At 43.4% G+C, this 67353-nt stretch overlaps 1 protein-coding gene across 1 annotated transcript; it reads left to right on the top strand.

Annotated features, from left to right (window-relative positions):
- Positions 1–10141: 10141 nt before the first annotated feature.
- PRAG1 (PEAK1 related, kinase-activating pseudokinase 1) lies at positions 10142–52159 on the top strand. The gene is made up of 6 exons (XM_040418045.1): positions 10142–10269; positions 23445–23861; positions 25183–26711; positions 37465–37640; positions 42764–43503; positions 49242–52159. The coding sequence occupies exons 2-6, from the start codon at positions 23520–23522 to the stop codon at positions 50274–50276; spliced, it is 3822 nt and encodes a 1273-aa protein (XP_040273979.1). The 5' UTR covers positions 10142–10269; positions 23445–23519; the 3' UTR covers positions 50277–52159.
- Positions 52160–67353: the final 15194 nt, after the last annotated feature.

Here is a 67353-nt window from a genome sequence, read left to right as displayed (position 1 = left end):
ATGATGTCACAATAATAATTCCCTTCTTATTGTCACAACCTGCATAGCTGAAACATTACCTGTGTCACAACACTTTGCCAGATGTATCTGCTGCTTACCTGACTAAGTTGTAATGACACAGAAACCTACCTTACTAATAACCACTTGTAAGGTCACGTTAGTTAAGTTGTCTTAAAGGGATACTTCTGTCAGAAAAATTTATTCTTTTCAAACTCAGTGATTAAACTCTATAAAGCGCTAATAATCCTATATAGACAGGGATCCCATTCTTATTGTACTGCTGCTTTCAGGGAAAGACTGCATGATATTCGGGCAGTGTAAGCGCCGATGAGTGATAAACACGTGCACCGGCGCTTGGCTGCGGCAGCTTATTACACCGAAAGATGCAGAGTGAATGTGTGAGGAGCGATTGATACCACAGCCGCACGCTTATACGGGACACGCTTGTTCCTGATATTTAGCTAAAAAATCACTCGGCCTAATAGATTGTAGAATTTAGGTAACAGTATGACTGCTCTATGATCTCTTGATAGTGCAACGGGCCCTCTATGTCACGTCCCAGGTGTAGGAAATGCAGAGTGGTATGTTGCGGCCTAAAATGTCTCTTTATGTGTGTCATGGTGCTCCATAACTGGATACGGCTGGACCCCAGGCTTTGGCTCCGAAGCAATACATAGGGGGAATAATTGAGGGATTTGAAGAAATAACTTAAAGGGAACCTGTCAACGGGATTTTGTGTATAGAGCTGAGGACATGGGTTGCTAGATGGCTGCTAGCACATCCGCAATACCCAGTCCCCATAGCTCTGTGTGCTTTTATTGGGTAAAAAAAACGATTTGATACATATGCAAATTAACCTGAGATGAGTCCTGTCCCTGACTCTTCTCACATACAGGACTCATCTCAGGTTAATTTGCATATGTATAAAATCGTTTTTTTTACCCAATAAAAGCACACAGAGCTATGGGGACTGGGTATTGTGGATGTGCTAGCGGCCATCTAGCAAACCATGTCCTCAGCTCTATACACAAAATCCCGGTGACAGGTTCCCTTTAAGTCCCGACCTTGAGATGAAGTTCAATGGTAGCTTTACTTGAATAAACGTTTCTCCAAACAGTTTCAGGCTTTGTCTTGGTTCCAGCTGGGTTTAGCATTAAACTGGCAGGCAAACTCAACTCTGCTATATCTTTCTCACACTCTGCTGTACTGACAGGCTAACTTGGTGTCTTTGTTTCCTCTTTATGCTGCACTTCACTCTTGTAGTTGTGCAGTACGCCGCCCTGCAGGGTATAGCGATGTGAGGTCACGGTTACTTAGGCAAACAAGGGTTGCTATGGGTTACTCACAGTTTGTAGGATGACCCTGGGCAGCGTACAGCAGTGATGGAGAGGCTGGCACAGTAGTCCTCTGGGGCACTCTCAGTATATAGGGACCAGGCCTGATGGTGGGTGAGGTGCGCTGGATGTTACAGATGTTTAATGTGCCTAGGGCAAGGTCCCTTTAAGGTTCGTGACGCCAGTGCCTGTACCGGTGGCACACCGATTTATAGTTGTAATAAGTGAGGAACACAGTTGTTGTGGTGAACCAAACTTTCTTTACTAGGAAACGATTAACTTTGTACAGCCTTTTATAAGTTCAGTTCCACATAGCAGGATCACATCAATAGCAGGCTTTTTACAATAATGGCAGGCAATATCCTTTGCAAGATACTCAGAGGGTAAAATCAACACTCACAGACCAGGCTGCACTATTCCTCAGATATCCTTGCTGTCTGTATCCCAAGGCCCGTATGCCCTAATGCTGGCTTTTATCCTTGGTAGCAATCCTCCTCAGGTATATATCCCTTGCTTTAGGTTAATGATCCTTCTGCCCTTTAGCTTACTTGACTAGCTGGAACACTGGCTCTGCTCTGGTTTGTGAACTGCAGGTTGCTCCCAGGAGGCAAACTCTTCCCTTGGGGTGAATCTTTTGAGCTAACAGAGGCTCAGGAAACTTCAGGCAGGCTATAATCCTTCACTAGCCTCCTAGTGGCAACTAGAAGCCTGGGCTGTCTAGCTGCATGTCAGGAGGAGGCCTTCAGCTTCTCTCTGGCTAAGGTGCACACTCCCTTCTGTCTCTACACAGACTCCTGACTACACAGACTGACCCCTCCCTGTCTGGGTCTAAATATATATACTAGGTGTTCCCTAGCTCCCTCTAGTGCCTAGGATGCTGAACTACACCCTAATAGGCCTGCTACACATATCACAGGAAAATACACATAAATACATATTAAAATGCATTAAAATGTACTGTGAAATACACTGCCACTGTCCCACAGGAGGTGGAGAACAACGTGGCCCAATTGACCCTTGTGTAGTGCCCACATTTACCTAGTGGGACACTACAGTTGGACTTATGTTTCAGCCGAGGAACTAATCTCCTGGCTCCTGAGACTTCGATGCTTCAGCCTCCCTGGCTAGCAGAGCTTAAAGAGGTTGTCGGGGTTCAGAGTTAAACCCGGACATAGCTCCATTTTTACCCAGGCAGCCCCCCTGACTTGAGCATCGGAGCAGTCCATGCTCCAATGCTCTCCTTTGCCCTGTGCTAAATCGTGCAGGGCAAAGGCATTTTCAAGAGTTCCGGTGACATACCGGGCTCTCCATGGGGCTGCTCTGATGCGCTCTCTTGCCCTGCGCTAGATTGTACGGGCTATTTTGTTTACAATATCACACTGCCGGGCGGAAGCTTCCGCCCGGCAGTGTGTTCGGTGACGTCACCAGCACTGATGGGTGGGCTTTAGCGCTGCCCTAGCCAGTAAAACGGCTAGGGCAGCGCTAAAGCACGACCATCAGAGCCAGTGACATCACCGAACACACTGCCGGGCGGAAGCTTCCGCCCGGCAGTGTGATATTGTAAACAAAATAGCCCGTACAATCTAGCGCAGGGCAAGAGAGCGCATCAGAGCATGAGATGCTCCAATGCCAACATCAGGGGTACTACCTGTAAGGGTATGTCCGGGTTCAGCTCTTTAAGGTGCTCTGGCTAGTTTGGGCACGTCCAGCAGAGACGTGCCCCTGCACACCCTTTCCCTTGCATGGGGTAAACTGCTCCAACTCTAACTGGTCCCCACCCTTCCTGCAGGAAGTAGGACTAGCCCACTTATCTACAGAGGGGGGGGGGGGTTTAGAATGGAATGGTAAGTTCCATTCTATCTATGTAAAGCTCTGCCATATTTGCTGACACCTGCTGGTGAATCAGGCATATTACATGAACATAACAATTGCAAACAGATTGGGAATGCACAGTGTATAGGACCTGAACAACAATACATAAGATTACATTTTGTTAGCCCAATAAAGACAGTAGCAGGGTGCATAAGTGGTAACACCCCTCTGGAGCATTGTCCACAGAGGAGCATTGCACTTATCAGTGGTAGTTCCAGCACTGACTTCTCCTGATGGAGCTACTGCAAAACAGCTGCAGGGTGCCAGACCGCAGTCGGTTAGATATTGATGGCCTATTCTGAAGATAGACCATCAATAGTAAAGGAATGGACAGCCCCTTTAAACCTACTTGTGATATCACATCATTTACCTGAATGAAACAGCTGTGGTGTCACTGACTCTACAGAAACCAACATGTGATGTCACGGTCACTTTTCTATCGGAAACTCACTTGTGATGTCACAACAGCTTACCTGAAAGAAATACACTTGTGATTTCACAGCTTACTTTGTTAAGTTTCCATTGACACGCTTGTGAAATCACAGTAGATGGACGTCATTTGATGTCACAGTGGCTTACCTGACTAATACTTACTTTTACCTGATTGAAAAAGTTATCCAGTCCCCTGAGTAATATGCTGTTGATCCCACCGCCTTCCTGAGAAATTCTTATTTTTCTCATATGTAAATGAACTGGTTGGTGCAATGAGGACATTACTGTTGCACCTCGTAGCTTTGAAACCCAAGCTCCTTATTCTTGGCCGCCTGCCTACCCTAGCTTTTAGTAATATAGTCTTTCCTGGCCCTGTATTACTGCGTGTGTGCTGTTGCTTCAAGAATCAGCGCACGTGCCGTACAGCCCTGTTGCTTGCCAGGGTTGAAGTCATCTATACTGCGCATGCACCAATTCCTGAAGTGACAGCGTATTTCGATGCAGTACAGATTACTTCAGCCCTGGCACGCAACAGGGCTGTACTGGGGGGCAAGGAGTGTGGCTTTGAGTGCAATGAGGTGCAACAGTGACACCTTTGTTGCACTTACCAGTTAATTTGCATCTAAGAAGATTAATTTCTTTGGACTGTAGGCAACAATCAGGATGGGATCAAGAGCATTTTACTCAAGAGACCAGAGCACCCCTACCAATTCATTTAGATTGATGTGAAGGTATGTGATGACAGATGCTCTTTAGGCATACAGGGAAGGCTGTCAATCACTGATAGGACCATCCACATGACTCTCAAGCATAGAAAGAGCATAAAACTACACATCAATCTGCTCAGCTCCTCCTGCTCTACAACATGCTGCCTGCAGGTTGGACTCCATTTCGCGATGACAGGTTCACTTTTAAAAGTAACACTTTAAAGAGGTTGCAGAGATTAGAAAAACATGGTTGATTTCTATGCCAAAATAGGGTCACCCTTGTCCATGGTTATGTCAGTGAGCTGAAATACCAGACGAAGCCCATAGACAAGAGGTGGCGCTGTATCTGGAAGAAACCAGCCATGTTCTTTCAGTCTTCTATGACTACTTTAAACGTGGCTCTTCTACTCATTATATATAACTTGAACATTTTTAAAGGTACAAAGAAAGGCAAAGACTGGCATCTGCTTCTGTAAAAGTATGATAGCGCTTAAATACATATAGAGTTCAGTAGGAACATTAAAACACCATAAAATCGGTGCAATTGCATCTCTTGAAAGAAAGAAAAAAGACCTTCACCCTCATGCTTTCAAGCTACTCTCTGCTAGAAAGTGACATGTGAGAAGCCAAGAAGAGGTCATATGTATGTCACTTCCTCATCTGGTGTTGACCTCTGGCAATAGGCATTAGCAGCACAAGAAGGTTATCTGTTGGGCAGAGGCGGTGTATGACTGGCCACTCCTGCGGGGCGGCTGTAGACTCTCAGCAGCTTGGCCACAAGTATCTAGGCTTCCTTTTTTTTTAGAGTCTACCATGTGCTGTAGAAAATAAGCAAGTATGATAGGATATACTGGTGAAACAAAGGTTCCCGTAGGTATCCTGTACCATAACGAGGACCGATAGACGATATAACAAGTATACACGCCCTGGTGGACTAACAATCGTTAATATGGTCACATTGCTTATTGTTGACAGCACACCCCTGTTTACATGGGGAGATGTGATCCGCTGACTGATTGCTGGGCAGGTTTTCATCATCCTGTGTAAAAGGGCCCTAAAGGAGTTTTCCGGTTTAAATCAACATCCTTTAAAATAATTTATGAAGGTAGCTGTAATTTTGTAATGTATTTCTAATACTTTTATTGCTCCTATGTGACGGACGGAGGTAGAGAAGCGTGCATCCCTGACTGCCACCCACGCCTCTGCCCCTACCTACTTGCACGATCCGTCCTAGGTATCGGGGCGCAACTGGACGGCAGTCCCTACCTTAAGTAAGTGCAGGGGGAAACAAAAGACAGGACAAACAGAACACAAAGCAAGTCAAACTAGCCAAAGTCAAATACCAGGAAGTCAAATCAGTACAAGGGAGCAACAAGAGCGAGACCAAACACAAGCCGGACGTCAGTACCGGGAGATCACGACAAGCAACAGGGGATGAGCAGAAGCGAGGTCAAACGAGCAGAGCCGAGGTCAGGATACAGAAAACAATGCCAGGAATATAGGAGCATATAAGGACCTTAATCACAGGCAACCTGTGGCCAGCAGGCTGCCTGTTTAAATAGGCCTAGCTGGTGAGTCACATGGCGTGACCAGCGTCACGTGACTCACAGCAGCCCAACTCAGCCGAGCACCCCTTGCTGCTCGACTGCTGCCATGGAGACAAGGACGCAGACTATGTCCTTGCCCCTCTCCTTGCTCAGGTTGCCGGAGGTGCTGCGAAGGAAGCACGCGTCGCCTGCCCCTCGTTACATCCTATTTGCCGTTCCGGGCTGTGGTCACATGACCGTGTCCATGCAGCTCTTGTTTCCTGTGATGTTATGTCCATCAACATGTCAAAGCAGCAACAGTGATAGGGGAGTGTCCATGTAACTAGCTGGGTGGGAGGAGCTATAAACCAACTGGAGAAAGGAGAAGTGCATCATGGGTTTGGTTGGATATAGCAACAGGAAGTGCTACATACAGGATGGAAAGAATCCAGAGTGATATGTCTGCATGGTGAATGGAAAAAATGGGGAAAAAATGGAGTTGGGGATGACTGTTATGTTGGTGGGGGTCTACTTACAAGCATGGGGGACCTGTGTTCCCAGTTTGAATTCATCTGTATTGGACTGCCGGAGAATGCTGACTACAGAACTCAGCTACGTTAGTCAGTCCTATAGACTTTGAATGGAGCAGTGGTGTACATGATCAAACCACCGTTTCATTTAATGGGGGGGTTCAGGGGTTCATTTTTGTATTCTAATAGTTGTCCCATCTCACCATATGGCCTCTTGCACACGGCCATTGTGGTTCCGTTTCGTGCATTGGGGACCGAAATCTGCGGTCCCCAATGCATGGGCAATGTCCATGCGTCGGCCGGGACGGATCCAGACCCATTCAACTTGAATGGGTCCGTGATCCGTCTGTTCCGCAAAAAGATAGAACAAGTTCTATTTTTTTGCGGAACGGAAGCACAGATCGGAACCCCACGGAAGCACTCTGTAGTGCTTCCTTGGGGTTCCATTCTGTGCTTCCGTTCCGAAGTGCACCACATCTCCGGATTTGCGGATCCATTCAAGTGAAACCCTTTATGGTAAAACTCAAAAGAAAATATGAAAAAAGTATGGATCGCACATCCCAGTGCTATGCACTGCTCTATTATTGCTTCTCAGCACAATTCATATGGTCAGCATTTATGGCATATTGCTAGGATAGTTTTTATGGCATATTACTTGGAGCCCCCAAAGTGAAGTGAGAGCCGGCGCGCATGCGCGCCACCCTCCATTCGCCACTATGGAAATTCCGAAAATTGGCGAGCGCTGGCTTGGCTATTAATGCCCGTCTCTTTGTGGTGAATGGAGAGGTGGCTTCTGTTGCATTGCTTGCTCCTCATTCACTGCTATAGAACTTCCGAAAATAGCAGAGTGCTTAATCAACAGTGATGGCCAGTTCGCATTGTTTGCCCGCGAACACATGCGGGCTGACATCTTTACTCACAAGTCCGGCGAGGCACAGGTAAGCCTTTACCTGTGCCTGTGCCGCGAGCCGGTCTGAAACAAATGCGGTCAGCGGGAGCAGGCAGTTCCGAGAACAGCCCTATGAAGGCCCCCGGCGGCTGTTCTCGGAACTGCCTGCTCCCGGTGACTGCATTTGATTTCAGACCGGCTCGCGCACAGGCACAGGTAAGGGCTTACCTGTGCCTCGCCGGACTTGTGAGAAAAGATGGCAGCCCGCATGTTTTGGGCGGGCGAACAATGCGAACTGGCCATCACTGTTAATCAACAGCAATCAAGCTTAATCAACAGCTATTTTCAGAAGTCCCATGTCAGTGAATAGAGAGGAAGCTGTGCAATGGTTGGTATAGAGCTAGACAGTGGTAAATCTGGTGCAGGTCTAGACTCTAGACAGCCGGCTAAGTGGGTGATGTAATGAATCCATATTTAACTTTTTGCTCTTTTTTGTCGTTTCTGGATTGAAGCCAATCTTTGTAACAAATTTACTAAATGTTGCATTTCATTTTTTAATAATTTGTCGCACTGTAGATTTATCAAACTGGTATAAAGTAGAACTGGCTTGGTTGCCCAAAGGAGAAGTGAAAAAAGAAAGGTGGAATCTGATTGATTGCTATGGCCAACTAAGGGCTCGTTCACACGAACGTTTTTGGCGTTTCGTATACAGGCTGTTTTTTGCGTTCCGTATACAGTCTGTATAAGGAACCATTCATTTCAATGGTTCCGCAAAAAAAACTGAATGTACTCCGTATGCATTTCATTTCCGTATTTCCGTTTTTCCGTTCCGTTGAAAGATAGAACATGTCCTATTATTGCCCGCAAATCACGTTCTGTGGCTCCATTCAAGTCAATGGGTCCGCAAAAAAACAGAACACATACGGAATGTACTCTGTATGTCTTCCGTATCCGTTCCGTTTTTGTGGAACCATCTATTGAAAATGTTATGCCCAGCCCAATTTTTTCTATGTAATTACTGTATACTGTATATGCCATATGGAAAAACGGAAAGGAAAAACAGAACGGAACCGGAAACACTACTGAAACAAAAAACTAAAAAACGGATCCGTTAAAAACGTCCCGCAAAAAAAAGAAAAAGCCATACTTATTATAAAAGCTCCTTCAGTTTGTACGCCACCAGGGGACTGGAGTATACTGGCCACCACTAAATAAAGTGTCTAGCATGGCGCAAACCACCCTAAAATTGGGCAAATACATCATAAATGTTTGTGCAAATGCCTACTTCACAGACAAAACAAGCAAAAGCACTTAATACATTAGGTCTCGTTCATATTTCCATTTCTGTGTGTCGGATTCACAGTACCAGTGTTGTACAGTACCAGCAAAGTGTATGAGATCACAGTACACAAATCTCATGTACACTTTGCGGAAATGGCCGCATGGATTTCAAAATCTGCAGCATGTCAATTATGTTTGCGGTTTTAGCTGCAGATTGCAACCTTTTCAATGGAAGGGTGAGATCTGTGGCAAAACAGCATCTAATCCGCACTAAAAATCGCTGTTAGACATTGCGGATTTTAGTGCGAATACGGCCTCATGCACACGATCGTTGTGTGTTTTGTGGTCCGCAAATTGCGGATCCGCAAAACACGTATGCGTCCGTGTGCGTTCTGAAACTTGCGGAATGGCACGGACAGCCATTGATATAACTGCCTATTCTTGTCCGCAAAACGGACAAGAATAGGACAGGTTATATTTTTTTTGCGGACCACGGAACGGAGCAACGGATGCGGACAGCACACGGCCCCATTGAAGTGAATGCGGCTCAGATGCGGACCAAAACAACGGTCGTGTGCATGAGGCCTAAGGTGCAGAAATCTGCAGGGAAATTTGTATGGGTCTTACGTGCGTCCACCCGCACTCGTGTGCAGGTGGCCTTATGAGATATTTTATCTTTTCGTAGACATGGCTCAAAATAATATGAATTTTAGCTTCATCGTTGCTTCACTTGTCTCTTTTGACTGATCTGCAGACAAACCAAAGGAATTTTTCATTCTTTTACGTTATTATTGGATAATAGCATTAGATTAGGGAGCTGATAAGGTGGGATGTTGATGTCACTTTTAGAGCTCAGCGAATTATTCAAAAGTTCGATTCGGCTGCTTTGACGAATTTTATAAAAAAATTCACTTTGTGAGGAAGCGCATTTCTTTGTAAGTAGAGGGTGCAAGCCCCCCCCTCCCCCCCCATTATTATATCCATCAGATGCCGCGTTCATACATGATTGCGGCATCTGATATAAATAAGAGTGTAAAATTTAAAAACAAAATCATACTTTCCTGATCCATTTGCGTGAATCCACCCTAAGTAAGATTTTTTTTTTTTTCCTTTCTGATTTTTACACTATTTCAGGTTAAAGTCGATTCACTACCACGAAGCGCGAGGAAATTCGGCTTCGCGGCGAATCGAACTTATCCTGAAATTTCCGAATCAAAGTCCACAAGCTCAACACTAGTCACTTTGAACAGCAGATATGTAACCAAGTTCTACAAAGTGTAATAGCACTGAAAGGGTTAAAGCAAACAAAAGTAACAATCCGTGCCCTGTGGGTGGAGAGTGCGGGGCGACTAAGGGTACGGCCACACGGTCAGGTTTTTTTTGTTTAAACGCGGAGAAGTGGCATCTGCCCTTCATGTCTTTTCTCCTTTTATGATCCACTCCTGATTTTGGCTTCCAGAAGTGCTGTGTGTGGCCGTGCCCTAGTACAACATGCACAGCTCCTCCCTGGTGTCTCCACCTCTGTCCTAAAGCAGCCCCCTCCCCAGCAGTGACCCTGCTCACTGTGCTGCTGCCTGCTGCTGAAGCCGCAGTGTGCCTGCTCCTTATCCTCTGGCACCCTGCTCCTCATCTCTTACTTCTTGGATTATTTTGTGACATCACAAGATACCGCCATCTATTAAAAAGCTGCAAACTCAGGTAATGCTAGAACTCCATAGCAGGTAGCTAAAGACACCTTAGAACATATACGTCCTGTCTTGTCCCAATGCTTAGAATGCATTTAAAAAAAGTTTTCACATAGTTTTATACGACCGTAGGAACTTGCCTGGGCAAATTTCACTTTTTCTCTTCTAGTTGTGCTCATCCACCCCTTCCCCCATGCTTTACAAATGACTGTCTATCCCTAGAGAGAGACTTTTTTTGTTGTTGTAGGTATTGCATTTCAGCCCAAAACAGGCTTTTCTTTTGTTAATGAGCCCTTCTGTTCCGAGATCTTGGAGACATGAGGATGAATTTTTCACTCAAGATCCTGTTTAACTGGACAGGTAAACGCTGGGGAAGGGGGGGATAGATCCGACCAGATCCTGAGAAACGGAAGGTATTCACGTCTTAAGGAAAGGTGCGCTCACATCGGTGGGGGATTGTGTAAATTCATTCGCCTGGAAGGTGTAGGAAAATGGACGTGAGAAATTTTGCTTCAAACAATTATGGGATGTCTATCAATCGCTTCACGCCGATATAACAGCAGCTTTTGTTACCCTTCACACAAAAATTCTCTCTGGTGTTTTGTGGTTCACTGAAAAAACTGACATAGAAATCGCTCTTGTTTCTTCCCGTACTGTATGTAGTTTCTTTTTTTTTTTTAAGGAATTTTTTTTTCTCTTTTGAGATGTCAAAACACCAGAAAAAAATGCCAGAGCTTTGACATGTTGGGGCTTTAAAAAAAAAAAAAACACCTTAGGCTGGGTTCACATATGCGCTTTGGATTGCGTCTGTCTGTTCACTGTATCCGGATACCACCGGATCCCCATTCACTGAAATGGGATCCGGCCTCTTTCCAGCATATATGCTGGCTTTTAGCAGGACAAAAAAAATGCTGTGTGTAGTATTTTATTATTTTATGTACGCTGGATACAGTGAATTCCGGCAGTCTGTACCTCTGTCTGGACAGACTTTCGGAATTCAAAGCGCATACGTGAACCCAGCCTAACTAACAAAACGCCAGTAGCAATGCCTTTTTATATTTCCCATAGTCATTCAGCTAACATCTGAGGGGGATTTATCAGACTGGTGTAAAGTAGACTTTCTAAGGCTACTTTCACACTAGCGTTCGGAGCGGATCCGTCTGATGTTTCATCAGACGGATCCACTCCGATAATGCAGACGTTCGCATCCGTTCAGAACGGATGCGTCTGCATTAAAACTTAGAAAATTTTCTAAGTGTGAAAGTTGTCTGAGCGGATCCGTCCAGACTTTACATTGAAAGTCAATGGGGAACGGATCCGCTTGAAGATTGAGCCATATGGTGTCATCTTCAAGCGGATCCGTCCCCATTGACTTACATTGTAAGTGTGGACGGATCCGCTCGCCTCCGCACGGCCAGGCGGACACCCGAACGCTGCAAGCAGCGTTCAGGTGTCCGCTCACTGAGCGGAGCGGAGGCTGAACGCTGGCAGGCGGATGCATTCTCAGTGGATCCGCCTCCACTGAGAATGCATTGGGGCCAGACGGATGCGTTCGGGGCCGCTCGTGAGCCCCTTCAAACGGTGCGCACGAGCGGACACCCGAACGCTAGTGTGAAAGTAGCCTTAGTTGCCCATAGCAACCAATCAGATTCCACTTTTCATTTTCCAAAGGAGCTGTGGAAAATGGAAGGTACAATCTGATTGGTTGCTATGGGCAACTATGCCAGTTCTACTTTACACCAGTTTGATAAGTTTCCCCTAGTGTTTTTACCACAAAAAATGCACCGAAAACGCAGGTACACAAAAACCTATGTGTGAACCCACCCTAATTATTGGAAACATAAGGGAAACGTATGCGTCTATGGGACTTTTGTTACCGTAGGCCCTGACCTGTAACCTTGACAGTCATTTATTAGTAATGTATTGCATGGATACCATCTTGTTTTCCATGGGCCTGGAGACAGAAAGCCTATGCCTTACCATTACCACTGAAACTAAGTGCCATTTAAGCATTGATTATAGAAAGCTTTGTTTTTCTATTTTGAGTTCAACCATTTTTATGGTTTTAGTGTTGTAATAAATGTTCCTGCTACCGCATTCCAGGGCATCATGGGAATCCCCTTTCATTGTCAATGGCGTGCAGATCTCACCGGGCTGCTAAGCGATAGTTAGTGGTATTGGCACACATGGATTTGCTTATATTGCTGCTCAGGTAACCGGACTGTAAGGCCCCTTTCACACGAGCGAGTTTTCCGCGCGGGTGCAATGCGTGACGTGAACGCATAGCACCCGCACTGAATCCTGACCGATTCATTTCAATGGGTCCGTGTACATGAGCGTTGTTTTTCACGCATCAGTTCTGCGTTGCGTAAAAATCGCAGCATGTTCTATATTCTGCGTTTTTCACGCAGCCCTGGCCCCATAGAAGTGAATGGGGCTGCGTGAAAAACGCATTGCATCCGCAAGCAAGTGCGGGTGCGATGCGTTTTTCACTGATGGTTGCTAGGAGATGTTGTTTGTAAACCTTCAGTTTTTTATCACGCGCGTGAAATACGCATCAAAACGCATTGCACCCGCGCGGAAAAAACTGAACAACTGAACGCAATCGCAGACAAAACTGACTGAACTTGCTTGCAAAATAGTGCAAGTTTCACTGAACGCACCCTGAACGCATCCGGCCCAAAAACATGACGCCCGTGTGAAAGAGGCCTAAGGATGTTTGACAAGGGGCGGTAAAACATCTGTTCCCACTGTGTCTCTTTGCAGTGCAGTTCGTGTACAAGACACGTCCCAGAAGCCAGGTACACAAAGGGGTATTCCGGTTGTGAGACGTTAAAGTGAAATACCCCTTTAATTGAGAACAGAGACACACTACACCTCGGAGCCCCCCAAAATAAATGGAGCCGCTCCATTCATCTCTATGGGAGTTCTGGAAATAACTGAGTGCTGTACTCGGGTGTCTCTGGAACTTCCGTAGAGATGAATGGAGCCACAGGGCTCATGTCCGACCTGCCGCTCTGTTTATTTCAGGGGCCCTATTCTCATGATTGGTGGGGGTCACAGTGGTAGGACCCCACCGATCTAAGCTTAGCCCCAGAGGTGGGATTCTAATTTTTAACAACAGGTTCCCTACTCAACGGCGGACACGCGGCACCACAACACATGTCTACAATACATACACCATATACATGCAATACACATAAATACACCATATACATGGTACACACACATAAATACACTATATATACACCACACACAGCACCCAACTAAGAAAACTTTTCACAACCAGAATACCCCTTTAATTCTTATTTCTAATGGTACCTTGTTGATGCTGAAGGCAAATGTCATTTTGGATACTGTTGAACTAGGACACATTGCTCCATTTATTATCATAAGTACCGTTTCTTGGAGAACCTGACGTCATGAAAATGCAGTGCAATCTGCAGGCACCATGTTAGGGTACTTTCACACTTGCCGCAGAGGATTCGGCAATCCGGACGCAAACTGATGGCATTTGGATCCGTCTCTTCGGTGTCATCTGGAAAAACGGATCCAGTATTTTTGGCCGGAGAGAAACCTGAAGCATGCTGCGGTATTTTCTCCGTCCAAAAAACATAAGAGGGACTGAACTGATGCATCCTGAATGGAATGCTCTCCATTCAGAATGCATCAGTTTTTTTTCCGGTATTGAGCCCCTAGGACGGAACTCGATACCGGGAAATAATAACGCTGTGAAAGTATACTTAGAGAGCAGGAGGAACTGAGCAGATTGATATGTATTTTTATAGAAAAAGATTCAGTAAAACTTGTAGTTTTATTCATTTCTCCCTTTCCGTTTTCTATGATTAGGAGTCATGTGAGCGGTCCTGTCCGTGATACAGCTATCTCTGCATGACTAAACATGCTAGGAATCCTGTCAGTCACTAATAGGACCGCTCACATACAATCAAATGGACATCATGGTCGCATAGCAGTACTTGCTGCTAGAAGAAGCCTATTAAAAACTGGTCATTTGTAGACACTTAGGCTCCATTCACACATCCGCAATTCCGTCCGCAATAGCGGACAAGAATAAGCATATTCTATTAGTGCCGGCGATGTGCGGTCCACAAAATGCAGAAGGCACATTGCTGGCTTCCGTGTTTTGCGGATCGGCAAAACACACACGGATGTGTGAATGGACTCTAAAGGGGAGATTTCATTGCCACGTATTTGGTGTTAAAAAGTTGTAAAACCCGCTTCAGTGACTTTTTAAATACCATTGTGACTAGAGTTAGTTGCAACTAGCATTTTCATGCTGCCCTCACCAGTATCTAAAAGGAGGCATGGCTGGGGTGGGTGGCACATTCCTCATCATGGCTGCCGTAGAACACATTTAATTTATGATGAGGTCTATCAAGACTAGCGTAGCACATGCCGGTCTTAATCGATCAGGGGCTAGTGGCCTACTTACAGTGGCAAATGTTCTAGGATCAGCTCTCGTTTAGGTCCATTGGTACAGGGTACTGTATGTGACCAAATGATCGTTAGTGTGATCATTGATTACTTCAAGCAGCACATCCCTGTTAACATGCGGCAATGTGCTTCCGACAACCAATGATTTTAATGCTATCATAAAGGATACAATCAATGACAAACATTTGTCTGCTGATCTGTGGGCATATTTCAGGAACAAGCATTCGGAAGTGCGATCGTTCACCGGATTATCGACCAATGTAAATGGCCCTTTATGCAATGATTAGATAAGAGTATGGCTACACGGCGATTTTAAGCGCATCATGCATCGCAGTGTAGCGGGGCTGCCATTGGAATGAATGGGGTTACAGTACACTGCTTTTTACATGAAACGTGCGAGAAGCACTGCAACCCCAATTATTCCTATGGTGCCCCTTCTACACTGAGATATTTGTGTGCACGACATGTGTTGCGCCAAAAATCGCCGTGTAGCCATACCCTAGAGTCTCGCTGTAAATGAGGACTGAGCAGAAGTCTTGGTGTCTTACGGGAATAATTTCTGTTATGTTTTAAAATCACATTATGATTATGTTGTGAATCTTCCTTTTCTCTCAGACGAGAGATGAGGCCATAACTATGGTTGTGAGGTGGTCCACATCTGATCCGTATTTCACCGTGCCATGGCCCCGCAAAAAAGGAAATGTCCTATTCTTGTCCATTTTGCGGACAAGGATAATACATTTCTATTGAAGTGAAAAAGGAAATGGCAGCATGCACACGGCCGAGATCCATGTTTTGCGGATCCGCTAAACGCATACGGTCGTGTCCATGAGCCCTTACAGGTTAATAATAACCACTGTTATACTCCACACCACATCTGCTTACTCTTCTTATCACGTGGCCCTCTTAACTGACTACATAAGTGTTATCTCAGCAATTTTTACAAAATCAACAAAAATTTGCTAGGAATTCTATTTAATTTGCTTGATATTTACCGGTAATCAGACCTATTAAACCTTTTTTTGTTTGAGAGATAGCTCACTTGAGCTTTGCTGGGAATATTGTGCCTTGACCTATTTCTGGTGAGGAATGCAGGATCCCACTAGAATGGGAATCTCCCATCCACCTCCATAACAAAGGCCGGGGTAGCTGTCCATAAAGAAGTCAGGAATGTGAACTGATCAGGCCATGCAGATGGAGCTTCACAGGAATTCCAGCGCTGTTTTCACAGCAAGCCAGGGTCTGAAATAAACCGCCTGTGTTTACAACAAGCTTCACATTGGGACTTATCTGTTGGGGTCTTGGGTTACGGCTGGTTGACATATTGTATGAAGGGTTGCTTTACAATATCAAGATCTACAGTGTAGAGTATAGCAGGTCTTACCAATGAGTAATAAAATCTATCATCTGTAGAAGACTAGGGTATGTCAACTTTCCCATTCTGCCAAAATAAGCATGAATTTGTCCCACTATATCTTATATCAAGGCTATATTTATACCACTATGCTCCCATAAAGGGGTTAAGAAGTCCCAGTTGCACCTGGGCTTAGGTGCCTAAGTGAGCCCAAAGGCCTTTCTGCCCCATAAAATGAGATTAGTTTTAATAATGGCACCTGGTCGTTGGGGGCCCTGTTACAGAATTTGCATTGGGGACCAGGATCTTCTAGTTACTCCTCTGGCTTCAAGATAACACTGAACAACTCAGGAGATCGATATGTAATAAAGTATAGATGATTACTTACCTGACAGATCCCGCGCCAGCGTACCAGTTGTTCTGGCAGGGCTCTGTTTTCCGGCTTCCACGCTGACTGCTGCAGCCAATCACTGGCCTCAGTGGTGTACTAAAGAGGCCAGTGATTGGTGCAGTGGTCACATGGTGTCGACAGCAGCCAGGTAAACTGAGACCTGCCTGGAGAACTAGAGCGATGGCGCGAGATATGTCAAGTAAGTAATCTGTTCTCTATTACAGGTTGATCTCCTGAGTTGTTAGGTTTGCTCTTGAAGACAACCCCTTGATGGTTCTAAATCGCGTAGCCCTCTACATTATTCGGTATTTGCATTTATATGCACATTCCTGTTTTGGAGTCATCAGAACTAAAAAAAAAAGATTTTTATTTAATGGGTGCCTCAAATATAAAAGAGATCTAACAGTGAAAGCGCCTCAGATATCTTGATTTTCGATTATTGCTGTCATGTTCCATGCCTGGTGACTGAATGAGTCACTCAGACTTTACCCCCTGAGGGACCGATTCTTTAGGAATGTACTTTGAATAGCTAACGATCAGGTCATATCTTATCATTTACTTAACCTTCACTAGGGAAAGGAATACTGAAATCTGTCTAGGGGCTCATGCACACGACTGTATGTATTTTGCAGTCCGCAAAACACGGATCTGCAAAAGAAAACGGATGACATCCATTTCACGTCTGAGTTGTATCCGTTTTTTCGCGGATCCATTGTAACAATGTCTGTCCTTGTCTGCAAAACGGGCAAGAATAGGACATGTTCTATTTTTTTTCAGAACTGAGCTATGGATACAGAATGCACACTTTTCAGTTTTATTTGCAGCCCCATTGAAATGAATGGTTCCATATACAGGCCACAAAAAAAAAAAAACGGAACGGACAAAATATACATTCTTGTGCATGAGCCCTTATATTGACTGTTACTGCAATTATTATCAGCTCAGAATATTGCAGGGCTCCAGTAACAATAGAGAATCATACGTAGGGTAGCCCAGTGTTCACACATACAAAATGGACCCATGGTGAGAGCATCCCTACGTCCAAGGCAGATTAGGATCCATGTAAGTGGTACAAAATAAAGACAAAAATTGGAATATTCAAATTTTCATTTTCTAATGCAGCTCTGTGCCCACTTTAGACACTTTTAGGGGTCCATATTAGAGCTGCATCGCTCTACGGCACTGCTGACATTAAATTTCCACTGGCTCACCTGCAGTATAATCTGAACCCACCATGCTAAGGGCCTACACTTCGCAATAGTCAGGTAGGATGAGTGCCGATGGACGATAAACGCGTCTATCGGCACTCGCTTGCCTCAGCCTATAACACAGGCTATTACATTGGGCTAATTATCCGGAATCGTCTGATAGGGCCTTAAGACTATATTAATGAATTACAAATTAAGGAACTCCCTCTGCTTATAATTTCACTCAAAGTACTGAAGGCTTGGATTATTACCTCAATTTTAAAGCTTGCTGTAAAAGAAACCAGACCCACACAAACACAAACACAGTGCAATGACATCTATTAAATAATCCACTAACGCGTTTTACAACAAGCTTTTCAGGAAAGTAAAACAATACGTGTATTGCATGACAGCTAATTTTTGGTGAAATAGGATAGTGTAGGCTTTAAGTTTCGGGGTATAAAGCTGAAATCCCAGTCCTGCTGATTGTGTGGGTTCCAACTCATTTCCTGAGTATTTTACGCCTGCTCCTTTGCCCTTTGTATGTTAAGGAGCTTGTCCTATGCACACAATGGCAATCGTGAATAATCCTATTTTCCTCATTTTTATAGCATGTACTAATATAAATCACTGAGCCAAGTCTGTGTAAACATATGTAGTCAGGGATTTTAATTGAAGCTTTCCCAAGATATGTTTTGTAACATTTGAGGTGTAGTAATTCTGTCTTTAGATATTGGATCACAACTAGAGTTAGTTTTTATATTATCTGCCCACATGGTAAGAGCTCCTCTTGGAAAAAAAACACTACAGTCCCTTTATGTATGGTCCCTGCACTCAGGGGACAGCATTTCATTGTATAATAATGATATTTTACGGAATGTAAGCTCGTCTTGTGCTTCTTGTTTACTTAAAGTGTACCTAAACTTTGTTAAAACCTATTCTAAATGTGATAAGAAATTTTGTAATATACTTAATTTTTTTTCCCTTCAAAATGAGACACCTAAAGTTCAGGTGCTTATAGCACTTTGGAATGCATACACTGCTAACATGTCATCAGTGTATGGATTCCACTGGGGCTGGAGCACAAATCACTGCTCCTGCCTGGCCCAGCTCCACTCGCTAGGCTATGCCAGGCTTTAGGGGAGCAGTGATGTGCTATGTGAGCCCCTGCTTGCTCCTCTCACAATCTGTACCGATGTATGATATACCATATCGGTACAGGCTTTGAGCAGCCTGTACATCACTCAATGTGCAATCCATACACCAGCACACTGCAGACATGTCAGTACAGATTCCAAAACATTATAGCAACCTGAACGTCAAGTGCCTATTTCGCAAGGAAAAATAAAAGAAAGTATATTACAAAATTCTTTTTATCACATTTAGAATACGTTTTAATAAAGTTTACTTGAAAGTTTAGGTACACTTTATAGCTGTCTTCTACTATCTGGCCATATTCATGAGATTAATGTTGGCTCCACTTGGTAATTTTTGCAGGAACATCTGACCACTTATTGTGTAGAGCGGTGTCCCTGACAATGGCAGATGTCAAGAGAAAAAAAGGATCAGGCTGTTGTATTTTAACATGTCTGATTCTTTGTTTTCTTTGGTTCTATGAACAAAAGGATCATGCAGTTGAAATCTAACGTGCCTGATCCTCATCTCCTACGACATCAGTGGTCAGGGGAGAGTTGGGAGGCTCCATAAACATTAGACCTAAGGGCTCATGCACACGACCGTATGTATTTTGCGGTCTGCAAAAAACGGATCCGCAAAAAATACGGATGACGTCCATGTGCATTCCGTATTTTGCGGAACGGAACAGCTAGCATCTAATAGAACAGTACTATTCTTGTCCGTAATGCAGACAATAATAGGACATGTTCTATTTTTTTGGCGGAACAGAAATACGGACATACAGAAACGAAATGCACACGGAGTAACCAGTTTTTTTTTGCAGACCTATTGAAATGAATGGTTCCGCATACGGTTCGCAAAAAAAATGGAATGGACACGGAAACAAAATACATTCGTGTGCATGAGCCCTAAGGTGTATGGCCAGCCTTACTCCCCATTTAGAACATATACATGCGCAGTCAAGAATGCATGTGTATGGGGGGGGTTGAGTTGGGAGGAAAAGCTGTTCATCCGAAAGCTATAAAAACTATATAGAAAGCTTTAAATGCGGTGTTCCAGTAGATAACATGCCCATTGGATAGGTGAAAAATGTTACATTGGTAAGGTTTTGACCACCAGGGCCCTTCATCGATGGCTAGAACTAGGGACCTCAGTGAACCCACAACCGGAGTAGCCGAGAGTGATGTCCCAGAAAACAAGTGTCAGGTTCCTTAGCACTAGTAGAAATCTGTTCTGTTATCTGACCTGTCACAGAAGGATGGATCATGCAATTCATCAGCAAATGTCTGGAGGAGCTATAGTTACCTGCCACAAGACCCTAATGAATGGTAATGCTAGCCATTTGTTTGTGGTGCAGCTGTAAGATTAACTGCTTCATTGGAAATACCATTTGGGGCTTTTCTGGGGGAATGAGTCACCAGTGGAATCCTATGTTACCGAATTCCAAAAAGTTCTTCTTTTTTTAGATTTTCTGACTCTAAAACATTAAAGGTTAGAAGAAGATATTAGATGTTTGGCTACTGGGATTATTCACTTATTTTCGTGGTTTGCAGGGGGATATTTCAGATTACAGTAATATACTTGTTCTTGTAAGTTTTTGGGAGATTTATTTTGTCACAAATTTTAGATATGACTTTTTAACTGGTGCTTTTGGTCAATGTCACTGTAGTTCCTCGTCTGCTCTGTCAGGGACCAAATCGCACACATCTTGAAGCATAAATCAATAAAACGGCTTTAACGTTGGGCAGACCCTTTAAGACGTTGTTTGGGTCTGCATCCAAGCCGCATTTTTTGTGGCTCTTATATGGACCCATTCACTTCAATAGGGCCGCAAAAGATGCAGACAGAACTCCATGTGCTGTCTGCATCCATACCTCTGTTCCGCGGCCCTGCAAAAAAAAAAAAAATAATAGAACATGCCCTATCTTTTTCCGTATCACGGACAAGGATGGAACTGGTCTATAGAGGGCCTCGTCTTCCATTCCGAAAAATGCGGAATGCACACGGCTGGTATCCGTGCTTTGCAGATCCGCAACTTGTGGACCACAAAACACTGTACGGCCATGTGCATGAGGCCTTAGACTGGAAGGTGAGCATATAGCTTAAGGTCTACATTTCTAGATATGTAGATGAATATTTATGTACCACTCAATGGTATAGCTCAGGGATCAGCAACCATCGGCACTCCAGCTGCTGTGAAACTACAACTCTCAGCATGCAAACATGCTCGGCTGTTCTTCTAACCCCCACAAAGGTGAATGAAGCATTCTGGGAGTTGTAGTTTCTGAACAGCTGGATTGCCGGAGGTTGCTGGACCCTGGTGTAGCTACTGTCACAAGGCAGTCCCAGTTGGTGCAGGGTTCCAAGTGCGTTATTTCAAAACCAGTCAGTCTGGAGCAGCTGTGAAATGGCCATGACCACTTTTGATATGGTAAGTGTTTTAGGTGGCACTTTTAATTGTCATTGAGCTGAGACAGGAAATGCATACGGCGAGACAAGGATATATGAGAGCTTTCTTTGTCGCATACTGACAGGGAGTCTCCAAATTTTACAAGCATTGCAGGAAACGACATCTCACAGTATCGAAATCTCAGTTTCGTGACTATTGTAGACGTGACCACAGGGAGGATTCATGCTCGCGCAACTTGCCAAATGCTGAGTAACAGATCTGTCAAGACGCATTGATTATACCGGTGATTCATTCCATTGAATTACATTCAGGACCCAGTTACTGGTGGTGACCCAAGTGCAGTCACTGATGGCGAATCACCTATCACATTTAAAGGGGAAGTCCCTTTAAGACAGCTTACCTCCTATCTACAGGATAGGTGTCTGATCATTGGGAGTCTGACTGCTGGTGACCCTGCCAATCACAAGCATGGAGTGCTGGTCACGTATATGTCAACTCTATGAGGCTGCCCAAAGTAGCAGAGTACAAGTGCTCGGCTATCCCTGACCGTCCCATAAAGATGAATGGAGCAGCTGTGCTGCATTCATATGGAGGTGAAGGGAGCCCCCAGATGTAGGACCCCCATCAGACTCTTATCCCCTGTCCTGTGGAGAGGGGATACGTTGTCTTAATGGGACAACCTCTTTAATCAAATGAACCTTTTCTGCTGGATATAACTTTTGATAGTCCATGGGTAGTTTTAGGTTACTTTCACACTCGTGTTTGGTGCGGATCCGTCATGGATCTGCACATACGGATCCGTTCAGATAATACAACCGCATGCATCAGTTCAGAATGGATCCGTTTTCTATTATCTTTAACATAGCCAAAACGGATCCGTCTTGAACACCATTGAAAGTCAATGGAGGATGGATCCGTTTTATATTGTGCCAGATTGTGCCATAGAAAACGGATCCGTCCCCATTGACTTACATTGTGTGTCAGGACGTTTGGCTCAGTTTCGTCAGATGGACACAAAGCGGAATGGAGCCAAACGGAGGCAAACTGATGCATTCTGAGCGGATCCTTATCCATTCAGAATGCATTAAGGGCAAAACTGATCCGTTTTGGTCCGCTTGTGAGAGCCCTGAACGGATCTCGGAAACGGAAACCAAAAACACCAGTGTGAAAGTAAACCCACATGCAGTTTTTGGTGCAGTTTTTTGAGGCAAAGCCAGAAGTGGATCCATGTGCCCTTCATTTTATATTACCCATTCCATTTTAATCCATTCCATTCTTTACTTTGGTTCAAAAACTGCATCCAAAACTCTCGCAAAAACCGTTATTTCAGTTTCAAAGAGACTGTAGTGCATATGCATAAACACTAAGGGTACATTCACACAAACGTAAGCCGTCTGTGCCCGTGCCGCAGGCTGCAAATCGCAGTCCACAATGCATGGGCACCAGCCTGTGTGAATCCCCTATTGCAGCGCGGACGCATTGACTGGAATAGGTCAGCGGTCTGCAATATACGGTAAAAGATAGGACATGTCCTATCTTTTGCAGTGCTGAGGCATGGACCAAAAAGCCACCTGAAGCGCTTCTGTGGGCTTCTGATCCGTTCCTCCACTCTCCTCCGTTTCTTGAGGATTGCAATTGCTCTGCATCCTTGATACGGGATTCACACGCCTGGTGCCCGCAATACAGGCATGGACGGCCTACGGTTATGTGAATAGACCCTAATTCAGACAAAAAGCGGATTCATTCTTTCATTTTATAACTTGAAAGTGGAATCTTCTTGCTACAGACAAGCAGACCACTTTGATCTTTATCAGTATTTAGACATGAAGTCCAAGGCATCTCTCGCTGCTCTTCACATCAACAAAGCTGCAAAAGTAGAAACGGAAACTGCTACTGTTAGGGGGCTTTCATACATAGGTTTTTCTGGTGTTTTTCCCACACTCGCCAGCTCCAGATGTTAGCTGAAGGTCTATGGGAAATATGAAATGCAGGACACACAAGCATCTGCAATGCAGTCCACAAATAACTTGACCTTTGGTAGAATTTGAAATCCACAGCAAGTCAATTTATGCTGAAGATTTCCCAGTGGATTTTACCCTGCGCAATGGGGGATTCCATCAGATCCCTGTAGAGTTTCCACTGCACGAAATCCTCAGCACACCCGTCCCATGTGGAGATACCCTGAAAGTGCAGGGTTAGTGCAGTCTTTGTATGTATATGACACAAAGTAATAAGGTAATGCTTTCTTTTCCAGTTTCAGAAGCCTCCGTTTTTTTGTCCCACACATTTGTGCGTACAAGATGAGAACGGATATCCTGACTATAATAACATGCAAAGAACCATCACATTGACCACTCAAGGCTTGAAGATGCCTGCCTGCAACGATTTTGTTGAACATCTTTGGAAACCTGGATCCTGTAAGAATTGCTTTCACCCAAAGAGTGATCACCGAAAAAAACATCAAGCACCCGCTGATGGAAAAGCCAGCAACTTGCCAGTCCTGCCAAGTCTTAATGGGATTCGGATCAAACAGGAGAACACAAACCAAGATGATGACATTGTAATTGCTGCTCTGTATTCAAAGCCCACCATAGCAGTGAAACCGACGATGATTACATCGGAGACTGCTGAGGAGTGGGCAGCGCTGAACAGCACGGAGACGCACACTCAGGTGAGTGTTTGTTGAAAGCAAAGGCCATAGTAATATGTTGTCACTAAATAAGTTTCTTTTGTTTATAATGTGATGAGTAGTAGGTCACACATTTAATTCTGGGCACATATGCACACATCTATGAACCATTCTGCATGCACACATACCATACAGTTGCCTGAATAGGCTATATGCAAAAGGTGCTATAAATGCATCTGACTCGTTGATATTCAGGCTATCTTTCAGATCCTTTAAAAGAGCACTAAACATAAAAAATAACTATCCAACTTCCCATTAACGAGTTGTGCACTCCTTTTATATTGATTGCCTATCCACAGGATACATCCCACACCCCGCTGATCAGCTGTTTCAGAGTAACTCCAGCACCAGAACTACAAAGCTCTGTGCTTTCCGTCATGGACGGAGTTTGTGCACAGTTGTCCCAGACTTCTGGCACCAGAACTACTCTGAAACAGCAGCGGGGTGTTAAACCCCCGCAAATCAGATATTATCGATGGCCTATCCTAAGGATGTATCATTAATTACAAGAGGAGAAGACAACCTCTTTAACGTTCTGTGTGCCCTAGGAGGATCAACCATGGCCCCCTTCCTCTTATTCACTATTATATGTCTGGCTGTAAGACAACTGGCCGGAGACTCCCCCCTCTGCTCTGTTTTTAGAAGAACACAAAGATTGTTGGCCTAGACCCCTTGGCTAGGCCCTGCCACTCAAATTGTCTCCAACCAAAAATGTAACTGATCTGTGCAGAATTTCTCCACCACTTAGTCAGCCGGCAGGATTTTCAGCACAATCCTGAGACAAATAGTGAGGGTAACTATATTTCTTGTTTTGGCATTTAGCATTTTAGCATTTCTTGAGTTAAAGAGGCTATCCAAGATAACTGAAAATCTTAGGGCCAACCTCTACAATGTCTTAAAAAAAAAAAATAATTATAATAATATATACCGTATATCCTCGCCCATTTCTCCAGCATCGATCTCTGTGGCCCTGGTCAGGTACCTCCATCGTTGTTTGTTTCCAAACAGCAGCGGTGACTTGCCTGGATATGGCACATAACCACAGCTGCCTATCAGTGTCTTAAGCAGTCTTCAGCTGATTCTAATTTTATACAAAGACGCACAAGATTGAGGCATCACAGGTTTAAGGGTTAAAAATTGTCTCACAGAGGTATTTGTATAGGGGCACACAAGTGAACATGGACCTATACTCCTAAAAATAAAGCCTTGATTGCCTTTTTTTTTTTTTTTTAGGATACCCTACAATCATTTCTGTTTTGTGTTGTTTTGCTTTACTATAGTATTTGTGTTTTTCTTTACTCAGGTTAGTTGGAAAGAATCATCAACCAGCAAATCTATTCTTAAAAGTGGGGATATTTCAAACGTTATGGATAATTTTACAAAGCCTTTCATGCATAGGTCTAACTCTTACAGTGATACACCTAAATACATTTTCAATGGACTGTCAAATCACGATAAGAAGTTAGAGTTTAATGCAGTGCAGAATTTAACATATGTAAGCCATTTTGGTGGTCAGGTGGACAAAGCTGTGTTTCTTAAAGAAAAATTGCGTGCACCTTCAGTGGAATGTACTCTGCTATCTACTCAAAGTAATGAAGGAGAAACTACAAGGCTGAACTACCTCCAAGCAGAGTCTGCATTATTATCTCTGAAGACTAGCAGTGGTCATTACTCAGGGACCCAATCTATTGCTGAAAGGCTATCTTCCAATGGAACCCTTCATTCGAAGGACAACACAGTTAGTGAGTTATTTGCCAAAACTGATCCAGGATTGTGCAACCAAACAATATCTTCAAATGATAGCAAGCCAGGCCATAACTCAGAACCAGCTTCTAGTAAGAGCATGTTCTTCAGCAGAACGAAAGTATCACTTCACTCTGAGTCACATAAACTCTCAGAGACACTCTCATGTCTTAGTAGGAAGGACAGCCCTCTTGTTACTCCAGCGATTACTGATTCCCAGAGTGTGTTTCAGTCACCTGTAGTACCAGTTGACAGAAGGGACAACGAACCAATTTATGCTGAAAGTACTAAAAGAAAAGGTGTTGCTGGCAAGGGAACAAAAAATGTTATCCAAACAGCGAAAGCGAATCCTAAACACGAGGAGAATGGCGCCAAAGAGAACCAGTCTTCTATGAGCGTTGAGAGGGTACTGCAGGAGTCCACAACACATGTCGCAGCTAAGATAACGGTTATGGCTGCACACACAGAAGAAGACAATAGAACAATTTACTTAAGTAGCCCTGACTCTGCAGTTGGAGTTGAATGGTCATGCAGCAGTCCATCATCTGTAGAGAACATGAGTCTCTCGCCTACTTTTCTCTGGGCAGAAAGGAATCGTGGAAAAGTTGATGTGAATAAAAAGTACCAGGCTTCATTATCGCAAAAATTCCAGTGCAGCTCCAGTCTGGTAGTCCCAGCTAAATCTCCAAAGTTTGAGGACATTTCTTCTTCCAGATTATCTTCTCCAACACATTCTCCTGGGATATTCTCCCCAACTTCGCACAAAAAGGAACCCTTTGAGCTGAATGACAGGTGTCTGCTAACTGGAGACCGTAGGCAGAGAATCGCACAGGCAACATGGAGCAGGATTGATGAGGAGGAAGAGGAAGAGACATCACCTGCTTCATCACAGCCACAAACAAATGCTGTGAGCAATGGACAAACTGGTGCAACCCGACATATTGCAGATGAAATAGATAATGTGGATGAACCAAGGGCTCTGAAAGGCATGAGTAAATCTGCTTCCTGTCCAATTGAACTATCAAAAGCAAGTAATGACAGTGAAGACTCCTCTGGGCCACCACCTCCTCCACCAAAAAAACAGACCAGGTATGAGCCATTTGCTACTTAACTTCTTATAGGGAATCTCTCGCCAGGAAATTTACTGCTTAAGGGTACTTTCACACTAGCGTTATTCTTTTCCGGCACTGAGTTCCGTCCTAGGGGCTCAATACCGGAAAAGGACTGATCAGTTTTATCCCTATGCATTCTGAATGGAGAGCAATCCGTTCAGGATGCAGCAGGATGTCTTCAATTCAGTCACTGAAGCGTTTTGGACGGAGGAAATACCGCAGCAGGCTGCGGTATTCTCTCCGTCCAAAATTCTGGATCAGTTGCCGGAATGCCTGATCCGGCATTAATTTACATTGAAATGTATTAAAAATACCAGAATGCCGCATCTGTCCTTTCAGTCTGCGCATGCGCAGACCGGTAAATATGTTTAAAAAAAATAGAAACGGATCCGTTTGTCCGTATGACAAACGGAGAGATGGATCTGTCTACAAATGCTGTCTGTTTGCATGCAGATTGCCGGATCCAGCGACGGAACTGCTTGCCAGATCACTCTGCCGCAAGTGTGAAAGTAGCCTAACCAGGACAATGCTTTGTAGGGATAGTTCAAATCCATGTTCAAATGAGCAGGACATGCCAGAAGCATTTAAAGTTACAGAAAAAAAGATTTCAGTTGTTTTTCTCACAATATAAACTGCCATGTGTCTTCTCTGGTAAATCACCAGGTAGAAGAAAGTTTAGTGCACAATGATGTGTACTATCATATTTGTATTTCCTACAGCCTGGGGTTGTAAGCTTATTTTTTTCTTAATTACAAGAACATACTAGTCTGACGAATGTTGAGGCGCTGCCAAAAGTCGGGAAACTACAATGTAGAATGAAATGCATTTAGTCTGATTTAGACCTCATGCACACGACCGTTGTTTTGGTCCGCATCCGAGCCGCAGTTTTTGTGGCTCGGATGCGGACCCATTCACTTCAATGGGCCCGCAAAAGATGCGGACAGCACTCCGTGTGCTGTCCGCATCCATTGCACCGTTCCGTAGCCCCGCAAAAAAAATATAACCTGTCCTATTCTTGTCCGTTTTGCAGACAAGAATAGGCAGTTATATCAATGGCTGTCCGTGCCGTTCCGCAAATTGCAGAACGCACACGGACACCATCCGTGTTTTGCGGATTCGCAATTTGCGGACCGCAAAACACACAATGGTCGTGTGCATGAGGCCTTAGTTCTAATATTTTATAGGAATACTTTGTCAGGAAAAAACACTAAACAGTTTATATAATGGAGGGTTGATTTTTGCATATTATTTCACTGCTCTGCCAATAGTTTCTTTCATTTTTACTCATGGCATCGTGTTATTCCTTGTGGCGATGCGATATTTGAGACAGGTAATTTTGCATTGGTTCCTGGAAGGTCTTACTGGCTTCTAATGATTACAGTTAAACTAGTACATGGTGAGTGAATTTGGATTTTAACGTAGTTGGATAGACTGGTTTTATCTACCTATGCTGGACCCTCTCTTCCATTTATTTCTTTAGTTAGTTATTTTATGCACTTATATAGCACTACTATATTCCGCAGCGCTTTACAGTCATTAGCATCAGGCTGACCCCAATGGGGCTCACAATCTAAGTTCCGGAGGAAACCCCTGCAAACACGTGGAGAACATACAAACTCTATGTAGATGTTGTCCTTGGTCAGATTTGACCCCAGCGCTGCAAGGCACCTGTTCTAACCACTGAGCCACCGTGCTGCCTTATATTACTAATGTAGGTTAATCACAATGGGATCTGTAGGAAGTTTTTCAGTTTCCCATGGACTTTTCTTTCTCTGGATATAACATTTTTCCCCAATTTCCTTATAAATCTTAGAGAAACAGATATTGATCCATATACACTTCACATCCAAGCAGAAGTTTCTGTAAATCTTTTTTCTCCATGTATGAATTTATGACGTAGGAATTTGGGCTTTAAATGAGTTTTCCAGGATTATTTTAGTTTAACAGATATGCTAAACATGGAGTTTCTCATCCCATGTACAGTACAGACCAAAAGTTTGGACACACCTTCTCATTCAAAGAGTTTTCTTTATTTTCATGACTATGAAGGCATCAAAACTATGAATTAACACATGTGGAATTATATACATAACAAACAAGTGTGAAACAACTGAAAATAAGTCATATTCTAGGTTCTTCAAAGTAGCCACCTTTTGCTTTGATTACTGCTTTGCACACTCTTGGCATTCTCTTGATGAGCTTCAAGAGGTAGTCCCCTGAAATGGTCTTCCAACAGTCTTTAAGGAGTTTCCAGAGATGCTTAGCACTTGTTGGCCCTTTTGCCTTCACTCTGCGGTCCAGCTCAGCCCAAACCATCTCGATTGTGTTCAGGTCCGGTGACTGTGGAGGCCAGGTCATCTGGCGCAGCACCCCATCACTCTCCATCATGGTCAAATAGCCCTTACTTTCAAAGTTTTCCCAATTTTTCGGCTGACTGACTGACCTTCATTTTTTAAAGTAATGATGGCCATTCGTTTTTCTTTACTTAGTTAATTTTTTCTTGCCATAATACAAATTCTAACAGTGTATTCAGTAGGACTATCAGCTGTGTATCCACATGACTTCTACTTAACCCACTGATGGTCCCAACCCCATTTATAAGGCAATAAATCCCACTTATTAAACCTGACAGGGCACACCTGTGAAGTGAAAACAATTTCAGGGGACTACCTCTTGAAGCTCATCAAGAGAATGCCAAGAGTGTGCAAAGCAGTAATCAAAGCAAAAGGTGGCTACTTTGAAGAACCTAGAATATGACATATTTTCAGTTGTTTCACACTTGTTTGTTATGTATATAATTCCACATGTGTTAATTCATAGTTTTGATGCCTTCAGTGTGAATCTACAATTTTCATAGTCATGAAAACAAAGAAAACTCTTTGAATGAGAAGGTGTGTCCAAACTTTTGGTCTGTACTGTACATCTTCCCCATTTTTTTTTTTTCAATTTGGACTCTCCTGACCCATTTTCACCATGTAGACAAATAACTCTGGTTTATTTACATCCTGTATGTAGCACTTCCTGTTGCTGTGTCCAACCAAACCCATGATGCACGTCTCCTTTCTCTGCCACAGCTCGAGCACCGCCTCTAACAACATCCAGCTAGTTTAGGGTACTTTCACACTAGCGTTAAAGTTTTCCGGCATAGAGTTCCGTCCTCGGGGCTCAATACCGGAAATGCATTCTGAATGGAGAGCAATCCAGGATGCATCAGGATGTCTTCAGTTCAGTCCTTTCACGGTATTTGGATGGAGAAAAAACCGCAGCATGCTGCATTTTTCTCTCCATCCAAAATTCCGGGACACTTGCTGGAATGCCGGATTCAGCATTAATTTCCATTGAAATGTATTAGTGCCGGATCCGGCATTAAAATTGCCGCATTGACCGATCCATTCTTCCGGTCTGCACATGCGCAGACCTTTTTAAAAATGTAAAAATAATAAATACCGGATCCGTTTTTCGACAGATCCGGTATTGCAATGCATTTGTGAGACGGATCCGCATACAGACTGCCGGATCCGGAGCGACGGAACTGCCTGCCGGAATCCAGCAACGCAAGTGTGAAAGTACCCTTATAGCTCCTCCCACCCAGCTAGTTACATAGACTCTCCCCTATCACTGCATCTGTTGCTGCTTTGACACACCCATGGACATGACATCACGGGAAATAAGAGCTGCATGGACATGGTCATGTGACCATAGCCCAGAACTGAAGATAGGGGCAAGGTAAAAGAAATATATTACAAAATTACAACTACCTTCATATATTATTATTTTAAAGGATCTTGATGCAAACTGGAAAGCCCCTTTAAGTACTATCTGTCTTGGGCGTTACACTTTATGTAGTAGAATGTTTAGTCAGATTCTAATACCAGTAATATAACACGAGTATTCATAATCAAGCTGCAACTTTCCTTTCCACTATAAGTTCATCTCACGGTTACAGGTTCCTTCCTGACAATCGCCTGCTCATCAGTGGAGGAGACAGTAGCATTTACATGCAGCAATCTCCTTCACAGTATGGGGAGAAGCGATCACTCTTCCCCATAAGGACTCATTGTTTCACCCGGCAGTAGACTGATCACACCGCACAATCTGCTGCAATAATTTTTGTGACTGCACAAATAATCTATTACCCAATGAACGAGTGTTTCGCTTGTTAATCAAGTAATCGGCGGTACATTTACACCGCCAGATAATTGGTAATGAGAGATTGTATGAACGCTCGTTAGCAATCATCTGCAGGATTCTCGGCCCGTGTAAAAGGCCCTTTAGTCTCTAATGTTGTGTATTAGGAAAGTGGTCACTTCATCTTAATGGTGGAATAAGTGACTTTTGTCTGATAGCAATTATCATCACCCTCCTCCCAGCAGTCATCACAACATTCCTTAAAGCTATTGTGCAGCAAGATGACTTTCTAACTACATACCATAGACAAGTGTGTGACTTGATAGCTCCTGTCACTGACCTGTGCCATAAGATGAATGGGATCCTTGACTCTGGACACACAAAAGGTTGTCTGTTAGGTCAACACAAGACTGTGAACGTTATCTCTGTTTCTCACATTCCTTGCAGACAAGACGGTGATAAGTCCTTCAAATTCTACTTGTCTGTTCTCTCTGTATGAGATTATCTCTATCACTTGTGTCCGAGGTGGTCAATTATAGGTTCCTGGCACAGAACAAAGGATATATAGGGGGTATCAACCCTTGTGTGCCGGAAAAGCAGCATAAAAGCTTTTTGTGTAGGCACCAGCTGCACAAAAATTTGAACTTTTTGGAGTTTCACGGCAGGTTGTACTACTGAACCAGCCAATATCGGCATACAAAGATATAAGTAATAAGCATACAAGATATGTATACATAAGAGACTCAATGGAGTGAACGCTCTTCTCGACAGACCCAGTGTCCCCCACCCCACCCCCAGCTATCAGCCTATTGTCCGATCGTGACAGATTCTGTCTTAAGCTCACTTGAGTGATTCATTGAGAAGAACTTAGTGTTGCTATATGAATGATTTACTTTTTTCCCACCCCATCTTGAATTGACTTAGAGGACCTGCCTCCTCTCCTGACATGACAGTTTTAGTTCATAATTGTATTCCACATGAAATCACACTTAAAGGGTTTGTTCAGCCTTTTTTTAAGTGAAGGCCCGTCCTCAGGATAAGCCATCACAGGGTTCTGTCACCTCGCACACCCACCGATCAGCTGTTCCGTGTAGCACATCATTGTCCACATGATATAATGTGTAGCTTTACTAAGCATCATATAGCGGTAATAGGTGGGTGGCAGGGCCACTGTGGGCAATATATCACTTTAGAGTACATATAGTATAATATACAGCCACTATTTAAAGGGGCTCTCTGTGACAATCCCTTTATTAATTGTTTTCAGTATAAGACATGGGTAGATGGCACTATATGAGCAAGGGTACAGTCACACAAAAACTGTGACTGCATTTTTTGCAACCTGTGGGGAGATGCATCAAAAGTGGTGTAAAGGAAGTACAGTGGCTCAGTGGTTAGTACTGGTGCCTTGCAGCGCTGGGGTCCTAGGCTTGAATCTGACCAAGGACAACATCTACATGGAGTTTGTATGTGGGTTTCCTCCGGGCACTCTGGTTTCCTCCCACACTCCAATTACATACTGATAGGGAACTTAGATTGTGAGCCCTATTGGAGAAAGCAGGTAATGATAATGTCTGAAAAGCACTGCAGAATATGACAGCGCTTTATGTGAGTAAAATCAAGGAAAATGGCTAAGTTGCTTAAAGAAACCAATTAGATTCCACCTTTCATTTTCCAAAGGAGGTCTGACAAATGAAAGGTGTTATCTGATTGGTTGCTATGAGCAACTAAGCCAGTTTTCTTTTACACAATTTTTTTAATTAAATCTACCCCTATGGGTCTGTTTACACAGCCGTTTTTTTTTTATGGCCCCTGAATAACGGCTGGCTTTCTTCAGTTATCGCAGACAGACAGCCCCCATACAATTAAGGACTCATTCAGACTGCTGTATGCTGTTCACAAAAATCCGGATCAGTTCAGCATTTCCGCAAAAAAACGGATTGCATTCCATTTTTTTCTGATCCATAGACTTTAATAGGGCCATGTCCTGATTTTTACTGACTAGTATAGGACAGGTTTCATTTTATTTATTTTTTTGAGCCGTGCAATGGAAGAAAAAGGGCCCCATAGAAGTGAATGGGACAGCATCTAATCCGCAAATAAAACAGATCCGCATTTTTGCGGACAGCATACGGCTGTCTGAATGAGCCCTAAAGGGGGACATTTTAATGGCCATTTTTGATGAAGGCCATTGTTGTAAAAAAAAAAAACTGTTAAAAATGGACCATTTTACCATTTTTAAAGGCATCTGTCAGCAGATTTGTACCTATAAAACTGGCTGACCTGTTCCATGTGCGCTTGGCAGCTGAAGGCATCTGTGTTGGTCCTATGTTCATATGTGCCTGCATTGCTGAAAAAAAAAAAAATGAAGATTAGAAAATGTCATCACGCCTGCAAAGTGCAGAGGTTGCTGCAGTTAGAGAGCAGAGCCTCTAGGTGTAATGGCAACACCCCCATTGCTCCTAAAGGTCATTTGCATATATTAAAACGGCATTGCTGAGAACAATGATGGCACATATGACCATGGGACTAAGGGCCCTTGCACACGACCGTATGCCCTCCGAGACATACAGTCTGTGAGCGGGCCATATGTCCCGGAGCAGCATCGATCGTGCGCACAGGAGTACACAGCATCATAGATTACATTGATGCTGTGCACGTCGGGCCGCCCGCGGGACTATTGTCCCACACTCATAAGATCATAAGACAATAGTCCAGCGGGCAGCCCGACGTGCACAGCATCATTGTAATCTATAATGCTGTGTGCTTCCGTGCGCACGATCGATGCCGCTCCGGGACACATGGCCCGCTCACAGACTACGATCTGTGAGCGGGCCATGTGTCCCGGAGCGGCATCGATCGTCTCGGAGGGCATACGGTCGTGTGCAAGGGCCCTTACACAGATGTCTTCAGCTGCCAAGGATACATGCAACAGGTCGGGTACAAATTTGACAAATGCCCTTAAATTGACGTTTTTTCACATTCATATGTAGCCTAAGAAATAGTTTCGAAGAATTTGTGCAGATGATAAAACATCAGTTTTCCTTGCGTTTAAATGTAATCAATCGTATGATTCATTTTAAGACGTGTTGGGCTGCTATGGAGATGGTATGTTCTTGTACACACTTTTTCCTGGCATCGACTGAATAACGTTTATCAAAGGCAGAACCTGTTCCAGTCATCGGGTTTAGGCTGTGTTTTTGTTCCAGAAGACATCAAAGCCTTACATGGCATTTGTTTTCTAATTCCCAGTAGCTGAGGAGGGGGCTGGCCGTTATGCAAAGAATTCCTGGTGTCCTTCAATCCAGAGACAGTCTCCCAATGACCTGCTGCTACCATCTATGTGGACTGTGCCTCCATGACGAGGACCTGGGGTGGGGCCTAGTCACATTCCATTGTGTAGCCCTGAACCTTCCAATATTGTGACTGCTGTTCGGTCACAGCTTAAAAAAGTGTCAAAAGCATAAGAAGGAGACAACGAGACCGCATTCTGGTGCATTCCAATGCAGCACATGTAAATCCAGAAAGGAGAAGAATGAGGTTAATGATTGTTAATGTTCCAAGGAGAACAAACATTCACCATCACAATGTCTTCTTTCAGAAACATTCCTGTTAATTATGCCAGGACAAGGTTGCCTCTCCACATATTTCTGCAGAGATCCTAGCTTTTATCTTCTTGTTTTGTACCGGTTCCAAGTCTAATCGCCCAGAAATATGTACATGATTAGCCAAGTCCAGGGATTGCATTGAGTGAATCTATGATAGAAATCTGTGCGAATACTTGTTGAGACAGTGTACATATGTATGTACAGTATTTTGTCTGCTTCTAAAGAGTATTTCCACTCCTCTAGTTTTTATGCTTGATTTTAGTCACCATCCATGTATAGCAGGGGTATGTAACTCATTAATAAGGCCGCGACATACTGTCTTCTTGGTCCCAGATTAGTGATCCAGTTCTACATTAATATGAATTATAGCGTTGCAGTTAATGGCTAATGCGTAGAGGATACAGAGGAAAAACCACAGTCTTAAAGGGCTTCTGTCAGCCCACTAAACCGTTTTTTTGTTTTGTTTACTAATAATCCCTATACTGCGAGCTCTGCATACATAAGCTAAATAATCATTTTGGTTCAGTAGAATTTGATAAAAAGCTATTTTTAAAATATGCAAATTACCTTGCTACCAGCAAGTAGGGCGGCTACTTGCTGGTAGCAGCCGCATCCTCCGATCCTAATGATGCCCCCTCCGCATTGTGATTGACAGGGCCAGGGAACGGAATCGTTCTCTGCTGGCCCTGCCTGTTTGCATTCAAAATCTGGCGCCTGCGCCGCGGCCGTACCTATCTTCAATCTGCGCAGGCGCACTGAGAGGCGGCCGCTCGCTCCTCAATGCGCCTGCGCCGGGTGTAGATGTGACGTCATCGGCGCAGGCGCATTGAGGATGGAGCGGCCGAGCGAGTGGCCGCCTCTCAGTGCGCCTGCGCAGATTGAAGATAGGTACGGCCGCGGCGCAGGCGCCAGATTTTGAATGCTAACAGGCAGGGCCAGCAGAGAAGGATTCCGTTCCCTGGCCCTGTCAATCACAATGCGGAGGGGGCGTCATTAGGATCGGAGGATGCGGCTGCTACCAGCAAGTAGCCGCCCTGCTTGCTGGTAGCAAGGTAATTTGCATATTTTAAAAATAGCTTTTTTATCAAATTCTACTGAACCAAAATGATTATTTAACTTATGTATGCAGAGCTCGCAGTGTAGGGTTTATTATGATTAAACAAAAAAAAAGAAAACGGTTTAGTGGGCTGACAGAAGCCCTTTAAGCTACAAGGTGTTTTTTTTTCCAGCAATGGCACTATACTTTTCATGGGCTTTATCTAGCTAATTTAAAGGGTTTTTCCAAAACTTTTTTATACTGATGACCTCTGGATTGGTTATCTGTGTCTGATCGGTGAGGGTCCGACACCCATGGCCGCCGTACGTTCTTGGTATAGCAGCTCGGCCCTGTTCACTTCAATGAGGCTGAGCTGCGCCTTAGTCATTTGACTGATGAACGTGACGTCACACGGACCATGAAAAGCTGGAGAAGGCCACAGTGCTACTGTGAGCACCACTGCCTTCTCGAACAGCTGATCAGTAGGTGTCCCGGGTGTTGGACCCACACCAGTCAGATACTGATGACCTATCCAGAGGATGGTCATCAGTATAAAAGGCTCGGAAAACTCCTTTAAGTGAATAGGGCTGAGCTGCAATACTGGACATGGCCCATGAAAAAGAGTGGCACTATGTGTGAAAAAGCATTCTAAGAAAAATCCATCACCAGTAGTGCTTCTCATAGCTTTGTAAAAAAGATTGTGGAGATATGAGACATATTTGGTGGGACTGCTCATTCATAAGACCTTCAAGAAAGTCAGTGGAAAATACATTAATACAAATATGTGAATATAAAATTTATCTTGCCCGTACTCAAAGCCTGTTGTCCTTAGACTTGGATAATTCCATATAACCACAAAACAATAATTCTCCATTTTGTAGTATCTATACCAAGCCACTGGCATTAACTAAAAATGTTAATATGGTTAGTAACAATTATTTATATGAAAAAGCAGATTTTTTTTTTATTTAGTCTTTAGTCTGTGTTTACACAAGATGTTTTTTATGTATTTTTGTCTCATCGGAAAAACTGTTTTAGAAAACATGCAAGTGTTTTTATAAACTGCACATGTTACCAGCCACCATTTTTGTGCAGGTAATGATTGTGGCTTCCTCTGTTGAAAATCCATTAGTTGATATTGCAGCTGTAAAATCACATGCAGTTTTTCTTACGTCCAAAAATTCCCAAGCTTCATGGTCAGATATAAGTGGCGTAAATGACACTTATTCTAAGGCTGGGTTCACATCTGTGGTGGAGGAACAGACTGCCGGAGTTTACTGTATCCAGAACAGTTGGATACCACCACGTACCGCCGGATCCCCATTCACTGTAATAGGATCCGGAAAGATATGGCCGCTTACTGGCATATATGCCAGCTTTTGGGTGGACAAAAAATGCAGCATGTAGCATTTTTTTTGTCCAGCCAAGTGCTGCCGTGTACGTCGGATACAGTGAATTCCACCAATTGAACAGACTGCCGGAATTGAGGATGCAAATGTGAACCCAGCCTAATCGGACCAGGACTGGATTGTTTTTCCTGCCCAGTAGCTATCAGGATCAGTGTGTCTGGCTGTCCCGATGTAGGTGCGGTATACACCATTGTGTAATTACAGAAACTCTAGTGTTTGCTTGCGTTTGCAATACAATACAGATCCTTTCTGCTTCATTTCAAAAGTGCATTTTTGTGGAAAGAAAAACCTGTTTTACTTCTCTCCAATTCATCTGTTTAGGACAGACAACATGAAGTGTCAATTTGTGCATCCTGTTCTGGTAGCTTTATAATTTGCATATTTTATGTTATTTTTTTTACTATTAGAGTTAATAAAAAAAATTCTACCACAAAAATAACATCAAAACTTTACACCAAGATATTTATGATTGATGTTTTACACCCAAGTACTAGGAAAGTGTTATAAAAAGGTCACTCATGAGCATTTTTGTGTTTGATCTTGTCCAAGGCTTTTGAAAATGAACAAGAATAGCTGTGAACTGGAGAATGTGAGTCTTGGATCAGTGGAAAGTCTCGGAGAGTCATTTAAGGCAACAAATGTCAGTACCTCAAATGTGAACATTAACGTCAGCTTCAGTACTGGTTCTATGGACAGCTTGGACTCCCGGACGTGTAGTGAAGGAGGTAATTTGACATGGCTGAAGCTCATTTGGCTTTATATTTTTTTTTTAGGTATATTGTACTTTTTATAATTTTATATTTTATTTAGAGTTGCAAGTTGTATCGTGCAAATAAAACTATAGTATTAAAGGGGTTCTGCACTTTGTTTAAACTGATGATCTATCCTCTGGACCGGCGGGGGTCCGACACCTGGGACCCCCGCCGATCAGCTGTTTGAGAAGGCAGCAGCGCTCCAGCTGTTTACCGCTGGCCCAGTGACGTCACGACTAGTATCACTGTCCTGGGCGCGGCTAAACTTCGTTCACTTGAATAGAGCTCAGGCCAGTGATACTAGTCGTGACATCACTGGGCCAGCGGTAAATGGCGAGAAGGCCGCGGCACTGCTGGAGCACCGCTGCCTTCTCAAACAGCTGATCGGCGATAGATCATCAGTTTAAACAAAGTGCAGAACCCCTTAAGACTACAGATACCGGTAATAGGTTGTCCGGTTTCAGGAGAAAGCAGACAACCTTCTGGATCAAGCTGCAAAGAAAAACAAATAAGGTTTCTTTCACACTGCTGTGATGAATTCTGCTAGAGAACAGCCTGCCAGAATTCTCTGTATCCAGCATTGCTGAATGTTACCAGAATGCCCGCTAGCCCCATTGACTATGTGGTCCAGCGAAAATCCGGCCACTACCAGAATTCGGTTAGACAAAAACTATTGTTCTGGTTACCGGCTGTTCTCTGCCTGAATTCTAACTGCAGTGCGAAACGAGCCTTAGGCTGGGTTCACATGGGCGTTGCGGGAAAATGTGCGGGTGCGTTGCGGGAACACCTGCGATTTTTCCGCGCGAGTGCAAAACATTGTAATGCGTTTTGCACTCACGTGAGAAAAATCGCGCATGTTTGGTACCCAAACCCGAACTTCTTCACAGAAGTTCGGGCTTGGGATCGGTGTTCTGTAGATTGTATTATTTCCCCTTATAACATAGTTATAAGGGAAAATAATAGCATTCTGAATACAGAATGCATAGTAAACTAGCGCTGGAGGGGTTATAATAATAATAATAATAATTTAACTCCCCTTAGTCCACTTGATCGCGTAGCCCGGCATCTCCTTCTGTCTCCTTTGCTGAACAGGACCTGTGGTGAGCATTAATTACAGGTAAAGGACCTTTGGTGACGTCACTCCGGTCATCACATGATCCATCACCATGGTAAAAGAACATGTGATGACCGGAGTGACATCACCAAAGGTCCTTTACCTGTAATTAATGCTCACCACAGGTCCTGTTCAGCAAAGGAGACATAAGGAGATGCCGGGCTACGCGATCAAGTGGACTAAGGTGAGTTAAAAAATGTATTTTATTTTTTTAACCCCTCCAGCGCTAGTTTACTATGCATTCTGTATTCAGAATGATATTATTTTCCTTTATAACCATGTTATAAGGGAAAATAATAATGATCGGGTCTCCATCCCGATCGTCTCCTAGCAACCGTGTCTGAAAATCGCACCGCATCCGCACATTCACTTCTATGGGGCCTGCGTTGCGTGAAAAACGCAGAATATAGAGCATGCTGCGATTTTCACGCAACGCACAAGTGATGCGTGAAAATCACCGCTCATCTGAACAGCCCAATTGAAATGAATGGGTCGGGATTCAATGCGGGTGCAATACGTTCACCTACCACATTGCACCCGTGCGGAAATCTCGCCCGTGTGAACGCAGCCTTACTTTACCTGTCAGATCCTACGCCACTGTTCCTGTTTGTAAAGTCACAAAAATTATTTGCAAGCTGACTCCACTCTTGATCTGCCATAGCTATGGAGGGGAGAATGTTAATGTTATACTGCACCAAATTTAACAAGCACCGCGTGATGCTTTCATAAATTTGGCACATGGACCGCTACCTTTACTCGGACACATTTAATGACACCCTCCAATTTTTTTCTCTGTTGATAAATCAGCCCCTATGTCTCCTGAAGACAACCTATCTTTCAACAGAAGTTGGCCAAACGATTAGCAGATCTTTGCAGTTCCAAGTTCTCTAACCCCTGGCCATAAGTTATCGTCGTCGGGAAACTTTCTGACCAGACATTTGGCAGTCTTGGTTCAAGAAATGTAATACATGCATGGCCAGATTCGCCAGTGTTGCTTTTTGCCAGTGGCTACCTCTGTGGTGTCCATACATCCTAATAGGGCACATGAACATTTTCTTAGTATGTTGTCCTAAGCAACTTACTGTATATTTATAGAAGAATGAAGTTCAGGAAAGCTAAAGATAGATACATACAGATGTGTATATTAGAAAATTAGTCTGCGAGCTGAGTAAATGGTTAAAATTGGAAATACTTGTACTTAATGGAGCATGCAAATTATAAGCAATCTTGTTGGCAGAAGAGCAAGGTCAAAATGCAGAAGAAGGCCCTTGCTGGGAAATTCCTAGAGATCTCTTTGAAGTGCTTTTTGTGTATCTACTTCATTTAATCCTTGTGCTAGCTAACACATAATATATCCTTTCACTATAAAGAAAAGCATTACAACAAAAATGGTTTTGACGATGGGACTGACAAGTTGACAGGAGCTGAAGGGGCCCAGTGCTCATAGGGGTCAGACAGTCTTGTCAGAAATTTTTATTATACAGCATCCAAGTGCTGACCATCTTTGATCAACTTCATTCAGCTTATTCTAATATAGCGGTACATGAACCATAGACTGGGCCTGTACATGGCTTTGTTCAGCCCAGTCATCAGTCTTGGTGTCTACACCCATATCCATACCAATCAAAACTTTCATCTGTGTAGCAGAGGCCTCAGTAAACTGCTCCAGTGCCTGGATACTCAGCCTGACTGCATACCTCATGTACCTCATGCACAGTCGCTCCATCACTTTCTATTGTGGAGCAGGAACTGCACTCTATGCTAGATAGTAATGATGTGATCATGTTTGCCATATGCCATCATGGCTGAGCAGCTGACAGGAATGGGGAGGAGTAGTGCAATCTACCTACCCATTCCTGTCAGGCTGCTCAGTCATGTCTGCATATTGTACATGGGATTGCATCATTACTACCTATTGTATAGCAGATTTTCTGCTCTACAATTAGATAAAAGTCATGTGATACATGTGTGCAATATGCCGTCGGGTTGAGCAGAGTGATGGAAACCTATACAAGCAGCGGGTCTCCAGAGCATAGTGGTTGTAAAGCATGGGCCCACCCCCTATACTTTCCCTCTCAGAAGGGATGCAACCTGTCCTACATACTTTCTTGGACAGGTTGCTGATGGCCCTTATGACTATTCTCAGAGAACCTCTTTAAAGAGGCTTGTTGAAGCATTTGAAAATTCTTCTTTAGATCTTACTATTTTGCCAAGTCTCTTTGAGCAGGCTGAAATTCATTTTTAATGCCTACTTTAAAGTGACCTCTGCTATTTTCTGGGGAACCCATTACCAAATTGATTGGAAAACACTGGTTTAAACTATAGACACAACTATAGTTCAGCAACCATTTATATACAGGGATTTGGAGAAATTATTAAATTACATATTAAGGGGTTGGCCCTTGAAAAACATCCGCAGCATAGGTGATGAATGTATAATCATTGGAGGTCCCCCATTGATCACAATAATGGGGTCCTGTAGTCCTATAGAGCAGGGCTGGCCAACCTGCGGCTCTCCAGCTGTTGTAAAACTACAACTTCCACCATGCCCTTCTGTAGGCAGACTGGGCATGCTGGGAGTTATAGTTTTGCAACAGCTGGAGAGCCGCAGGTTGGCCTTTCCTGCTATAGAGGGTGAATGGAGCAGTAGTCTGCATGCATGACCTCCACTCCATTCAAATTAGGGACACGAACTTCCGTTCTCAGAATTGACGGGCACCCCTACAGTCAGACCCCCAGCCACTATACATTTATCACCTATTCTGTGAATAAGTGATAGATATTTTTCAGGACCCAACCCATTGAATTAATCTACCAAATTTTGTTTTAATAATGATATTAAGATATCAAATAACCACTGGATATTCAAGTCTGGAGTAATAGTGATGGGGTACTACATAGTGATCTACATCAGATGACATTTCTCCACACAGTATATTTTCATGCAGCTCATTTAGTTTCTGTACAGAGTAAGGGCGTCTATAAACCTCCTTCCTTTTAAGATATCTGCATAACTCTTGCAAAAGGAGCAAAGTCCACATGATCTCCTGTTACCACGTCCTGTGCAAATGTCTGGTGGCCATGTGAATGCAGATATGCCTGGACTTACTCTGACTTTTATATGTCTTTGGAGCAAGCATTACAATATGGACTTGGTAACATTATTGAACATGAAATAAAGTTGGATCATCAGTGGCTGCAGCAGTTTGACCAAGTTATTAACTTGCATCCACTGTAGTTATAGGAAGCAGCAGATCCTCTAGTATTTTGGTGTTATGGACTTGCTGGATATTTGCATGTAGCTTGTTCATCCATTTGCCATGTGAGTATTGAATGAGTATTCTCATGCGGAATTATTTTGCTCACTTGTTCAAGTAGGTCAACATGACATTAGGTTGTTTCTCAGAAGCTTGGATTAAGCTGGGCACCTTGGAAAGCTGTCTTGGTTGTTTCTCAGAAGCTTGGATAAAGCTGGGCACCTTGGAAAGCTGTCTTGGTTAAGTTTATGCAAAGGGTTTGCATTGCTTTTTTAGATCCTCCTTTAAGGCTATTGCAACATCTGCCTTCTACTCTGAATATGTACTTAAAATAAGCTTTCCAGATCAGTGTTCAGTAAGTTGCCACTCCCTGTCTCCATTTATAATCCGATTGCAATGAGCCTCTTGTCACAAGGCAGCCTTGGAATGTGCTTTATTCTTCCTACCTGAGCAACGCAAACAAACTTGAAATGCCCTATTGGCACAAAACTCTGTTTGCAGCAGGTTTCCAATTTATTACACAGATAAGGCTCACAGAAACTGTGCAATTGTAGTGAAATACAAATTAGAATATGTCAATACGTTTACCAGAAAATCTATAAAAATAGAGTGTCAATGTTCCATCCATGTAAAGGGTTTAATATTATAGTTTGCATAAATATATGTAAAATATAACACAGTGTACTTTAATATCAAGTTCTTAAGCTCAAGTCATTGTTTTATAGGTCAGTCATATGAAGCCATCACTTCTCCAAGTCTTTCTTCTGGTAATGAGAAGAAGCATTTTGCCCAAGTTTCCTTCTCTGTGGACTCTGGAATGGAAGCTCAGAATGGACTCGGACAGCCGCCTCCATTGCCTGTAAAGAAGTCGATGAACAGGGCTATCTCAGCACCAGATAACTCTGCCTGGGGTCGGGCTTTCCCATCAAGAACTGGAGTCAATCCAAATAGTCCAAAGCTTAATCTTAGTCAGTCAGAAAACAATGTTTGTGGAGAAGAATCCAGACTCCACAGCCATCCTTTAAGTCCCATGGACAGGCATGCCATGTTTTCATCTTCTGAGTCGCTGGAAATCTGCTGTAGAGGCACTGGCCACAGAAATGAGGTTAGGAGCAGAAATTGTCTTCAGAGCCGAGGAACACCAGCCATGTCAATGTCACAGCTAAGTGTTTCTAGTCAAACATCTTCTGCCTCAAGTCTCCAGCTCCACCACCTTCTTAGCAACATAGACAGCAAAGAAGGAATGTATGCCAAACTCAGTGGGCTTTATGCACAATCTACAAGACGTTTAATGAACAAATGTGAGGATTATTTTATGCGGGACCAAAAGAAGGAACTGCATTTTAATGAAAATAACTGGTCACTCTTCAAGCTGACAAGCAACAAACCATGCTGCAATGCCGGGGATGCAGTTTATTACTGTGCCACTTGTGCCAAGGATGCTCTTAATAATTATGCTGTGAAGGTAAATTTTTTTTATTTTTATTAAAGTTCATATACCCCAACTGTAACTATCTATTGTCTAGAAAGAATACTTTTAGTATTAAAGAGGTTGTGGCCAACCCCTCCTCCTGGGCAAACATGCCAAGGGAAGCATACTTACTTTGCTTCCCAGTGTTGGCTCCCCCGCTCCTTCTCTCCCCAGCATCGGCTGCTGTGCTTCCAGGATGTGAACTTCGTTTTGACATGGCTCCCCTTGCATCATGTCAGATGGATGCTCACGTAACACAAGAAGAGTAGGTCAGTGCTGTGGCCAGCTATTGGCTGCCCCCAAGGAGGGGGAGAGAAGAAGCGGGGAGCGAGTGCTGGGAATCAAGTAAGTAGGTTTCCCTTTTGCAAATCTGTCCAAGAGAGGAGGTTTCCAACCCTTTTCCCCCCAAAGGCGCACAACCCCTTTAATACTTGCCAAACAAGCATTCATTTAAAGCGGGCTTGTCACCACTCCTGACATTTCTGATTTACTAAATAATTTTAGGCTGAGGAAACACAGCAGTCTTGCGACAAAGGATCACAGTGTAACACTGTAGTCATTGAACTGAATGGGATCACAAAAATTCCAGCACTTTTTTGTGATTCTGGGGTTGCGGTGACAGCATCTTGTGAATAGCACTGCAACTTCATTCAGTTCAATGGCTGCAGTGTTACACAGTGATTCTTGGTCATGCAAGAGGTGCAGGGAGGGGAAGCTTTGGTGCTCTGACTCGCCCCTTGGTGCACAGAAGACCTAATTTAATTATCACTAAAAAGTGATATCTCAGGAATAACAAGTATTGTTTTACTCATCAGGGTCAACCCTACCAGGGTTGATCCTAATAACAGATGCTGTTTAAAGGGGTTGTCCGAGTTCTGAAAAAAAAAAATATAGCACTGTAAATGCAATATATAACTAAGCTAAAGCTAGTTTCACACTAGCGGCAAGGAATTCCGGCAGGCTGTTCCGGCGGGTGAACAGCCTGTCGGATCCGTGCTGCCGCTAGTGCATGCGTGTCCCCAGACTACATGTCGTAGTTTTATTCTGGCCGCCTTTCGGCATGTTTGTCGTACTGCCGCCGGAACTCCGGCCCGCCCCCATTATAGTTAATCGGGCCGGTGCGATAGCCCGGGGGCACCCGTGCACTAGCGGCAGAATGGATCCGACAGGCTGTTCACCCGCCAGAACAGCCTGCCAGAGTTCCTTGCCGCTAGTGTGAAAGTACCCTAACCAAGTTTTAAGCAAAAAAATATATATTTCCTCATTTCCCTGGTTCTCTTCTGGACCTTTGTTTACCTGCAATAAGAACAATCTCTGCCCCTCCCCCTGCTCTGCTAAGGGAGTGAATACAAGTGCTGCCCTGAGTGACATGTCTGACTGCTGGGATACTCAGCAGCATATTATATGTGTAGGACTACAAGTCCCAGGTGTACAATGACAATACAGATACACACAGGATCTTCTCCCTACCTGTGCTTGTGCAATGCTCTGCAGAACTCCTCTAGTCCGTTAGATCCTGTGCCCAGCATTTGTCTCCTCACTGCCTACAGCTACTCAGTAAAGCCTTCAACCTTGTGCTGCTGAAGGGGTTAAGAATCAAGGGAGAGGGCAGCTCAGCCAGTGCAGGGGGGCGTGACCAGCACAATAATAGCAGTACAGGGGGCGTGGCCAGACCAGTAACCTCTCCTGTACAGACACAGATCAGCGCACTCAGGCTTCTGCATCTTCAGAGCAGGGAGAGGATCTGACATCACAGGTCATGTGACCCTCAGTGAAATCTGAAAAAGCAGCAACTAAAGATAAAGTGCATGGTAAAGCTGTTACATTTAAATATTTAGAAACGTACAAAGGACAAAAAAATAACTCTGACAACCCCTTTTAAGGATTACATAATCTCACAGAAAAACCTCTGTATGTCTACAATGATACTTTGTTTATAGGTACAGTAGGACACCTTACACCTCTATAAATGCCCTAAAATAGCCCCATACAAAACTTGAAAACAGGGCTTTGTTTTAAGCCACTGTAACAATGGCTAATCTGAATTTAAGCATTAGTTATCTCTCTAAAGGGAATCTGTCACCAGCTATTAAACTGCATAGACAAATAGCAGTGGGTCAACTGATAAAAACGCTGTATTACTTTTGTTGATGCAAGACTGCATTCCCGAGTTATGATACTTTTTTAAATTAATTTGCAGTTTAGGTCTTTGGGGCAAGGAGGACGTCACCGTTGCTCTTGTTGCACCAAAACTCTGTTCCTTTCTGTGGCCAGCCTTCTCTTGTTGCTTTGTCACTGCCTGGCTCTGTCTGTCAAAGCACCCATACATTCTTTATATTTTCATCTACAGAGCTATACGAGGGCTTGTGTTTTGTAGTGCGAGCTATAGTATTTAATGGGATACATCCAACCTTTTGATGATTTTTTCTTAAATTCAATTTTTGGCAGAGGATAAGGTGCCAAATTTTTTTTAAACTTTTTCCCTTTTACGGTATTCACTGTGCAGGATACATATTTTCAGACATTTTCAGGTGATATCAATTATGTTTATTTTGTTACATCTAATTTATATATTGTTTTTTTTATATATATATATATATATATATATATATATATATATATATATATATATATATATATACACTGCTCAAAAAAATAAAGGGAACACAAAAATAACACATCCTAGATCTGAGTTAATTAAATATTCTTCTGAAATACTTTGTTCTTTACATAGTTGAATGTGCTGACAACAAAATCACACAAAAATAAAAAAATGGAAATTGAATTTTTTAACCCATGGAGGTCTGGATTTGGAGTCACCCTCAAAATTAAAGTGGAAAAACACACTACAGGCTGATCCAACTTTGATGTAATGTCCTTAAAACAAGTCAAAATGAGGCTCAGTAGTGTGTGTGGCCTCCACGTGCCTGTATGACCTCCCTACAACGCCTGTGCATGCTCCTGATGAGGTGGCGGACGGTCTCCTGAGGGATCTCCTCCCAGACCTGGACTAAAGCATCTGCCAACTCCTGGACAGTCTGTGGTGCAACGTGACGTTGGTGGACAGAGCGAGACATGATGTCCCAGATGTGCTCAATTGGATTCAGGTCTGGGGAACGGGCGGGCCAGTCCATAGCATCAATGCCTTCATCTTGCAGGAACTGCTGACACACTCCAGCCACATGAGGTCTAGCATTGTCTTGCATTAGGAGGAAACCAGGGCCAACTGCACCAGCATATGGTCTCACAAGGGGTCTGAGGATCTCATCTCGGTACCTAATGGCAGTCAGGCTACCTCTGGCGAGCACATGGAGGGCTGTGCGGCCCTCCAAAGAAATGCCACCCCACACCATTACTGACCCAATGCCAAACCGGTCATGCTGGAGGATATTGCAGGCAGCAGAACGTTCTCCACAGCGTCTCCTTACTCTGTCACGTCTGTCACATGTGCTCAGTGTGAACCTGCTTTCATCTGTGAAGAGCACAGGGCGCCAGTGGCGAATTTGCCAATCTTGGTGTTCTCTGGCAAATGCCAAACGTCCTGCACAGTGTTGGGCTGTAAGCACAACCCCCACCTGTGGACGTCGGGCCCTCATATCACCCTCATAGAGTCTGTTTCTGACCGTTTGAGCAGACACATGCACATTTGTGGCCTGCTGGAGGTCATTTTGCAGGGCTCTGGCAGTGCTCCTCCTGTTCCTCCTTGCACAAAGGCGGAGGTAGCGGTCCTGCTGCTGGGTTGTTGCCCTCCTACGTCCTCCTCCACGTCTCCTCATGTACTGGCCTTCCTCCTGGTAGCGCCTCCATGCTCTGGACACTACGCTGACAGACAAAGCAAACCTTCTTGCCACAGCTCGCATTGATGTGCCATCCTGGATAAGCTGCACTACCTGAGCCACTTGTGTGGGTTGTAGACTCCGTCTCATGCTACCACTAGAGTGAAAGCACCGCCAGCATTCAAAAGTGACCAAAACATCAGCCAGGAAGCATAGGAACTGAGAAGTGGTCTGTGGTTACCACCTGCAGAACCACTCCTTTATTGGGGGTGTCTTGCTAATTGCCTATAATTTCCACCTGTTGTCTATCTCATTTGCACAACAGCATGTGAAATTGATTGTCACTCAGTGTTGCCTTCTAAGTGGAGAGTTTGATTTCACAGAAGTGTGATTGACTTGGAGTTACATTGTGTTGTTTAAGTGTTCCCTTTATTTTTTTGAGCAGTGTATATATATATATATATATATATATATATATATATATATAAATTTAAAAAATGTAAAAAAAAATTTAACAAATTTTTACTTACCCAAGTTGTCTTGAACATGTGAACATTTAATTGCTTATACCATACACTGCACTGTTTTACTATTGCAGGCTAGGGGACTTTTACTGGCTTCATATTACGTCCTGCTGCAGGTAAAACTTATTAGGCAGTTTACTATGTGGTAGGCCTAGGAGCAGTGGCGTACTGCCAAAAGAGGCAGACCACGCAACTGGTATGGGGCCCGTTGGGAAAAGGAGCCCACAGTGAACCAAAGGCCCCGTTCCTTAATTACACTCCTTACTATCCAGCTCTAGTATAGTGAAGGTATCATCAGTGGAGAAAGCTAAAAGGACCTGTTATGATGTCATCACAGGTCCTGTACACCAATTAAAGGATAATATATATATATATATATATATATATATATATATATATATATATATATAAAAGTACTGCAGACAGTTATAACCACTATCGCCTCATGTACCTAACACACAGTGACCATAATGTAAAATTGACCACATATATCTGTGCACACTGGATCTATTATACCTTGTACTTCTCACATCAGTACACTGCTCTATATACTGTATGTGTGTGTGTGTATATGTATGTATGTATATATATATATATATATATATACACACACATACAGTATATAGAGCAGTGTACTGATGTGAGAGAAGTACAAGGTATAATAGATCCAGTGAACCAAAGGCCCCGTTCCTTAATTACACTCCTTACTATCCAGCTCCAGTATAGTGAAAGTATCATCAGTGGAGAAATCTAAAGGACCTGTTATGATGTCACCACAGGTCCTGTACATCTAGGAACTGCACAAAGAATGGTGTAGATCCCAGGTTAGATAGGATATATTATATACAACAGTGTACTGCCATGTGAGGTATGAGGTAAAATAGATGCAGTCTGTTAAGATATATGGTATATACAGCAGTGTACTGATATGTGAGGTATGAGCTGTAATTTATACCTTATACCCCATATATCAGCACACTGTTTTATATACTGGCCAGGAATGGGTAGTGGGAGGGGCTATTATTGGGGCATGGGAGCCCAACTTAGATTCTTCCTATGGGGGCCACTCATTTTGTATCTATACGCCTGCCTAGAGCCCTCAAAAGGCCCCAAGCTGCCATAGCAATCGATTGGAACCCAGTGATTTTACCATGGGGAGTCCAGTCAGAGGAAATAGGAAGCCCTCTCCCTCTAACAGTATCTGAGGGGTTAAATGACTGAGATTGGAGTTATCTCTAAGACATTAATTATTTCTCCTCAGATCTAGGGGAAAAACAATAATTCCAATATTTAACACTTTCATTCAAATGTGGATTGCCAGTATACTTCACCCTTCATAACAAAATATAATTTAACTAGTAAAGAGATTGCAAAATTACCAACCACTATATAAATACATTACTCATGAATCTTTTTTTATTTTTATTTGCAGTTATGTAGAGCAGAAGACCCCAAAACTCCATTTTATTCCAATCTCTCTTTACCTGTCCACTTCAACATACAGCAAGATTGTGGCCACTTTTTGGCCAGTGTTCCTTCAAGCTTACTACATCCCTCTGGAACATCAAAAGGAGGTTCAACAAATGAGACCTCACAGGCTGTTGGCTTGTCCTCTGAGGAAGATTGTGTGGTGGTTATAACTCGAGAGGTACCTTACAGTACAGCTGCAGAATTTGTCAAGGAGTCTGCATCCACTCATGAAACCCAGCCAGAGATTTATGAGCGACAAGTTTGTCTACTTCTATTACAGCTCTGCAATGGCTTAGAGCACTTAAAAGAACATGCCATTATCCATCGAGACCTTTGCTTGGAAAACCTGCTACTTGTTCACTGCCAGACCACACCCGATAAGATTAAAGATGGAAAGTATGTTCCAAGACTTATTGTAAGCAATTTTTCTAAAGCCAAACAGAGACCTGGATCTGAGGACTTCAAACTCAAGAGAGATAAGACCAGACTGGCACCAGAAATCATGGCTGCCTCCCAATACAAAAAGTTTGATGAGTTCCAGACAGGGATCCTTATTTATGAACTGCTCCACCAAAGAAACCCGTTTGAGGTCCGTTCAAGTCTTCATGAGCATGAATATAGTCAGAAAGACCTGCCGCCACTCCGTAACTTATCAGTTTATTCTCGTGGCCTTCAACATCTTGCCCACTTACTCTTGGAGGCTGATCCGATTAAACGCATTCGGATTTCTGAAGCAAAGCGCATACTTCAGTGTCTTCTGTGGGGTCCAAGAAAAGACTTAACAGATCAACCATTTAGCCATGAAGAGGCATTACACTGTGCCCTTCAGAACTGGATTGACATGAAGCGAGCACTTCTTATGATGAAGTTTGCAGAACGTGCTTTAGAGCCTGAACATAACATTTCTCTAGAGGACTGGCTATGCTGCCAATACTTGGCATCTGCAGATCCATGCTACCTTTATAAAACACTGAAACTTATCAAACTCATCACATGATCTATGCAAGGTAATACATAACTGCAAAATAAGATCTGTGTAAGTCTTAAAGGGGTTTTCCAACTTTTTAGTTTATATAAATTCCATCTTACCCTGCAGTATCTGTGGAAGAATCCAAGGCTCCTTGTCTCTCTTCACTGGTCTTCGAATCCCTGTCTGTAAACTTGACGGGTCACGTATGCCAGTGTTAAATCTGTGGGACAATGGGAGTTCACACCACTCCTGCTAAGTTGCACCTACTTTCTTGGCAATCTTAAAAAGTGTCCAGAGAAGTGAAAAGTCGAAATATGGTCCAAATATGGCATACCATAATTTGCAACTTTTTTTTTTACACCTCAATAGTGGCGTAAAACATTTAATGAATGTCCCTAACTGTATATAACTATAAGATAATGCTGTGAATTATCAACTTATTAGCGGAGTATTTTGTGTTTCAAATAAATATGAATTTAAAAGTGAATTGAATTTTTTCCATGCCGAATATGTTTGTCACAGAAAATATTCGTTCATTGTAAGATTAATTATTTTGTGAAAGATGCCCTTACTTGACAATTGTCTTGATTATGTTTGGTCCAACCATCTGTAGTTTTTGTAAAAAAAAATGTTTATTAATTAAAACTTTCCCTTACATGGTTCCTGATGTATATTAGCCATTGCTTTATGTATTATAAAGGAAATAATTTCCAAAGCACTCTGAACTGTACTTGAATATAGCATCAGTACAATATAGCAGTGAGCACTAAAACAAGACCATGGTCTCCATAACTGCTCAGTCTGCAATAGAGGTTTATAAAGGCCTTGCAATGCAGATACTTTTTCCAATTTCATCAGGATTAGCCTACAATTTAATGGTTATGGAGGCCTGTTGACATTTGAGGGACACAAACTTTGGCATGATGATTCCAACATGGCCGAACCTTTGTTCCTACAGGAAATGTCACTTGTAAACTCTTCTCTCCATTGAAGTAAACAAGTTTCTGGAGTCTGGAGAAATAGCTGTGGGCCAAACTCTGGCTTTCAAGTGTGGCTGCCTGGTGCTAAACATTTTGGGAAAAGATGTAGAATAGTTAAGGAGAAGCAATACTTACATTCTGCCACTGCTGTTGTTCCAAAGCTTACCAGGTCCATGCTGGTCTCTGTTTCCTGGTCCCAATTTAACAAACCGGAAGATGCGGGGGATGCCTACTCAGCCAATCACGGCCTGCAGCTTTGACCCACCTCAGCCACTGACTGGCTTAGTGGGCATCTCCTACTATTTTCTGTGTTGAGTCTGTAAGCATTAGAAAGGCAGCTGTGGGGGATCGGTGAGTGTGTGACTTTTTATGTATCCTAACTTTTAATCCCATTTCTGTTCCATCAATGGTCATGAAACCAGGATTCAAATTTCTTTCATGTTTCATGGTTTGGGGTTTAAGTTGCTGTATATCCTTACCACTACTTTAAATACTTGACACAATTTATTCTGGCTGTATAGATCAACTACATAAACAAAAAATGGCTGCTGTATGTCATAAGTGCCACACTAAACTTGGTAAATATGTATATAAATAAAGGCTAAAGTAGTCTAGATCGCTGCATAAAACTCCTATTTGGATAACAGGAGATAGTGGTAGAGGTTGCTATTTTGTAAGTCAGCAATTCTGTATTATAGGTGTACATTTTTATAAAATTATCATTAAAGCATTTTTGTGGGAGCCTAATCACGTTGCAGTGCAATGGTTTGTTAGCTTCAAATGTTTGTTTATTTTTGTGTATTTTAAATACTGTTTACAAATCACATTTATCGCATTTTCATATACTGAAGATGAAACATTTCATACTTTGTATGTTCCTGTGTTAATTTTTCAAATAATATTGGGAAATAAACAAGTTTTTAAAATGCACCTATTTTTATTTGTTAGTGTTATTTTTTTCCTATGTATATTCCTTTGTATATGATTTTTAAAGACCTGACACATGCATGGAATACAAGAGCTGTTCTTTTGATGAATTTTTATTTTAAATGGATGGAGTCACATGCGCTACTGCAGCCAATGACTGAAATGTCCCCAAGCAGCATGTGATCAAACAGCGCCGGTTGCTTGGGAACATCCATCCATTAGCAGCATTGGTGCACAGTGGCGTAGCGTGGGTTACCAGCACCCGGGGCAAACAAAGTATTTTGCCCCCTAATCTGTGGACACACCCCTTTTTATAGAACCACACCCCAAATTATACAAAGACCACATTACCAATAACACTATATAAAGGCCAAATAATACTAATACCACATGGTCACATATGATCAGAATATTACCACCATACTGATACTGAATAATAATACAGCACTATACCAAAACCAGCATTACCAACACTAAACACTATAGGCTACCTACCACTTGTTTTTTGTGCGCATGTGTTACTTGTGGTTTTTGTTTCAGATTTCATGCTAATTTTTAACAGATCTCACCCTTGAAAAGAGTGAAATCCACATAAAAAATTGCAAATACAATTAACATGCTAGAGATTTCAAAATTCGCACAGCAGGTCAATTTCCACACATAAAAAATCCCTAAAGTGTGCAAGAGATTTGTCTAATCCCATAGACTTTGCTGGTACTGTATTACACTACGGTTTTTCCCCATGCAATTCTGCAAGGAAAAAAATACACGTAATCGGAAACCTATGCATGCAGCCTAATAGACAAATAATACTGGCAAGACCATGAACACATACTACCACCTTATAGTGACTGAATATTACACCAGACTGATACTGGGAGTTCCTTTCCATCAATCTGATGAAGTGGCTGCTCTATTCATTCTCTATAGGACTGCTGGAGATAGCCTAGTTCAGCGCTCTGCTATTTTTGGCAGTCCCATAGAGAATGACTGAAGTGGCAGAGTGCATGCCTGACCTGGAACTCCATCAGATCAAGGTAAAAGGATCCCGGTTCTTGGGATCAGTTGGGTCCCTGTAGTCAGAACCCCACTAATCAGTTAGTTATCCCTTATCCTGTGGATAGGCGATAACTTCAAACCTTGGCACAACTACTTAAATTAATTCCAAATCCCCATTAAAGGGGTTGTCGGGGTTCAGAGCTGAATCCGGACATATCCCTATCTTCACCCCTCTGGCCCCCCTGATATGAGCATCGGGTTTTAGCACACTGCTAGGCAGAGGTTTCCCCCTAGCAGTGTTCCCGATGACGTCACCGGCTCTGATAGGCGGGCTTTAGCGCTGCCCTAGCCGTTTTACAGGCTAGGGCAGCGCTAAAGCCGGTCCATTAGTGCCGATAACGTCACTGGGCTCACTGCTGGGTGGAAGCCTCCACCAAGCTTTCCCCATGGAGAGCCAGATACGTCACTGGTTCTCCTAAAAATGCCTTTGCCCCTTGCAATTCAGCAAAGGAGAGCATCAGGGGGGCCGGAGGGGTAAAGATTGGGATATGTCTGGGTTCATCTCTGAACCTGGACAACCCCTTTAAGGCCCCATGGTAACTATACCACACCATACATTGCTGAAATGTTATAATAGCCACACTGATATATAATATAATATATATATATATATATATATATATATATATATATATATATTATACACACTGTATGTATATTAGTGGCTGGCAGGAGCATGCTTACACTTATACCCAAATATATTAAATTATTTAAATAAACACCTACAAAGACAAGTACACCACAAATAGATGTGTGTGTAATATATATACAGTACAGACCAAAAGTCTGGACACACCTTCTCATTCAAAGAGTTTTCTTTATTTTCATGACTATGAAGGCATCAAAACTATGAATTAACACATGTGGAATTATATACATAACAAACAAGTGTGAAACAACTGAAAATAAGTCATATTCTAGGTTCTTCAAAGTAGCCACCTTTTGCTTTGATTACTGCTTTGCACACTCTTGGCATTCTCTGCTTCAAGAGGTAGTCCCCTGAAATGGTTTTCACTTCACAGGTGTGCCCTGTCAGGTTTAATAAGTGGGATTTCTTGCCTTATAAATGGGGTTGGGACCATCAGTGGCGTTGAGGAGAAGTCAGGTGGATAGACAGCTGATAGTCCTACTGAATAGACTGTTAGAATTTGTATTATGGCAAGAAAAAAACAGCTAAGTAAAGAAAAAAACGAGTGGCCATCATTACTTTAAGAAATGAAGGTCAGTCAGTCAGCCGAAAAATTGGGAAAACTTTGAAAGTAAGGGCTATTTGACCATGAAGGAGAGTGATGGGGTGCTGCGCCAGATGACCTGGCCTCCACAGTCACCGGACCTGAACCCAATCGAGATGGTTTGGGGTGAGCTGGACCGCAGAGTGAAGGCAAAAAGGCCAACAAGTGCTAAGCATCTCTGGGAACTCCTTCAAGACTGTTGGAAGACCATTTCAGGGGACTACCTCTTGAAGCTCATCAAGAGAATGCCGAGAGTGTGCAAAGCAGTAATCAAAGCAAAAGGTGGCTACTTTGAAGAACCTAGAATATGACATATTTTCAGTTGTTTCACACTTGTTTGTTATGTATATAATTCCACATGTGTTAATTCATAGTTTTGATTCCTTCATAGTCATGAAAATAAAGAAAACTCTTTGAATGAGAAGGTGTGTCCAAACTTTTGGTCTGTACTGTATGTATGTATGTATGTGTGTGTATGTATGTATGTATGTATATATATATATATATATATATATATATATATATATAATAAAAAAAAATTATATATATATATATATATACACACATGTATATAGACAGATAATAGAAAATAACTTATACAGAGTCAGCAACTTACAGTACATGCTGGATAACACTGGGGCCAGGATGGTGGGGTTAACCTGCAGTCTGGAGAAAGCTGATGGCAAGGGGGGGAGAGAAGATCTGTGCTGTTAAGCGGTTGTCTGCTGCTGTCAGAAGGTCAGAGGGCACAGTGAGGTCATTAGGAAAAGGAACTTTGGTGGTGAAAAGCATAAAACGTGTGCCCTAGCTGCCTGCCTCCACAGTCCCTCACCCCTATGAACTTCAGTGCTAGAACGTGCTGTATGACTGTCAAGCCAAATAGCGACTGAGTCAGGAACAACATACAGCCAGCAGAGCACTATAAGCGCTTCTGCTATCTGCCAAAATTCCCGCTCTGCCTGCCTCTGAGGATCTTCAGCCACCATTTTAGACTCCTGAATACAGGGAGAGGGGCGGGCCAGGCAATAGGAGCCACTGCATCTAGGCAACAGCAATTACCTGCTTGGAGCGAAGTGGAGGTTGTCAGGTGACCCGATGTCTCTCCTTTGCTCCCAGATTGTAGGGCAAACTACTAGTGTTGCAGCCCGCCATAGCACAGCTGTAGTGGGTGGTGGGTACAATGATGATGTAGGTAGTGAGCTGAGTATTGTCTGTGCTGCCGGCCCGCCTTGCAGTTTGGCGCCTGGGGAACCCCCCCACCCCACGCTATACCACTGGTGTTGCACTCGACCCCATCTGTGTGACAAACTGGGACCAGAAGGCTATGGAATCGGAAAGGTAGAAAACGTGAGTATGGATTTTTTCACAGGCAATAAGAGGAAGAAGAAATAGTCTTGATCAGCTCACCATATCATAAGGCCACAGTGTCCACGTGGAACAAGAAGAAAAATAAATTCCTGTGTCAGCCAAATCTAGAATTCAGTGAAAGCCAAGGTCTCCAGCACTAATTAAAACAATAACTTTTATTGGCACATCTTTAAAACATTAGGGATATTCCACTGACATGCTTTAGAGTTTTGGATTATTCAAATACATCCTTAGTAGCAGTAGCATACATAGAGAAGTAAGGATCAAACCAGGCCCCCCACACAGGACAGAAGGGTTTCTGCCTAAACCCTTCTCAATGACCGTTGGGCCATTTTTTCCACTGCCTTATTTGCTAAGAATTGTTCCTTTAGAGCAGGGATGCTCAACCTGCGGCCCTCCAGCTGTTGTAAAACTACAACTCCCACGATGCCCTTCTGTAGGATAATAGCTGTAGGCTGTCAGGGAATGATGGGAGTTGTAGTTTTGCAACAGCTGGAGGGCCGCAGGTTGAGCATGCCTGCTTTAGAGGGTAGAGTCCTGACCAAGTTTTCACCTCCAGTAGAAGAGAAGATAAACCCAACTAAGACTGGGCCCCCTCTTGCCCTGGGCTCCATAGCAGTCGCATGGACTGCCGCTATGGTAGTTAAGTACCTGCTTAGTCATAGTTTCTTAAGATGGATGTATCTGAATTAGAGAGGAGAGAAATTCTTAAAATTTGTTTCATGTCCTATTTGGCGAATTTTTTAAAAACATTTGATTCGTGGCTGAATCGATTCCACACAAATCAAACATGCTGTATCTTTTTATTATTATTTTTTTATAATTGTTTCGAATTTTTGTTTAAAAGCACACAGAAACATCACACATGCTATGCTTTTTAATATTGGAAACCTTCCACAAATTGTCCCATATTGGGGCAGATGATGTTTAAACATACATGGTGTTATAAAAAAAGTGGTTTGTTGGAATCATGCTTGCAAAAACTGTTCATTAATAGAGGCAGATGCCCGTCCCTATTTATACGCACACATTAGTCATATTAAACAGTGGTTTGTTCTGCACAAGCATCCAAAAATTGTGTTAACAGTGCACAATGCCTGCCCGTGTTTATACACACAAATGTTAGTCAGAAACAGTGGCTTGTTCTGAATTCAAATAAGCCTGGAAAAATTATCCCTTTTATTTGGGAACAGCAGAGGTACAGTGAGAATGTACAAAAGGTTAAGGTGTGTAGGGGTAATAGTGGCAGCAGTAGTTGTGCCACCAGTAGTAGCAGAACATGAGACAGACAAGGCAGCATTCAGATGTGTGCATGGCTGTGTGTGGGTAGTAGCTGTAGTATTTGTGGCTGTGTAGTGGTAATGGAAGTGGCAGCAAAAAGTAGCAGCAGCAGCCATACGGTACAGAACATGATGGCAGGCAGACATTGGCGGTGGCCGTACGGATCATGATGATAAACAGGCAGACAGCATCAGTGGTATGATGGGGCACCATCAGCAATGGCAGATCTATTCATCGACCTAAGCTGGAGGTGTGTGAAAATCCTCATGGATCCATAATGTTTTCAGGTAAAAAGTGACAAAAGTGATGTTTTGTACACTGGTGGAGGACAAATTTGTCTGTTTGGGTGTGACAACACCACCTGCCATGCATGGTAACCTTCTCTGAGATGAAACTGGAGGCTGGACAAGACAGTACAGCGGGAGAAAACTAGGCCAGTTCCGACCACTGTTACAATTTGCCTGCCCAAAAGTCTATGGTGTCAGGGATCAGGGTATCTACATGAGAACGGGCACAGCCCATGTAGGACTAAACCTGGTTGTTCAGGCAATATGTCTCCATTTGCTAATTTGCGCCAGCCGGGTGCAGCAAATAAACAAGAACTGCTCCATCCTGATGATACTGAAATGGTCGCTGTAGCTTCTGCTGCTTGTGGTGATGGAGATAGTGGGAGGTGGGTGACTTATTGGGGGGCAGAGAGGGGCCTCCTGGTCAGATCCATGGGTGGCATGCGCCTGCTCAGCGAAAGCTGTGGCAAACTGCGTACACAGTGTACTCTGGTAATAAAGCAATTTGGCCTCCCTTTTGGCATCAGAAAAAAATATTCCCCATTTTGATAGCAAGGCTCTAAAAGCATGGCTATCTAGTAATCATCATATGTCTTGATGGTAAGGCTACACCTTTCATTATGTAAGCAAGCAAGCAAGCATACAGCTTGCCAGTGTGCTCGAGGACCTAGTTCTTTCCGGCTCCACCGCCACTAATATAATTGGTCATCAGGGCCAGTGTCATCAGTGTTGTTGTCATCAGTTGCACAAGCGACTCCTCATATTCCACTTCTTCCTTCATGGGACTTTCTCCTTTTGGGTCAGCAACAGCCACAGGGCGGAACGTAAGATGGGTAAGGCTACTTTCACACTGGCGTTTTGGCTTTCCGTTTGTGAGATCCTTTAAGGGCTCTCACAAGCGGTCCATGCCCTAATGCATTCTGAATGGAAAAGGATGCGCTCAGAATGTATCAGTTTGCCTCCGTTCCGTCTCCATTCCGCTTTGGAGGCGGACACCAAAAAGCTGTTCTTCTGCTGTAAGCATAAGAATGTGCTCTAAGATAAATATCAGGGGTATAACAACAATTTCCCTGCACGTGGACGCTGTTTAAAATTGTCACTCTATACCATCCCTCCCGACATGTTTCGCCACATACTGTGGCTTCGTCAGGGGATGTGGGGTATATGTGTGCGCGCACTCGCTAAGATCCTCCTTTATGTCTTCCCAGGTCCCGCCCAACTGCCGGAACTCATCACTTGCGACCAATCACAGTCGCCTCCTCCGATCATCTCCACAACGTACAAGCTGCGCCCATCCTTAGACGTATATCCTGTGCGCTCGCATCTTGACCCTCGTCACCTATGACACCAGGTAAATAGAGCCTCGTAACCTATGACACCATGTAAACAGAGCGCATTGTGTGAATGCGTTATTGACACGGGAAAGTGGGCGGGAGGGGGTGTTTACGGTCCATCTTGTAGTGAGTCCCATAGTTAGTAATCTTCCACCCTCTTCTACTCATCGCACCTCCTTCTCTTCATCAATTGCGTTTTACTCCATTCATACCCTCTAAAGGCGTCAATCTGTCCATATAGTATATTCTGCTGCCCTCATGGTCAATTATTCATCTCTGGATCAAGACAGACATCAAGGTGATAGGTGAGGAGATCTAAAAGCTTTGTTATTTTATTATCTTTTATTTCATATCAAAGTTGGCAAGATTTGATCCATCCACCATTCTTTATACTTCTCCAAAGGGATGATGCCATAGCTAGGTATCATGAAGGTAACTCCATGGAGGTGACACCATGGCTGGATGCCATGGAGGCAACACCATGGAAGTGACATTAATTGTCAAAATGGCCAAGATGTATTCCATCCACCATGCTTTATACTGTTCCATGGAGATGACACCAATGCTAATTTGCCTGGAGGTGACGATGTAACATATATACTTTTGGGTATGTGACTGTCCTACAGCAGGCCGGCGGTACCAATCTTTATATAACATGAGGTCTTTCTATAATCTTTCTTCTGATTTGTTATTTCCATGTATTGTATTTATTTATTTTTTATATATTTTTGACTTTTTGTTTGTTATGCTATGTTGGGTTTAGATGAAGGCCGTATATGAGAAACCCTCATTTAGGCCACCTGGGCTCAGGGTCTGTAGTTTGTGTATCCATTTGGCCTCTTCCTGTAGGAGTTTGACATCCAAATTGCCTCTTCTTGGTCCCAGAGTTTTTTTCTCTAGACCCCAGAATTTTAAAACCTCCAAATTTCCACCATGGGCATAAGTTATATGCCTATATAGTGACGTGTCTTTTCCCGTGTTAATAGCACTTATGTGACCAGATATTCTTCGCCTCAATTCCTGTGTGGTTTTACCCACATATAATTTGGGGCAGTTACATGAGGCGATGTAAATAATACCACTGCTCTGACAGTTAAAGTAATCTCTGATCACATAATCACGTCCATCCATAGGGTTCTTGAATTTTTTTTACTCTAGGTAAGTATTTGCAAAAGGTGCAATTTCCGCAGGGAAAAGAGCCAATAATGCTGGATTTTAGCCAACTCGTATTTGTCCTCTGTTTTTCAGGAAGGAAGCTATGAACCAGCTTATCCCTCAGGTTTGGTCCTCTCCTGTATGTGACGCTGGGATATGGTGGTAGTACAGCTCTCAGTTGGTCATCGCTGGTAAGTACCTTCCAATATTTCTTCAAAATCTTCATCACTTGTTGATTACCACAGCCATAGGTCCCTATGCATCTAATCCTTTTATCTTCTCCTTCTTTTCTCTGGCTGGCTTTGTAGTCCTGAGATATTAGTTCATCCCTGTTTATGCTTTTGACACGGTTAAATGCCTTTTTTAGGCATTTACCTGGGTAACCCCTGCTCCTGAATCGATTGTAGAGCTCATCAGCCTCTTTCTTAAAGCTCTCTTCAGTGGCGCAATTTCTTCTAGCTCTCAAGTACTGCCCCACTGGTATTCCTTTCCTCAATGCCACTGGATGCCAGCTTGTCCAGTGGAGAAGACTATTTGTTGAGGTAGGTTTTCGGAATATTTGCGTTAGGATTTGATTCAAAAGATCCAAGAAGCATATTTGACTAGGGTGAATTTCGAACGTGAAGTGCATGCCTATTTCATTGTGGTTTAACCACTTAAGGACCACAGGTTTATACCCCCCTAAAGACCAGGCCCTTTTTTACAATTCTGCACTACACTACTTTCACCGTTTATTGCTCGGTCATGCAACTTACCACCCAAATGAATTTTACCTCCTTTTCTTCTCACTAATAGAGCTTTCATTTGGTGGTATTTCATTGCTGCTGACATTTTTACTTTTTTTGTTATTAATCGAAATTTAATGATTTTTTTGCAAAAAAATGACATTTTTCACTTTCAGTTGTAAAATTTTGCAAAAAAAACGAGATCCATATAGAAATTTTGCTCTAAATTTATAGTTCGACATGTCTTTGATAAAAAAAAAATGTTGTGACACTTTTTTGCAGCCTAGGTGGGCAAAGGGGCCCATATTCCAAAGAGCATCTTTAGGATTTCACAGGTCATTTTTTACAGAATTTGATTTCAAACTCCTTACCACACATTCGGGCCCCTAGAATGCCAGGGCAGTATAACTACCCCACAAGTGACCCCATTTTGGAAAGAAGACACCCCAAGGTATTCCGTGAGGGGCATGGCAAGTTCCTAGAATTTTTTATTTTTTGTCACAAGTTAGTGGAAAATGATGATTATTTTATTTTTTATTTTTTTCATACAAAGTCTCATATTCCACTAACTTGTGACAAAAAATAAAAACTTCCATGAACTCACTATGCCCATCAGCGAATACCTTGGGGTCTCTTCTTTCCAAAATGGGGTCACTTGTGGGGTAGTTATACTGCCCTGGCATTCTAGGGGCCCGAATGTGTGGTAAGGAGTTTGAAATCAAATTCTGTAAAAAATGACCTGTGAAATCCGAAAGGTGCTCTTTGGAATATGGGCCCCTTTGCCCACCTAGGCTGCAAAAAAGTGTCACACATGTGGTATCGCCGTATTCAGGAGAAGTTGGGGAATGTGTTTTGGGGTGTCATTTTACATATACCCTTGCTGGGTGAGAGAAATATCTTGGCAAAAGACAACTTTTCCCATTTTTTTATACAAAGTTGGCATTTGACCAAGATATTTCTCTCACCCAGCATGGGTATATGTAAAATGACACCCCAAAACACATTCCCCAACTTCTCCTGAGTACGGCGATACCAGATGTGTGACACTTTTTTGAAGCCTAGATGCGCAAAGGTGCCCAAATTCCTTTTAGGAGGGCATTTTTAGACATATGGATACCAGACTTCTTCTCACGCTTTGGGGCCCCTAGAATGCCAGGGCAGTATAAATACCCCACATGTGACCCCATTTTGGAAAGAAGACACCCCAAGGTATTCAATGAGGGGCATGGCGAGTTCATAGAAATTTTTTTTTTTTGGCACAAGTTAGCGGAAATTGATATTTTTTATTTTTTTCTCACAAAGTCTCCCGTTCCGCTAACTTGGGACAAAAATTTCAATCTTTCATGGACTCAATATACCCCTCACGGAATACCTGGGGGTGTCTTCTTTCCGAAATGGGGTCACATGTGGGGTATTTATACTGCCCTGGCATTCTAGGGGCCCTAAAGCGTGAGAAGAAGTCTGAAATATAAATGTCTAAAAAATTTTACGCATTTGGTTTCCGTGAGGGGTATGGTGAGTTCATGTGAGATTTTATTTTTTGACACAAGTTAGTGGAATATGAGACTTTGTAAGAAAAAAAAAATAATAATTCCGCTAACTTGGGCCAAAAAAATGTCTGAATGGAGCCTTACAGGGGGGTGATCAATGACAGGGGGGTGATCAATGACAGGGGGGGTGATCAATGACAGGGGGGGTGATCAATGACAGGGGGGTGATCAATGACAGGGGGGTGATCAGGGAGTCTATATGGGGTGATAACCACAGTCATTGATCACGCCCGTGTAAGGCTTCATTCAGACGTCCGTATGCGTTTTGCGGATCCGATCCATCTATCAGTGCATCCGTAAAAATCATGCGGACATCTGAATGGAGCTTTACAGGGGGGTAATCAATGACAGGGGGGTGATCAGGGAGTCTATATGGGGTGATCACCACAGTCATTGATCATGCCCCTGTAAGGCTTCATTCAGACGTCCGGATGCGTTTTGCGGATCCGATCCATCTATCAGTGGATCCGTAAAAATCATGCGGACGTCTGAATGGAGCTTTACAGGGGGGTAATCAATGACAGGGGGGTGATCAGGGAGTCTATATGGGGTGATCACCACAGTCATTGATCACGCCCCTGTAAGGCTTCATTCAGACGTCCGGATGCGTTTTGCGGATCCGATCCATCTATCAGTGCATCCGTAAAAATCATGCGGACATCTGAATGGAGCTTTACAGGGGGGTGATCAGGGAGTCTATATGGGGTGATCCCCACAGTCATTGATCATGCCCCTGTAAGGCTTCATTCAGACGTCCGGATGCGTTTTGCGGATCCGATCCATCTATCAGTGCATCCGTAAAAATCATGCGGACATCTGAATGGAGCTTTACAGGGGGGTGATCAGGGAGTCTATATGGGGTGATCACCACAGTCATTGATCATGCCCCTGTAAGGCTTCATTCAGACGTCCGGATGCGTTTTGCGGATCCGATCCATCTATCAGTGGATCCGTAAAAATCATGCGGACATCTGAATCAAGCTTTACAGGGGGTTGATCAATGACAGGGGGGTAATCAATGACAGGGGGGTGATCAGGGAGTCTATATGGGGTGATCACCACAGTCATTGATCACGCCCCTGTAAGGCTTCATTCAGACGTCCGGATGCGTTTTGCGGATCCGATCCATCTATCAGTGGATCCGTAAAAATCATGCGGACATCTGAATGGAGCTTTACAGGGGGTTGATCAATGACAGGGGGGTAATCAATGACAGGGGGGTGATCAGGGAGTCTATATGGGGTGATCACCACAGTCATTGATCACGCCCCTGTAAGGCTTCATTCAGACGTCCGGATGCGTTTTGCGGATCCGATCCATCTATCAGTGCATCCGTAAAAATCATGCGGACATCTGAATGGAGCTTTACAGGGGGGTAATCAATGACAGGGGGGTGATCAGGGAGTCTATATGGGGTGATCACCACAGTCATTGATCATGCCCCTGTAAGGCTTCATTCAGACGTCCGGATGCGTTTTGCGGATCCGATCCATCTATCAGTGGATCCGTAAAAATCATGCGGACGTCTGAATGGAGCTTTACAGGGGGGTAATCAATGACAGGGGGGTGATCAGGGAGTCTATATGGGGTGATCACCACAGTCATTGATCACGCCCCTGTAAGGCTTCATTCAGACGTCCGGATGCGTTTTGCGGATCCGATCCATCTATCAGTGGATCCGTAAAAATCATGCGGACGTCTGAATGGAGCTTGACAGGGGGGTAATCAATGACAGGGGGGTGATCAGGGAGTCTATATGGGGTGATCACCACAGTCATTGATCACACCCCTGTAAGGCTTCATTCAGACGTCCGGATGCGTTTTGCGGATCCGATCCATCTATCAGTGCATCCGTAAAAATCATATGGACATCTGAATGCAGCCTTACAGGGGGGTGATCAATGACAGGGGGGTGATCAGGGAGTCTATATGGGGTGATCACCACAGTCATTGATCATGCCCCTGTAAGGCTTCATTCAGACGTCCGGATGCGTTTTGCGGATCCGATCCATCTATCAGTGCATCCGTAAAAATCATGCGGACATCTGAATGGAGCTTTACAGGGGGGTGATCAGGGAGTCTATATGGGGTGATCCCCACAGTCATTGATCATGCCCCTGTAAGGCTTCATTCAGACGTCCGGATGCGTTTTGCGGATCCGATCCATCTATCAGTGCATCCGTAAAAATCATGCGGACATCTGAATGGAGCTTTACAGGGGGGTGATCAGGGAGTCTATATGGGGTGATCACCACAGTCATTGATCATGCCCCTGTAAGGCTTCATTCAGACGTCCGGATGCGTTTTGCGGATCCGATCCATCTATCAGTGGATCCGTAAAAATCATGCGGACATCTGAATCAAGCTTTACAGGGGGTTGATCAATGACAGGGGGGTAATCAATGACAGGGGGGTGATCAGGGAGTCTATATGGGGTGATCACCACAGTCATTGATCACGCCCCTGTAAGGCTTCATTCAGACGTCCGGATGCGTTTTGCAGATCCGATCCATCTATCAGTGGATCCGTAAAAATCATGCGGACATCTGAATGGAGCTTTACAGGGGGTTGATCAATGACAGGGGGGTAATCAATGACAGGGGGGTGATCAGGGAGTCTATATGGGGTGATCACCACAGTCATTGATCACGCCCCTGTAAGGCTTCATTCAGACGTCCGGATGCGTTTTGCGGATCCGATCCATCTATCAGTGGATCCGTAAAAATCATGCGGACGTCTGAATGGAGCTTTACAGGGGGGTAATCAATGACAGGGGGGTGATCAGGGAGTCTATATGGGGTGATCACCACAGTCATTGATCACGCCCCTGTAAGGCTTCATTCAGACGTCCGGATGCGTTTTGCGGATCCGATCCATCTATCAGTGGATCCGTAAAAATCATGCGGACGTCTGAATGGAGCTTTACAGGGGGGTCATCAATGACAGGGGGGTAATCAATGACAGGGGGGTGATCAGGGAGTCTATATGGGGTGATCAGGGGCTAATAAGGGGTTAATAAGTGACGGGGGGGGGTGTAGTGGTGCTTGGTGCTACTTTACTGAGCTACCTGTGTCCTCTGGTGGTCGATCCAAACAAAGGGGACCACCAGAGGATCAGGTAGCAGGTATATTAGACGCTGTTATCAAAACAGCGTCTAATATACCTGTTAGGGGTTAAAAAAAACACATCTCCAGCCTGCCAGCGAACGATCGCCGCTGGCAGGCTGGAGATCAACTCTCTTACCTTCCGTTCCTGTGAGCGCGCGCGCCTGTGTGCGCGCGTTCACAGGAAATCTCGGCTCACGCGAGATGACGCCTATTGGCGTTAGTGTGACCTGGGAGCGCCGCAGAAATGACGCCTTTCGGCGTTAGCGTGACGGTAAGTGGTTAAACTATCAACAAAAGTGACGAACTCCCATTCCTCCCCCTCCCAAAACAACAGAACATCGTCGATGAATCGACCCCAAAATAAAATGTGACTGGTGAATTGTGCCATATTGTCGGTGAAAACAATAGTGTCTTCCCACCACCCCAAAAACAAATTTGCAAAAGTTGGTGCACATGGGGTCCCCATCGCGGTACCCTTCATCTGTTGATAGAAGGCACCGTTACAGAGGAAATAATTGTGGGTGAGGATGAATCTTAATAGGGATAAAATAAATTGGTTGTGGCCGTGAAAATTTGTGCTCTTTGTGTCCAGAAAGTGCTTGGTGGCCTGAATGCCCAGCTCATGATCTATATTGCTATAGAGAGCTTCCACATCCAGGCTTGCCAGGAATGTGGATGAAGATAAAGAGATTCCCCTGATTCTTGTTAATACATCAGTCGTATCTTTTATATACGAAGGGAGAGATGACACAAAAGGCCTCAATATCTCATCCACATACTCACTGGCAGGTTGGCTTAGAGAGTCATTTCCCGAAACTATCGGGCGCCCAGGTATTGGGTGCTTCCTCTTATGCACCTTGGGTAGTGCATAGAAGGTAGGGATCGTGGGGCTTTTGTTATATAGGAAGTCCAGCTCATCTTTGGATATAAGATTGTTTTCTCTCGCTGTTCCCAGGATCCCTTTAAGGTCCTCCAAATATCTCCTGGTTGGATTTTCCTGTAGGATCTGATATACTTCTTTATCCTCCAATAACCTATTTACCATATTTTCATAGTCATCCCTGTCCAGGATAACTATATTTCCCCCCTTGTCACTAGGTTTCACTATTATATCTTTGTTGGCTCTCAGTGCATCCAATGACCTAAGTTCTTCCTTGGTTAAATTACCAGGGATCAATTCTTTATTTATTCTCACTTTATTGATGTCCTGAGATACCAACTGTACAAAAGTATCGATTTTTTGAAACTGTGAGAAGGGGGGGGGGTCCACTTGGACCTAGGTTTAAGATCTGTTAATGGAGGTGTGATCTCTACACTAAAGCCCTCACTTTCTAAATGTAGGCTCTCCAATATGTCCAACGCTTGTTGCTCTTTCTGGATGAGTTTTCCAGTTTCTGTGTTAGTACTGGAAAATTGCTTGTGCAGTGCTAATTTACGTGCGAAAAGATTGATATCTTTTATCCAATTGAATTTATCAAAATTCAGTATTGGCGTGAAAGTTAGTCCTTTTTCTAATAAAGTGACTTGTGCTTCCACCAGGTATTATCGCAAACAGCAGGTTTTATTCTACTTACAAAAGGTCTTAAAATCTCAGTCATAAAAACAAATCTCTTTTCATCACAGATCCACCCGACCCGGGTTTCGCCAGTCTAGCTTCGTCAGGGGCGATGATATCCTGCCTCACAGGTGCAGTGAGGCAGAGCTAGTGGAAGCCGTTTGGCTTAGGACTGGCATGTTTTGAGCCTGCGCTCACAGTATCATTTACACCAAAATGGCTCTGTAAGAGTTCAAACTGTGTATATCAGAATAAATCTATCACACCAAATAAAACATGTACACAGTACCACAATTCATTTTAAGTATATACTTTATTAGTCTTAGAAATAATAATAAAATACAATCAAAATAGATAAGGGAATGCATAGTGTAAATATCTTAATACCAACCGCTTCCTGAGGGGGGATCCTGGGGAACTACTCTGGGTCGAAATTAAGATATTTACACTATGCATTCCCTTATGTATTTTGGCTTTTATACATGTTTTTGCACTAGGCACTTTACTTTGTAGGTTTATATAACCATATTATCTGCTGTGTGGT

This window comes from Bufo bufo, chromosome 2 (assembly GCF_905171765.1).
Source record: "Bufo bufo chromosome 2, aBufBuf1.1, whole genome shotgun sequence".
Classification (NCBI taxonomy): Eukaryota; Metazoa; Chordata; class Amphibia; order Anura; family Bufonidae; genus Bufo; species Bufo bufo.
This window is presented reverse-complemented; position numbering and strand designations above follow the sequence as displayed.

Excerpts from the sequence above, each read along its gene's own strand:
- PRAG1 (XM_040418045.1), top strand. The coding sequence starts at position 23,520 with ATGCAAAGAACCATCACATTGACCACTCAAGGCTTGAAGATGCCTGCC. Across the intron at positions 23,862-25,182 it reads GCACGGAGACGCACACTCAG|GTTAGTTGGAAAGAATCATC; the intron begins GTGAGTGTTTGT and ends TTCTTTACTCAG. Across the intron at positions 37,641-42,763 it reads CCGGACGTGTAGTGAAGGAG|GTCAGTCATATGAAGCCATC; the intron begins GTAATTTGACAT and ends ATTGTTTTATAG.